General features: G+C 36.9%; 3 protein-coding genes, 1 long non-coding RNA gene and 1 other non-coding gene across 5 annotated transcripts; 3 read left to right on the forward strand and 2 right to left on the reverse strand.

Moving 5' to 3' along the window:
• The first annotated feature begins 7,036 nt into the window (after window positions 1–7,036).
• LOC137581331 (uncharacterized) lies at window positions 7,037–12,576 on the forward strand. The gene is made up of 2 exons (XM_068295558.1): window positions 7,037–8,116; window positions 8,178–12,576. Exons 1-2 carry the CDS (start codon window positions 7,145–7,147, stop codon window positions 12,486–12,488), a joined length of 5,283 nt encoding a protein of 1,760 aa, XP_068151659.1. The 5' UTR covers window positions 7,037–7,144; the 3' UTR covers window positions 12,489–12,576.
• A 13,905-nt stretch (window positions 12,577–26,481) lies between these two features.
• Muc26B (Mucin 26B) lies at window positions 26,482–32,979 on the forward strand. The gene is made up of 3 exons (XM_068294878.1): window positions 26,482–26,557; window positions 30,860–30,975; window positions 31,066–32,979. Exons 1-3 carry the CDS (start codon window positions 26,482–26,484, stop codon window positions 32,977–32,979), a joined length of 2,106 nt encoding a protein of 701 aa, XP_068150979.1.
• Window positions 32,980–35,089: 2,110 nt separating this feature from the next.
• On the reverse strand, window positions 35,090–36,451 carry LOC137581380 (uncharacterized). The gene is made up of 3 exons (XR_011033128.1): window positions 36,361–36,451; window positions 36,036–36,297; window positions 35,090–35,322 (listed from the first exon to the last, which is right to left on the reverse strand). It is a non-coding gene; the product is annotated as an uncharacterized lncRNA (long non-coding RNA).
• Window positions 36,452–45,569: 9,118 nt separating this feature from the next.
• Window positions 45,570–46,415, reverse strand: LOC137581345 (uncharacterized). The gene is made up of 2 exons (XM_068295571.1): window positions 45,833–46,415; window positions 45,570–45,781 (listed from the first exon to the last, which is right to left on the reverse strand). The coding sequence occupies exons 1-2, from the start codon at window positions 46,327–46,329 to the stop codon at window positions 45,730–45,732; spliced, it is 549 nt and encodes a 182-aa protein (XP_068151672.1). The 5' UTR covers window positions 46,330–46,415; the 3' UTR covers window positions 45,570–45,729.
• Window positions 46,416–50,681: 4,266 nt separating this feature from the next.
• TRNAL-CAG (transfer RNA leucine (anticodon CAG)) lies at window positions 50,682–50,764 on the forward strand. The gene has a single exon. It is a non-coding gene; the product is annotated as a tRNA-Leu (tRNA).
• The last annotated feature ends 10,184 nt before the right edge of the window (window positions 50,765–60,948 follow it).

The following is a 60,948-nucleotide window of genomic DNA, read 5'->3' on the forward strand; positions in this document are numbered from 1 at the left end:
AAATAGATTAAACTTGCAAGAAACTTACAAGTTTGTTATGATTAAATGCATTAAAGAAACTTTGCTCTCTTATGGACTAAATACGAGTAGATGAAGAATACATTAAAAGAAAGTCAAACATTAGAGTAAATTCCCAAGATAAAACTATTATCCTAAGACTAAACTTTAAAATTGTATCTAAAAATTAAACAAATAGTTATGAAATCAATAAGTCTTGATGGGGGAGAATTGGCTTAAAAACATTTTGTTTAATTGAAAACTCTTTTAATTTTGATATATTTACAAGGCATTCAATTGGTATTTTCTAATAACTAAAATAAATAAATAAAGCAGATATATAAAACATTGCTTTAAAGATCATACTAAACTTTGTGTTATTAATCGTCCCCACGTGACAATATTGTTAAAGTTTTCATTTTTGCAGTGTATTTAAAGTTAAATTTTCATTATGTATTTTAATTTTGTATCACATTTTATTAATTTTAATTTTGTATTTTATTTTTTTGATGTTTTTTTTCAACCAATTTTATTTTGCCCATATTTATGCTTATTCTGCGGCAGTAAAAAGCAACTGCAGTAGCAGTTATAATAATTTTGTGGTTTTGTTCTCTTTCAATGCAGCAGTTGAATCTTTTTCCCCCTTGTTTTCCGTTTTAATGGGAATGGATTATATGAAATTGAAATTGTCGGGCTTTAAGGAAAATGTCAGTGAGCAATCGAGGGGAAAATGTGTATCACTTAAATATGTTGATAACGATTAAAAATACAGTCATTTCAGAAATTTATGTCAGTATCAAATTTTAAACTTAACAATCAAAAGCATATAGGAAAAACATTTAATATAAAAATTGTAAGAAAATGTCTTATGCAAATATATGTATATATGTATGTACATACATCTTGTGAAAGATTCTGGAAGCATAGTTAAACTTATTAATACTAGACCAAAGATTTACTCCTTTTGTAAAAATATATTCCAAAATATACTATTAAACTATTACTAGGCAATGAATTAATCGACTTTCAGCTTTCACTGCTGATGCTAATTAATTTTTGTGGTTTTTGTTTGTTGTTTGCTTTTCTCTATATTTAATGTTGTTGTTCACTTTGGACACTTCTTTTTGGGTTTTTTGGTTTTGTTTGTTTGTAGTTGACAAAGTGCCCTAACCAACTAACAAACTCTGAACAGCCAAACAAGTGTACTAACCCCACACTATATATACACACATACGTACATACATACATATATGTATGTTTATATGTTTATATGTTTATATGTAGATGTATGTGTATTTAGTTATTGTACTACTTATTTGCTTATTTGACCAATTGCAAAAATGAAAATTAAACAACTCGAAAACTACTCCAAAATCAGACAATTGGAAAATGAAAGCAAAACAAATAAGTGAAATGTGAACAATTTTCAAATAGAGATCCAATGAGATGACAAGAGAGTGTAAAAATAAATATTTAATTGGCCTAATTGTCATTGCATTATTGCATAAATAAACATTTGATATGAAATAAAAATTTGTTTTTGTGCATTTCCAATGCATTTATTATCGTTTATTATATCCATTGTTGTTGTTCGTGTACCGGAAATTGTCGTTTTGTTGGTTTTGTTTAGTGTAGCAGAAGCTCACCTAAATGCAACAATAATGAAATATGTGGGCAATTCGATATCCCAGTTAAGATTTACATATGATCCGGTAAGTACCAATTACCATCATTACAGTTACTGTCGAAAATGGAAATGAGTTAAGATGATTTAGGCGGATCACAAAAACTGTTCTTAGGGGTTTATAATAATGGGCCTTGAATGATGCATGATGTTCTTTTGTTTTCTCGTTTTTACTATACTAATATGATTAATTTATTGAGTACATACAAAGGGTTTTGTTGACTGCTTTCCAAACAACTTGACAATGCAGCGGCAAAGACTTTTGATGACACATCGTCATCCATGATTGTTTACTCTGAGGTCGCTAGAGGATGATGATTGTACACGCACTATACATCCATTCATTGCCCCAGAGATGGTCAGTGGGTAAACTCTCGTATACTTTTTTGTTGCTGCTTGTCGTTTGCATTTAAATGTTTCAACATTTCCGTTTAATGTGGCCTGCACTTCCGTGAAAATTTAATTAAAAACTGACATTTTCTTCTTCTGTTTCTGTTGCTCCTGTTGCTCCTGTTGCTGCTGCTGCTTTTGCTGCTGTACAGTCAACTCATTCGAACAACACATAAAAATAATGAATAATTTTATATGAAAACAACAACAACAAGGAACAACATCCGGGCATGTTTGTGTGTGCGTAAGTGTGTGTTTGTGTGTGTGTGAGTATAAATGTACAAACAAAAATAATATTAAATGTATGGATAGAGGTTCCCGCAGCGAATGTAATATTTTTATTTAATTAACAATACAATATGGTTGAAATACTTTTGGTAGTCACAGACTGAAAAAGAATTCTATATGGCCAAGACAACAAAAAATTGCCAGACATATGAACCAATAATTTCGATCCCAGAAATATTAAAATACTTGAAGCAGAAAGTATTTGTTTTTTATTTTCTATATGCTATTTATTTTATAGGCAGAGCCTTACTATCAATTCAATCCTATTTCGGAAAATGACAAAATAATTAATCCAATATAATATGTAAATTATTTTTTATATTAATTGAATAATGTTTCCAAATAAAATAGTTAATTGTGGCTGGCTGAACCCCTAACTATTTTAAAGCAAGAAATTTGGTTCAATTTTTATACATAATAAGGAGTTTTTGAAATTGGAAGAACTGAAAACAAGTAAACTCCAAAATGTATTGTTTATCCATAACTTTCTTTGATAGTCATAAAAGAGTATTCAGATAGTCATTTAATGGCATTTAAATAATTTTATTTATCCCTTAACACAGCCTGGCAATTGGTTATTAAAAGTTGTTCGTTTTCCCAAAAACAGAGAAAAAAATAAATAAATAGCCATGAGAAATCCCAAAAAACTATTCGAAAAGTTGATGTTTCTGTGGGTTACAGCTTCCTATATATATTTCGATGTACATATATGTATATATATTGCTATTATTACACTACACTACACTGAGCAACGCCAGCGCTGTGAACGCATTTAATTAAATAAATGCCACAAAAAAAGAAAAGGAAAGCACAAAAACTCAACTTCAGAATCCTCCCGGAAAGTGCAACGACACGAGGCCTCGGCATAAATTCATCAGCAAAAAATGAAATAAATAAATGAAGAAAAACACAAAATTTTGGGTGTAAAAAAAAGACGAAAATTTAACTCATAAACGGGGAAAATTTCACAAAAAAAAAAAAAGAAGAAGGAAAAAATTGAATCGCACCAAGTACCTCGACTTAAACAACTTTCAGCACACAAAATTAAACAACGTCCGGTCGGAGTAAAATTTTTGCAAATTATAATTATTTCATACCTGGGCCAGAAGGCAAATTTGCGCTTCACTCTAGTGCTTCGACTTCGACCAGGTTTCTGTGGATAAAACGCTTTAGAGCGCTGTAAACTGGCTGGACCAAAGGCAGCAAAGTGTGTGCAATGAAGAGGCTGGCAAAAAGGCAGCCATATTACATGCCCCTTTCCAAAGAGAAGTCGGGGTGGTGCGGGGGTGGGTAGCCAGGAGGTGGATAGGTAGCTGGACGTGGCACTGGGCAAACTTCAATTACGGCTTAAAACTTTCAATTAAAAACTTTTGCATCGCGTGAAAAAAAGGAAGCGAGAAAAGTGAAGAGGAAAAGATGACGGTGTAAAAGTTCTATAAACCTACATACATACATACATATCTACCTACACATGTACATAGATATATGTAGAATACATATATTGATATGTAGTCAAAGTATTTAGGATACTTACTATTAGGGTTAAAAGTTTTGATTTCTTGACTAATTAGCAGATTTAATAGAAATAGCAATCAGGAGTAAATTGTAGTACCTTGTCCCTTAAAATATGCAACAGATAGTAAATATATAAAACTTTCTCAGGACTCCTATAATACCTAATTGCATTTGGATAATTCAAAATTAACAGAATTTCATGAATTTTTTGTATTTTAGTTTGTGACTAACTAAAACCAATATTACATTACTTATATTAATATTTTCAGTCCATTTCGATTTATTTCAGTCAGTTCGATTTAAATGAATATCTTGTTAGAACAATTTCTTTAAAATCCTTAACTGAACTTTCGTGGAAAATCTCATAATTGTTTCATCATCTCATTTGGCCACCTCTCTAAGCCAACGAAGATTTTGTTTAACTTTTGCATCTTAAAGAGCTGCTGCAATCTGCCCCCAAGTATGTGTGTGCAAGAGTCTGTGTGTGTGTGTGTGTGTGTGTGTGTGTGTGTGTTTTGCTCTGCCTTAAGAACTTCTTACCTACGGAAAAGAAAGAAAAATAACAACACAAAAAGATGAAGCAAAATATAAGGGAGAAAATACCTTGCAGACTTTCTGGCCATATGGCAAATTTGGCGTCGCCTTCGAAACTTTTTGCTTAAATTTAAGCAATTTCTTCTTGCTTCCTTTGCTTTCCTCTGCTTTGCTCTGGAGGCTGAGAATGCATTTTTAATGAATTCAAAAAAAAAAAGCAGAAAATAAAAGCAGTAGAAGGAGCATATAACATGCAACGAGGGAAAAGGTAGAAAATGCACCAAGCAAAAATGTTCCCAAAAAAAAAAAAGAAAAAATTGTGTAAAAAGTGCAAAAAAAAAAGCGCAACTTTGACTCGCCTTTCGCACAATCTTTTTCTTTCTCTACCCACAATAAACCCAGACCAAACTCTTAATTGAATTAAATTTTTTTTTTTTTTTATCTACTAAAGAAAAGAATGCAAGAAATTAAAATAATCTTACCAGAAGAGAGATTTAAAATATAAAATTGATTAAATTGATTTTTTATTTATTAAAAATTAAATCATTTTCGTGACTTATTTTATTTTTGTATTCTCCCCTTATCAATTGACTTGCCAATCTAATTTTGTTGTTATATTTTTCAATTCTGTGAATCCATAAATATTTTCTGTCCCGGTCGTTCATGGTTATTTTTTTTATTGCAATTCTTGGCAACATTTGTGCCACCCTCTCTCCACCTGCTCTCTAGATACTTTGCTCTTCAATAGATATATTTTTTGTGTTTTTATTCTACTTTTGTTTTCTAATACCGTGGCTGAAGTAGTGGGTATATTTGGTTTGCCGAGGGTGAAGAATTTCTGTAGGTTGAGTTGGTGAAACAAAAGATAATTTAAAAATTCACTTTTTATAGCTTTTCAAGGCAGATTTCCATTCATTTTAGAACTCCTACTTAAATAAACTCTTAGAACAATAGGGTAGAGCGAGTTCCTTACAAATTTTTCCACCTTTACAATACATACATATATATTTTTGTTTTTCCTACAACACAACCAACCGTAGGCCATAAAAATTGACTTGTTTTCCATTTTTAGCTTGTCGCAGTGCGCTACAAATTTTCCTCATTTCCACATTTTATAGCCGCACATATGTCAGTCAGTCAGCCTAATAAGTCACCCAAACTAAGCCCTGACATTGGTGCCAGTTTAATTGAAATTTACAACAAATTTTGAAAAGGGGTGCCGGGGATAATGTGGGTGTGTTTTTTAGATGGCTAAATGAATGGATGGGAGTTTACAAAAAGGTAAATTGTATTCCCAATGGCAACCGCTCAACTCTTTTGTGGCATATTAATTTCATATTTATGTATCGCCAAGCGGAAATGAAGTTAATTTTTGTTATACATTTTCTATTCGTGCGTCAATTTTAATGCGCAATGATTGTTGTTTTTGTTTCAGCATTTAGCTGACGCCCACGCCGTTTTCGTACATTTCCATTATGTTCTGTTGTTTCATTAAATAAACAAATAATTCATAATAATTTTCATAAAATGGCACTTTAAGTGCGGAAATTGCGCAAAATGAAGCCGCATTTCAGGGGGCAATTGTGTGAATTTTGAATTTCAATTAACTGTTGCCAGCTTTTAGGACTGCCTAAAAGAAAACCAGAGGGCCGGGGCTAACTTCGACCGCGTCAAAGTTTGTATACCCTTGCAACTTTTTGGTAACTCTATCCTTACCTATTAGCCATCAATGTGGAAGAACGTTTTATCTAAAAAGGCTTAAGCTTGAGAAAGAAAGGCCTACAATCATAGGAAATAACGAAGATATTGATCAAAGTCACTGTTTTCCACCGATCGTTCCTATGGGAGCTATATGATATAGTCACCCGATCTTTATCAAATTCGGCACAGTCATTAACATATATATTAAATTAAGAAATGTTTAATTTAAAAGCAATCGCGTTAAAAGTAACGAAGTTATTTACAAAAGTCACTGTTTTCGACCAATCGTTCCTATGGGAGCTATATGATATAGTCACCTGATCTTGATCAAATTTGGCATAGTCGCTTATAGGCGTAGTAAACTCTCTAATATTAAGTTTCACGACAATAGCATAGAAAATAACGAAGTTATTGAGAAAAGTCACTGTTCGTGACTTTGGGGTTTGTATGGGAGCTATATGATATATTGGTCCGATCCGGCTGAATCCGAGATATACAACGCCTGCAGTATATACAAGCCTACGTGCAAAATTTCAGCTCTGTAGCTCTTACGGTCTAGGAGGAGTTTGCGTTGATCCAGACGGACGGACGGACGGACATGGCTCGTCTCGTCGTGCTGATCAAGAATATATATACTTTGTATGGTCGGAGATGCTTCGTTCTATGCGTTGCACACTTCTGACCAAAATTAATATACCCTTTTTGCAAGGGTATAAAAAAAACAAGTTGAGGCAAGTTGAAGTTATAAACAGTTTGCGAGGACAAAAAGGTAAAATAGAAAAACAATTTCCAATGTTTTAGATTTTAAATAAATAATGGTATATCTGAAGGGCAAAAGGGTTAACATTCAGTTTTGGGAAATATTATGGTAACATGTTGATTAGCTATTGTTCAAATCTGAAATTTGGGTATTGTTAAATATGTCAAAATAAATTCAGAGCACTCAAACTTTATTTTATATGGCATATATTCAGTAGCAATCAAGAAGAATCAAAATAAATATCATTTCCCAATAGCCGTAAATTTATTTCCATCATGCAGGCCCGTTTCGCTGCCAAAAAAAAGGACGATGCATCACCGAATACGACTTCTCCTCTAAGCAGCCGTGAAGGTCTGACTAACAAGGCATCTGGTAAACCGCTTCGTAGCAATATGAAGGGTGAAAGGAAGGCTACACAGGATCCCGAAGAGCAGCGCGCACAGAGAACTAGTCAAGTCAAAAAAGCACTGAATGCCGACCAAAGGGGTAAACGTTTATGTCCTCCACGAAAACATCCGGAGAGAATCACTAAGAGGGAGAAAACTATACAAAAATTCAAGAATATCAATTTCTCACAACGCGATTCGGATCCTCAGTTGACCGTACAGAATCTTGAGTTTCCGGATGCGAATATTAAACGTACGGAACTCCACAAAAGAGATGAGTGCGGCAAAAGTGTGATTGCACGGCATACCGCAAGAGATCTCGATAGTTCCAGTAACTCACATTTTCGTGATGGCATTGAGACAGTGAAATTGCGTCAAGGTAGTTGCACTCCAACCAGTGACACCATATCGGCCGGTACGAGGCGAGCGACAATTGAACGTGAATCAAATCGTTTTCGTGGTATTGTTAATTCTTTAGAAATGCTCGACTCTAAGCATAAGCCATCGGAACAACCAGTTAAATTTAATGGGGCGCAGTGGAAAAAGGCTTGTTCGGCTAGTTATGTGGCTGGAGCCCCGCGTGCCCGTATTGGTCGTTGTCCAGAAAATTACGAACAATTGGCCAAGTTAACGGCGGCAAGGCAAAAATTCTTTCTGACACAGGATCCACGCAAGGCCAAGTGTCTAATCAATCCGGCTGCCCTGCGTCATAAGCCACTCTCAAAGAACCAAGAACACGATATGATTAGCAAAATGGTTAAACATGGCGACAATTTGTGTGCCAGCGCAGGATCAGAGACATCAGGAACATATATTTGTGAGGTGTTAGACGTCCAGAATCCTTTGGGTCTGGATTTTCAGGTACGAATTCTGCAAACTGAATGTCTCTTACTGCCTTAACATGCGATTATTTTCCAACCAGGGCATGGACTATAAAAACTGTTATGAAAAGGATGAAGTGGATTTGCAAAATCAATTGCATTACTGGCGTATCAAGCGGTACATTAAGAGACGTGAAACGCAGAAAACAACCAAGGATAAAGTGGAAGCCGAATTAGATAAAGAACGCACGGCGGTACCAGCAAGATTTGATACCAACATCAAGGATGATCCAATCGAGGAAAACAGTTTGCCTAGGTCTCCCCGTTTTAGTGTACTCTATCGAAGTACAGAAAAGCCGGATAATAAGAATAAGATCGAACGAGAAGAGCAACGCCGTGAGGAACGCTACAAAGAAATTTACTTGAAAAATAAACTGAGACGAGCAGAGCTTGAAGAAGAGAAAAGGAAGCAAGAGGCAGCCGCCAAGGAGATGCAAGCTCGTATAGTGGCTGAACAGGATTTGCAAAACGATGTGGCAGTTATCGATGATGCCATCGAGCGAAGCTTTCGCAAGCATGTCGACATTAAGCCGGTAATTAGAAAACGCAAAGTTTTTCCTAAAACATTAACGGAAACGGAACGCCTGAAATCTGTGATGCACAGAGAGAATTGCATAGCAAGGGATAAGGCAAGAATTGCCCAAAAATTCTACTTGGAGCGAACCGGTAAATTAAAGAAAATGCCAGATGTGGAGCAACAGATGCGTTGCGAGGAGAGTATTTTAGGTAGTCTGGGATCTTCGCCCAGTGAACAAAGTAGTGACGATGAAGACTACCTGAAAGTGGGAAAAATAGGTGAGAAATTTCAATTGCGAGGATTTCATTTCAAGCATGGTGATGGCTTGCGTGGCAAATTTCATCGACATCAGAAAATGGAGGGTAAGCGCACAGTGAAGGGCTGCCTGACCCGTGATGAATGGCTGAATCAGTTGGCACCCCGCAAAGAACCCATTAAACTTGATGTGGAGACTGGCATTACAAAGGTTCTCGATCCAGATGATCCGAATTTGAATCTTTTCCCTCCAGAACCATTGTTCATTCATCGACGAGAGCGTCGCAGTGCCGTTAAAGAGTTCATTGGCAAGCGACTGGGTCAGCATTATCATAGACATTTGCGCAAGAATCTTAAGATTGTGGCGCCCAAGCTTCAATACAAAGTTAAGAAATTCAATTTAATTCGTTACGTCTTTCCCGAGCAGCCAGTAGTGCCCGCTGATGATCGAAAATTATCCGAAAACTATGATCTGATGGTGGATGCGAAAAAAGTGAATACCACATTGGAGTACATTGAGCTCAAGAAAAAGATGGCAAAGGCAAATCACCAGAAGAAGAAACGTGAACGTATGCAGATACTTGGAATTCCATGTGTAGAGAGCAAACAGCTGAGAGCTGCAAATCCCTGTGAGGTGCAAGAGGAAGAGGTCGACTTGGATTGGGTGCCAGAGCCAGAGCCATTTTATAGTGAGTATAATTATCGGCTTGATTCTATGCCAACAACAACCCAACGGCTTTTGGATGATGAAAATGATCACCCTCGTCGTCAAACTGGAGGCGGAAATTCAGAGCCTCCCTATCGTTATCGTGGCAATATGCCAGCTCCGCCGTATCGCGAAAGAACTCTCATGATACATCCACGACGAAGGCGAGACTATGAGGGCGAACGTGTTAATTCTTCGGAATTTAATGAATGCTTGATTGACTCATTGCCCATGCTCGAGCAGCCGCCACCGGATCGGGTAAAGTTTGCCAATGTACGTACCAAAAAACGTCCGTACACCGAGTTGTTAGAGGCTCGACATCATCACGATCATTGGTCACCCACGCAAGTGAAAAACGTTCATGTACACTATCAAACCAAATGCGTTTATCCAGAGACTACCAAAGTGATACAAAAGGAAAAGGTGCCCATAGTAAAGTTTGAAAAGGCCAATCCACCGTGTGCCAAATATGTCGACAAGGATTTAACCATGCCTGACTATAATTTCGATAAAATAATCAAGGATCATTTGACGCAAACGCGACAAGATAAGAAAGAGGCAGCTAAAGAGGTGGTTCAGGACTTGTGCCATCAGCATGATTTTGTCTTCCATTCACGCGATCCTGAGGAACTGGCTCAAGTGGATTTTCCTGGACGGCGGCAGTACTTGGATTTTCTGCGTGAGACCCGGGAGGCTATTTACGAGACAAAGGATATAGAACCCGGTGAAGAACGTCTATTGGTGGATCGTAAGAAAATTATATCTGAACTCGAAGAAGATCTTAAGAGTATAGAAAACTGTTTGAGCTCTCTCAGTAGCTCAGATTGCACTGATTTGTCATCAGACAGTGGCAGTTTTTTGATTTTAGAAGGCAAGACCAAATTGCCCTTGGAGTATATAAGAAAACCTTTGGTGCCCTTTGAGGAAATGCGTCGCTCTCGCTTTCACGCAGAAATCATAGATGTCGATGCTGAAGAAGCGAATCCCTATCGACTATTACCGTTTTCGGGTCAGCATAAAGAGCAAGCTGCTCTATTGGGTCCAAAGGATAAGTTTTTCACCTTTAGCTCACGTCTACGCAATGGCTTACGATTGAGATTAGAAGTTCCCGTGCCAGATGTACGTAATACTCTTCTTGGACCCGGACCAAAAAAATACTATGGAGCAGTTATAACCGATTTGGATGAAAATTATATAGAAGAGCTAAGAAGTCGAGCCACAATTAAGTCATTTAATTTTAAATCTGGCATTGAACTGCTCAAAGTGGCCATGCGTCTTAAATACGAATCGCTACTCATTCAGGGACAAATGGTTCGTACAAAGATCTATGATCGCATGAACGAACGTCATTGGGTGAATATGAAGAATACAAAGATTCTTTATGAAGCACTCTTTGCCAAGTGGCAGAAAAAAGAATACAATTCAGCCATGACAATGGTTTATGAAGTAAAATCTTATTATGAGACAACTGATCGATTGAAACAGGAATATCGTGGACTGGAACGTGAACTAATGATGCTCAATATGGATATTGTTTTCATAGAGGGTCATTGGATACGTTGCATAATGCTGCAGAATTTCCATTATCTGATGGGTGATCAAGAGTGGCGCATGGAGAACGATTGGATACATTTGGTAAACAAGAAGAAGCGTCATAAGAACACTGACGCCACCGATGATGTAAACGAGGAGGAGGATTTAGAGTCAATGACTGAAGAGGACGATGAAGAGGAAAAATTGGAACTGGAATCGTATGACGAGTCCATTGCTAAGCGAGCCATAGTGAATATACGTGTGCGTGATAAAGATGATGCCTGGGCCATAAGAGCATTTTACTATGATGTTTACATGCGAAATTTGCATCCCATACTTCAAGTATTTCCCGATGCTGCAGCGTTTCTTCACGGCCTTGAGAATTTGAAAACTAAAACTTTTATGTTACTGCTCGAAATGCATTTCACTTTGTCCATTCACACTGAACTGCAGGGAAGACTCGAGACCTTTATCGATTGGTGTGCCATGGATCTGAAGGAGAAACAGGAGTATGTGGCCCGTAAATCGGCAAAGAAATATTTCATGGAAGATCGAGCCGTCGAAATGGAGAATCGTGTCCATCATTATCTGGATAAGCCCATAGCAAATTCATTTGCCGATGAGAGCTTCAATAAAAATCGTGCGATTCTTGCTGAAGTCTGGCGTCGTATTGTGCCCGCCAATGTGCGAGGCTCTGGCGATGCCATACCCAATTCATCCGACATGGTGGCCGCCATTAGTGATGTGCTAATTGAAATTCTTAGCAAGTTCGAGCAAATGGATATCAATCGTGTGCGCGAGGTAGAAATGAATTTACGCAAACGTCGTCGTTATCTGGAGAAACTCTCATCTCAGGCCTATCAAGTGGAGCGCCGCATTGATTTGGAAATGAAGAAAGTACGCCGAAATTTGGAACCACCGTACAAACCGCAACGTCGCGTGGGACGCCTGCCACGCCTCCATCCGAAGAAACGCATTGTCAAAGTGGAAAAATTACCGCCGGTTATATCCGAACATACCCGCAACTTTATGCGAGCCTTCAAGGAGGACGGTGCAATTGGCGAGACCATGACCCATGACTCTCTAATGGTTGTCGACAATATGCAAGAGCAAATTATTCCATTCTATTTTGATCATTTCCTTAAAATCAATGGCTATGTGCCCAATTATAATTTTAAAACCAATATTGAGCTACGCGATGGACCCGAAATCAATCGCTTTCAGGTGCGTGATGTAATACCCGATGTCCTGCAGAAAGTTGAGAATTGGGAACAATTGCATAAGAAAATAATGGAGGAAAGTATTCAACGTAATCCCAGAATGTATGAAAATGTGAATTAATTATGATCACTTGACAATTCTCTCCCTTTTTTTTACTCTTACCTAATTCTTGAGTTTGCATTAAATAAAAAAAATTTCAAGTACACAAAGAGAAGAGAGTTTTCTGTTCTTCTGTTGTGTCACCATAATTTCTCGACATCTATTACCAAAGCAGCTGTCACTAAGCAGCTTCCCTTCATTGTCCTGCAAGTTTGAGTTGTTGCAGCAGATGGAAGCAGCTGCAATGGCAATTCTCATTTTCTACCTGCTGTCCTACTTCATTGCCACTTGCAATGCCATTGGCTCTAGGCTTCATCATCCGTATCCCCTCGTCCCTTCAGCACTAGTTCCTGGTTTTTGCCATTCTTTTTGTATGTCGTAAAACTTGACTTGCTTTTGTGTTGTTATATTTGCACATAAATCACACAACTTTCTTTGAAATTATTTGCTGCTGCTTTTTAGTTGCATTCTCTGTTTTTTCCTTCTTTTTTTATAAAACATTTTCCTCTGCTCTGACAACAAAAAAATTTAAGGATCTTAACTAGGTGAAAATCTTCCTTATGATGTGGCAGCTTAAAATAAAAATAAAATAAAAAGCATTTCAACATGGAGATATCCAGTTTATATGAAAGCCAAAAAAACTGTGTTTTAGCCATATCATCTGGAAGCATAGCTGGCTTATTGGGATGACCTTAAAAGTGTTAGCTCACCGATACCCATAGAGATTGTATCTAAGTCATTCGTTAGTTTATCTTAGTTTTGTAAGCTATTTTCTAAAAGACAAATTTTATTTATATATGGAAGTCATCTGTGAACTTAAACAAAAAAGTTATTTCACTATCTACACAATTTATAATTAATGCTAGCGAACTTTTGTTAGTTTTCTCGAATAAATTTGAATACATTTCATGCTAGTCACTTTCTGCAAATCAGTAAACACTTTAACAACTACAGTACTCATTTTTCCCTCAAATATTTATACACTTCATTCATTTTTTTTATATCTACTACTGTCATTTTGACAAAGGGAAATCGCAGACACGCCTCCGATGCTCTTTTTATCCCTACCTTTAGCCCCTCTATCTTCATCCCGCGAGCCTTTTTAACGTCACACAATTTCCATTAGCAGCTAATGAAGCATTAAAAAGTGACAAAAAAAAAAAAAAAAAGAAAGGAAGAGACGAGAAGAAAAATACTTAACGCCATATTTCCAAGAAGCACCGAAAGAGCTTCTATCAAAAAGCACAAGGGCAAAACAAAAAAAAAAAAAATATACAGAAAAGTAAAAAAGAAAAATTGTAAAATGAAATAAAAGAAAAAGCGAAATATGCGTTTGGCTGGGCTTCAGCTACAGCTGGAAAGTAAAGTGAGCTCGTTGTCGTTGAAAATATAAAAGCATCACGAATTAAATACCTTTTAGCAATTAATCTGCTTAGCTAATGGACGATTTCAATGTAGACGACAACTGCAAAGGGACAAAAGAATGGTGGCGAAATGGAGAGATGAGTATGGAGTATGCTGGTGGGGGAGGGGAGGGGGATACATTAGGCTTAAAGCTGGCTAGCCAACTGAATGACTGGACTGGCCAAGTCCCAAAGCGCCTCAGTGTATGGACTACAACTAACTATTTGCCGACTAATTTCATTCAATAAACGTTTCGCGTATTGGGCCATTGATGCTTTCTGCCATTCTGGATAATGCCACAGCCACTGAAACTGGCTCTCATCCTGTTGTGCCTTCTGGCATTTGTATGTTTGCCTTTTGTTCAATTTGCCATTGGACTCCGCTGTCCGTTGGAATTTAATTTATTTAGTTGCCTCTTTTTGTTGCTAAACGCCAAGCTAAACTAATTGATAAGGCCAGTTGATTTTTAATATCACTTTAGATTTTTTATTCACATTGAATTTGATTTGATTTGATTTCAAAAGCCACTTCCCTTAATTAAGACATCGAAATCAAAAGTTTCAATTAGATTCCCTTCAATGGCAACCTAATTTGTATGCCTCGTCGATATAAAATAAATTTTCTTGTTCATTTCCATTTAAAATTAATCTCAAATGTGACCGGAAATGAGCAAAACTATGAAAGTAAATTGCTTCAACGTAATGAAAACTTGTTGAATCATTTGCAGATTAGTTTTTATGAATAAGTATGATTATTTGATATCTTTTTTTCTCTCTCTGTTTGCAAGGGTATAACAAACAAAAATCTTTGCTAATTTCAATTGAGAACATAGCATACTTTTTTGGTCCACATTTTACTTCACTCCGGATTAAAGTGTACAAAACTTTTTTACTTTATGAAATATAAATTGAAAAATAATTTAAATAATGTAAACAAACCATTAATTAAACAATTTTATAAATTTAATGCTTCAAGTAATAAGCAATATGCAAATTTTAGTGCGAATTAAATATCCTAAAAAGGAAATGGAGTCAACATTTTAATTAAATACATCCCACCCTTTCAAATGTATATGTGAATTTCAGTTTTTAGTTGAAATGATTAGTTTTTTTTGTAATTATTTAAATAACTTTTTGGACAACATTTCAAATTGATTTAAGCCCTCGTAAAAATAAGGTTAAAATAATCATCATTATTATCAACGTTGCCTCGATGTCAGTTATAAATGGCACGTTGAGTTTTCAAACCTTTCCCTTTTTTTTTCATATGTATGCAATATATTTAATCCATATTCCATATGTATATGAGCGTATTTTTACCTATCTTGGTCTTGTTGTTGTTGTTGTTGAACATAACATTATTTGCCTGACGTCTGTTCATTTGTAACATTTACAACATTTCGGTAGGTACATTCCTGCTGTTTTATTTATGTGGCATGCCCCATCATATTTTATGTTATTATATATTGAACATATACTTATGTTGCATAACATCCGGAGGTCGCATAATGATAAATCATGCCTGCCTTCAACCTTCTGCAATACTTGCTGTGCCTGTCATAAACAAAAATATTTGATTGAAATGTGTGTGAGTGTGCCTGCATGTGTGTGTGTGTCTGTGTGTGTGTGTTGTGTGGGCAGTAAAGGACATACAGAAGCCAGTTTTAGGACCAAAAAACCTGCTCTGACAGTTCACCTGACGCACGGCTCGTTTCATACTCATTTGTTTTTGTTCGTTAGGTTTTTGTTTTGCTTTTTTCCATCGTATTAAAGTTTCGCCCACTTGCGAATTAAATGAAGCAATTCACCTAAGTGAAATTAACTTTAACTCATTCCACATATTTTTGGCTTTTCCCTTTTTCTTTTGCTTTTTCTTTTTCTGTTGCTTTATTTCTTAGCCAGCCCAACTCAATTCATGGATTTATTGTTTCTGTCAGCCTGTCTAATTTTACATAACAAAAGAAAACTCAATTCTAACATATTGTAAATTCTATACTCTTATATTGATTGATTTCATCTTTATATATAATGTATTAAAAAGGCTTGGACATTTCTAATTAATCATTATTAATACTTATCTAATGTACAACAAATGTGTTAAGGGATATCCCTTGTTACGATCCTTAAATTATTTAAAACCTTATGCATTTTTATAACACCAAATTCATAGTTTACTTGAAATCCGAAATTTTTCTCTTATATAATTTCTTAGAAAACGTTTTTGCTCACAAGCATAAGACAAGAAAATACCGATTAATTTTCGTTTTAGGTTCTTGTTTTATTGTACATTTAGCTTTGGACTGCCCTTAACTAATAAACCCATTTCGTTGAGAGTATGAAAATTGTAATGTTTTGATAGTTGAGAAAATTCAGTGGTTGTTTTCCTTTCGTCATATGTAAAAGCAATTGGCACAGCAATGTCGGTTAACGGTTGATTGATATAAATAATAAACTAAATCTGGCGATTGGACAGGCTTTTGACCAAGTCGAGCAGAAGCAATTGACAAGCATTTTGATGGCTTTTTCTGGCTGGCCATATACATACATACAGACACATTTATTTTCTTACTTTGACTGACAATCGCAATCATTTGAGAAAAATGTATCCCCTATATTAGTACGCAACTTGGTTTGAAATAAATTTGTTCTTAGTGAGTTGGGAGATGAAAACAAAATAAAAAGATTTCATATTTTAAGTCTTGAACAATTCTTCACGACTTAAATAACTATTTGAAATGCTTTTCATCATTATGATATCAGTATGATATACGTATCAATAGGATTTCTAAATTTAATAATCACAATTATACCAAAAAACCATTTCCTTAGACAGAAATTTAAACAGCCAATTTAAAGCCAAGCAGTCTATTATAGATACTTTAAATCTATGAGTATAGGGTATAATCATGTCAATCATAAAACTATATTTTAGTTCATAGAAAAATTGAGAAAGTTTGTGTTGTGTAGGGGGGAACGGAAGGGGGCAGATACTGATAGTGAAAAGTTTTTGATGAATTTGCTTCAGTTGTATGCAAAATATTCACTGCTTTCTTTCTTTGACTTTATCATTTCATTTGTGTTTTCTTTTTTTGTTGTACGTATGTATGTATATGTATTTTTTTGACGTTGTCTTTTGCATACTTTTTCTTGTCTTTGTATTCTTTTATTCATCTATTTGATTTAAGTGAAAATGAAATGAAATAAAATATTTGGCTCTTGATTTATTCAGAAATCTCTACAGAGATTTTATGATGGGCACGAGATGAAGGAGACGAACGGACTCAGTTCAAGTGGGCTGAAGTGGGTAGTGGCTATTGTAACCAGCTCTCTGCGTTTGTTATTAAATAAATTGACTGACACATACACTCAACCAAACACATACACACACACACACACACACAGTCAAAATCAGTCAGTCAGTCACAGCTGAGAGACGAGTTGAGTCCTGGCTGCTGCTGTTGCTGTTGCTGGCCCTGGTTCTAGGTAGTTCATCATGTCATGAAAATTGTATGGAAATTTAATTGAAAACATAAGCCAAGGATAACAGGCCAAAAAGGACACACACAAACGCACAAAATGGCGGCCACACACATACACAAAAACACTGACACATCAACATATATGTATGTATATATATAAATGTATATATATCGAGAGCTTAACAAGGTCTGCCTCTGCTCATTGTTGCACAGGAAGTGTACGAAATGATATAAATAAATAAACAAACTACAAGATAAAGCTATTTGCAATTTGATTGTCAATTTTCATGAGCCATAGGAGGACAGAGGGGAATGAGCTGGCAGGATTGTCAGGACATATCCGGCACAGAACGAATCGAAATCATTTCTCTCGCTCTCCATATAGTTGTGTCTCTCTTACACTCTGTCGCTTGTATCTATCAGTGGTTGAAGTCATTTACTCATTGATGCAGTCAATCAAATTTCATGAGTGATTTTTGTTAGAAACTTTTTCTGGTTTTCCTTCAACTTAACTGTCAATTTTCATTTACATTTCTCGCTTGATTGCCTCAACTGGTAAAATGGCAAACTGCCATTTTCTTTTCATACAAGTTGAGTTGAGTTTCAGTTTGGCAGTATTATTTTTTTTTTTTTTTTTTCTACCTTCATTTCAATTTCAATTCATTTGACTAAAGTTTAATTGCATATTCGGGGCAAAAAAACCTCAAATGCTTACCCCAGCCCAAAGGAGTCCATTAATTTAGGCATGAACTATGCAATAAAAACACATAGTAAACAATGTAAATGTTTTAATATGTTAACGTTTATTGCTAAACTAAAGATTCCAGAGAAAAAGAAATGCATAAACATTTAAAGGCGACGATTAGTCATTTATTAAAGTGATTTACATTAAATGGCATAACATTTTTTTCCGTATTTTAAGACGATATCAAAACTGAAGAGTATTGAGTACTCGTTAGGACAAGGTTAAGAATTAGCCTAATGATAAGCAGTGTATTCTAATAAGTCCCTAAGTATATCAATCTATCTATCTGATCTATTGGCTATGAAATACTGTTGCAAGAGTATAAACACCTCGGCATAGCCTTACGACCAACTCGTTTAGTTCAAAATTTTCCACACAATTAAAAGCTGGCGCCACTTAATCCGCCAACCAACTGACCCAACCCCTAATGATCCACTTCAGCGAAAAAAAGTCATAATACAAAAATAAAAAAAAGGAGGGAAAATATAAAACCTAATTAAAAAGCGCTTAATGCTTGGCCTAAAAAAAAAAAAAAAACGAACTCACTGGGCGTGTGCTAATTTCATAATCCAAATAAAGTTTCAATTAATTTGGCCAACGAACAATTTATATACACATTTCTTCTTCTTCTATTTTTGTGCTTTTTTGAAGTAGCCAACAAAAATATTAAAAAAAAACCATCAAATTTTTTTTCAATGAAAATGAAAGAAAATTTGTTGTGTGGCAAGCTTTTGAAATTTGTTTTCGCCTTGACTGAGCGAGTAATTATGAGTTGGATTTTTGGGGTGCACCATAATTGTTGTTCTTGTTGGCTACAGTTTGCCACGGCAAGGAGGGGCAGTTGGACGGGGTGAGGGGCCCAAGTGTAAGTGTTTTGTACATTAGATGGAAATTCCTTATGGATATTCAGGGAAAGTTTACTTTTGATGTTGCAATGAAACGTAAGAAAAAACACAAAAAATAACAACGAAACCGAAAAAAACAGAGCAGGGAAAATCGATGTCAAGTGTTTCTTAGACCTTGGACCCCTCAAGCTTGATTTCAGTTTAAGTACTTTCATTTTTCTGTTTTCTTTAAGTGCAGTGAAAGTTATGCAAATAAGAAATAAAGAAATGTATATTTACCATACAGGACTTTACTCTGCCTTCAAGGCAGAAATTAAATGCATTTTTTATTGTTTCTTACTTTATATAGGTAATTGATATCAATCTTGGCTCAAATGCAATTAGTTTATTCTTATTTATTATTATAAGTAGACACCTACAATGTTATTACCTAATTAACAATGACTAAAGAGTCATTTAAAAGTCAAACGTTAATTGCAAATGGCATGTATCTCATCAACAAGCTTAACAAACAAATTTAAAAATTTAAGTTGTCTCTATTAATTTGTATAGTTTCAAATGTTGACAATATTAATGGAGTTAATCCAAAGCGTTGAAGAGTATTATGTCAATATATTAGGATTGTTTATTCAAATTTACTCAAATCCGTTTGAAATTTTAACCATTTAACAAGTTGTCTTTCATTGCAGAGTTTTGAGCTCTAGAAGAAACTTTACAAGGTAGCCAAGTCTTCCGATAGAATGCATATAAGTATTTAGATATGTAAGTACGTGTGTCGATTGGTATATAGTTTTGGGTACTGACCACTTTTTAATATCATTAAAAGCATTTTCCCATAACCCCAAAATGCCTGTCATCGTCCTCGTAGTTGTCGCCATTCTCGTCATGGTTATGAACTGTCTCGGGAATGAACTGAGTCTGGTCGGCTAAACGATAGCAATATTTGGTCGTCTGCCGTTTGCCATTTGCCCGTCTACTGAACTGAGCTCTGCAGAACCAGAGCAGACTGGACCGACTTAATAAATGGCTGACATTTAAAGCGCACTCGCCCGTCGTTCCCCATTGTATCCATTCGTTCAGCACCCTCCCTTCGAATTGCCGTTTGCTTGACGTTTTTCTGAGCTTTTGTTTCATAATATAACGTTACATTCTGCGGGTGATGCACTTGCTCCCACATACCGCACATTTTCCGCCTTCCCTTCACTTTTGCAGTCTGCAACCGTTTAAAAATAATTTCGTTGGCTTCCGTTCGCTTTCCCTTTCCCTCTGTCCCTGAATGTGGCTCTGAGTCTGTGACTGCGCTTTCTGACTGTCGGACAGGCAGCAGCCAAAAAGTATGCTCATATATTTTAAAAAGCATTTCTAGTCCCTTGTCGTCTGTTTAATAACCAAACTCACACACACACACAGAGTAGGAAAAAAACCGAAACCATTCGAAAAAAAATGTATTGCGGGGTTTCGGGATTACGATGGGCCCCGCATTTCTTTTATTTATAGGTTGACGCGACGCGGTCTCGCTTATATATCGCATACTACAAATATACACATATAAATATATGCATGTATGTATGTATATGTGTGCGTATATCCTTCGCTCATATCCGTTTTGTTTGGTCGCATTTCCGTTTCAACTTTTTCCCTTATTTCTTCCTCTCTTCTCTTTGTGTGTGTGTGTGTTTGGTTTTTTGGTTGGCTCATGAAAAATTGCAACCTTTGAATGCATGGAGGAGAGGGAGGAGGTGGCAATGCTAGCCAAGTGGGAGTGGCTGAGTGCTCCCTGGACTTGCAAAATATGCTCGAGTGGTTTATAATTTTTGCTGCCAAACATTTTATTTTATTTTATTTTTGCTCTATTTTGTTCAGTTTGGTACTGTTTTTGTGATGTCATGGGGTTAATGCCATGCCAGATGAGTTCAGGTCTGAGTTGAGCTGACAATTGGCGGGTTGAAAGGACCATCATTTGTTTGGGTGCTCCGCAAGGGGTTTCGCAATTTTTTCCTCGCTTTGATTGTATGTTAACGGAGTCCGTTTTTGGAGATGGGAGACGACATTTATGGACGTATTTAAATTTCCAAGTGGTTTTTAATGAAGCATAACGGGTTTGACAAATGGCTGAGAATAGTATTTTGTTGGTGTGAATATTCCAGACATCAAAGGACTTCAATGAAAGAAGTCTTATACATAAATTGGTTGAAGTTCTTTATTCAATGGGAACATTTTCGGGAACTTGGGAACTGTGAGAACTCAAAGATGTCGTGCGGAATTTTCGTAATGGGTAAACTATTCTTGGTTTGGTTCCTTTCATAATCTACGCTTTACTTTGGTATTTTATTTCCCCTCCATCATCTGCATTTATTTAATTTATTATTTTAGTCCAGCAACAAAATTGTACAACAAGCATTAAGTAACTGGCAATATATATTTATATACACATACACGTCATAAAGGGCAAACGTGTGGCTTGTCCCCTATATCAAATGCCACGCCTCCTACTCTTGTCCCGTTTTGCAACTCTAAAGCGAAACTCCGAGTCCACCAATTCCATCTACCTCCCTGTAACATGGAAAGGCAAAAATACAAACATTAAAAGTCCATTACCATAGCATACTTTGTAGCAGTAGCAGCAGCAACAGCAGCGAGACGTAGACATTTTTCCATTTCTGTTCAGTGCTTTTTTTTTCTTTTTTGTGGGAATTCATACATTTATTTGACAATTTCAGTTTATTTTTATGAGAGCCCACCACCCAAAAAACCCACCGAATCCCCCTCCTTCTTTCATTCGTGGCAACCTGATGCCCTCACGAATGAAATTTTGTTGAAATATTACGTATACGTTTTGCCCAATATGCATATGCGCAGAAATGTATGCAATGTTTTTTTTTTATTTCGCATAAAACTCGAATTGCTGCCTCGCAAAAATTGTGTTTTCAATTTTTTTGGTGTTTCTAAAAACTTTGCACTAACTCAATGAAAATGCTTCTGGTCGTGACTCTATTAGTTTGTAATATTTTTATTGGTTGGCCAATGGAAAAGCAACCTCTGAATGTTTTCTGGGTTCGCATAAAAGTTTGCAATCACACAATTTAAATGAAATAAGATACTTGCTTTAGTTATCAGCATTATTTTGATTTTAATTAATTACATTTATTAGAGCCAATCACATTTAAACCTATGATACAAATTTAATGCTAAATTGAATGGGAGAAGGGGGCGAAAACGATTCATAAGAATTTGGCATTAGGTACAAAAAGTTTTTCTTGTTGTCTTGAAAGATCTAAGGGAAAGTATTTTGTTTAAATCTGAGCTTACAAATGTTTGAAATATATTATCACAACATAACAAACATTTTCTCATTAATTTTAATTGGATAATAAAAGAGAGGCATAGAATATGGAAACAATATTTCGTAAATTTATTTTTGAGATAGAAAAAAGTTTTAGAGATTTGTCTTTGTAAATTGGTACTTACTCTTTGAACAACATTGAAAACAGCTTAAAATGTATTTTCTAAGAATTATTTGTTGTTTGTGAGATACTAGCTAAATTAATGGAACAATTTTCAATCACTGGCCCCTCAATGTTTATTTTCTGCATAACAAGAAGGTTTAATTTAGTTGAAAACTCTAAATTCCAAAACTATGTCAGTTGAAATCTCTTTTCTTGTGGCTGACTCTAATTAACCCTTTTCGCCAATTTGAATGCCACATTCTGTTCTGAAAAAAAAAATAAACAAAAGGCCAACATTTTGGGCAATTTGCCTGGTGCTGCTACCAAAGCGCTGATTATGCTGCTGCTAATGTTGCTGCTGGTGCTGGAGCTTGTGTTGCTGCTATGGCTGCTGCTGATGATGATGATGACGGCGACCTGGGCACATTAATGCTGATGAGATGTTGCCGCTAAGTAGCATTCCCAGAACCCATTTTGCATTCCCAGGTAAACAAATATGGGAGAGTTGAAAGCAAGAGCGAGAGAGAGAGCGAAATATTCTTAGCGGTTGCCAGGAGTCCGGGATTCCACTGCCACACTTGCTTCTCCATCTCATTCTCTCATTTCACTTACTCTCTTTCTCTGTCTAACTCACTCTTGACTTTGCAATTAAATATGCACATTCTCATTAAAAGTTTGCGCCATTAATAAACGCCAACAGGGATGTAATTTAATACGGTTAAAAAGTACGACACGTGGATAGAAGAGGGGCCAGGGTCTTCATCTACAGCGACTCACCCATTCACACACCCATCCACACAACCATTCACCCACTCACTCACACACACATATGCATTACATTAAACATTCAGCCAAGCGAGAGTTGCCTTAACACTCTCCAACTCTGCGCACAAAAACAACAACAACAAAGCTCATAAAATTTGCAAATGTAAATAATTTTCTTAACGAAATTTTCACATACCTTTGCTCGACCACATTAAAGCTAGCATCGAGGACCCGAACATGACTGCAAATTTGTCAACTGACAGGACACAAGAGAAGACAGCAGAAGGACACAGAACTGTGAATAGAATAAGACACCACAACACATATGGCCAGCGCACTGACTGCTTGGTGGCCCTACCATTCCCGTCCCATCTCATTCGACTTTTTGCTTGTGGAACTTCAACTCCAACCCAGCATTAATAATAAATAATTGAAAATGTCTCACGGGAATTTTACTTACTTTGGCTTCGTGTGAACTTTGCCAGCCCAAAACAACTTGGCCTTAATATTAGAGCAGGCCAAATGATGTGTCTTAGACTTTGTTCTTATACTCTATACTATATAGTTTTACATACATATGTATGCAAAGGTAAAAGTTGATATGGAATACATCATAAACAAATTCCAAATGTACAACATTTCTTTAGAGACGACACGAACGATGGGGACAAATGCAGATATTTCTTTATTGTTGGCACTCTATCATGTAAAAATTATTCTAATCCAATGATCACAATCCATGAGTCACATACCATTTGTTGGGCAACTATATAACCTCATTATATATCATTCACAAATACTATAACGAGAAAAACTAACAAATTCATATTTTATTAAATGACTGTTGATAATGACAAGAAAGTAGGTAAATCCCTTTTTAGAACCAAATATGCTCAAAATACTCGTACAATTTAGATACTTCTTTGCAGGATCTTTTTCTTTAATCCTAATTGATCTTTTTCTTAAGTATTAGTAAATTTAGATGCGCATAATATAGAGTATGCGGTTGTCGTCAATTAATTTATTGGCTCATATGTATAAGTCTGTAAGTAGTTTCCCCTCCTTACCTCTGACCACATTAATTGCATACATCTAGGCGCATTTGGTTGGCAAAATGTTGACAGCTTTCTCGCTTGTCTCTTTTGGATATGTCTTGGCTTAGTCTAACTGCCCATTTTCTTCAGCCCAATTCCGGCGGGAAATTAAAGTAAAAGTTTACGCTTTTTTAGCTTCAGACTTGTACACACGCAGACAAACACCCACACGCGCCCACACGAAGAAGCACACACACACACACAGACACATAGGCAGAACGAAATTGTTGCTCATTATGTATTTATGTCAATTTCTGGCACTGGATATAGTATAGGTACGAATGTATATGATTGTATATGAATGTGTGTGTGTGTGTGTGAGTGTTTTTTGTGTGTGTGTGTGTGTGTGTGTGTGTGTGGGCGGCCGCAATGACATGTAAAACCTTTTTAGGGTAGCCTACTTTTTCACTTCGCACCACCATCACCCACCTTACACAGAGCTCGTTCACCTGGCCAAAATACAAGCATTTAATGACTTTGGCTTGCTTCAGTCTCTTTTGGGACGCATTTAGCGTGTAAATTTCACTGTACTTGTTTCTTGTTGTTGTGTTTTTTTTCTCTTTCTGTTAGCCCTCTTACAGTTTTACTCCTTCAGCAATCGTAAAGGTGTGTGGGTATGTGTGTGCATATTTCAGTTATTTTTATTTCGGTGTTACTTTTTATGCACTCTTTTACCAAACCCCCGCTATGGCACAAACACACGCATATCTCTACATAGACCTGTATGGCCACGTTCAGTTGTTGCTTTTATATGTATGCGTGGCTTAAAGTACTTTACCTCGCCTCCCCTCTTCTATCCTTTCTGCTTTACGTTTGCTTCTTTTTCGGTTGGGTTCAGATATTGTAAAGGGATTTGCTTTGTATGCCCAGCGAGAATGCTGATGACTGGCAGCAAAGATGATAAAAATAAGTTTTTATATACCTGACATAAATCATAAATTTTGGCCATATGGAAGGCAAATCAAGCAGAAGGTATAGATCAAGGGGTAAGGGGTGGGCAACAGGGTCCTTAAGTTATACGATTATCGATTTATCATTTCATATGTGAAAGTTGCAACTATTTTCAAATGAAATCTCCTCTAGTCCTACAAATTTAAAAAAATATTTGGATCTGCAGAAGTAGAATTTAAGTTATATAATATAATATTTTAAATAATTATTTTTTATCTTTAAATCTCATTTTTTGTGTATTTCTAAAGATTTCTAATGTGATAGAAAAGACTTTTCTTTTCATTATACCTTAAGAAATAGAAATGTAGTTCACAGGAATACCATAGGGGAAAAATGTCGTCAGGGAAATATGGTAAATAATTTCTATAGTTAAACTCTCCAAGAAACTAAATATGTATATTAAGATTAAAGTTGCATCAAATTTAAAATTGCAACTAAGCTCAAAAGTAGAATAAGAAAGATATTGGTCGTTAAAGGGTTAAAGGAGTTTTAGCATTTAGACTTGGCCGTTGTTTTTATATGGACTTTGTCAGCTAATTTAAAGCTGACTCTGTACTCAGCACCCCCTAACAAATGCTGCGCCAAGTACTTGACTTAAAGACTACTTACATTTTATCTCTCCACATGTTGCGACATTGGTCGAACAACCCCCCGGTTGATTGCCCCCCTCCATCATCGTCTTCAACTCTTTTTGCCATATCTCAACGTTTAATTAATGTCACTGACATTTGTCAAGTTAAATTTCATAATTTGCGCTTCAAACTGTGGAAACCCAAGGCAGCCACAACCTAACCAAGCAACGTCAGCATGGCACCTGCACAACTCCCCCACCCATGCATCCGCATCCCTACCCGTTGTGGGTTGGTGACACTGGGCCCTCGACATTAGTTTCAATAATAAATTAACCTGTGTGACTTAACTCGTCTGCGCTCATCTTGAGGGCCCCCAAAGTCACTTACCGAGTTCCTGGCAGAATGTCTTTTGCACTCCACTGAATTGCTTACAACTTCCGGAGGCAACTGTACTTGCTCCTGTTTAGTGCATATATGCAATTGAAATATGTAAACTTTATGGTTGGCTTTTGTAAGTGCATTTCATTTATGAAAATCAATAGGCAGCTGCTACTGCCCCGGTATTGGTAATTCAATTCGCGTCTTTCTCCTCTTGCCCTCGCTGAACGGCTTTGATTGCAAACTATGACATGGCTGGTCCTTTGGCCCAAGACTACATGACTATCAGGCAATTCGATTGAACTTAATTTGCGGGCGAAATAGGGTCAGGCTGAGATGAACGACAACGACGATGACAACGTTGCTGATGTTAAAATGAAGGACAAACGAGATGACTTTCTCATACCCAGCGGTATGACAAAAATATATAAGGGAATATTGTAATTGAATGTGTTGGCTTTATGCCAACATAACATTTATTTTGTTTTTTAAAAACTTTCGAAACTTTGAAAAATTCTTAAAAAAAAAAAAAACTTTAAATGAAAATCTTTCTTTGGAAAATCTTTCAGTAAGGTCATGGCCAGGCTATGAGCCAGCATCCTTAACGGAAACCTTGCAGATAGATTTCTGTAAACTTTTTATTTTGAAACACACAAAATAAATACGAATGTAATAGTTGTGGATAAACGAATTTCTGAAATATTATTTACTGCCTCCTCAAAGTATGCTAAGATATAGAAAGACATACCAATAGTTGACTATGAGCCAAAAACAAAGTTTAAGTAAATTTAGCCTAACACAATTACCACTAACCTTTATTAAATTATTAAGTTAAAATATGTATTCTCGCAATAGGGATAAAAAGAGAACCACCAAGTCGAACCTATTTGTAGTGAAAACTTTACTTGTTGATTTTCCCAAGGAAATTGCAAAAGGTAAATCAATGTTGTTGAGTACGCCCATCCATCCAGCACTTAAATGTGACTTTAAAAGAAATGAAAAAAAAAAAAATAAAACAACCAACTCTTCAAGGCAAATATAAAATTGCAATTTAAAAGAGGGAAAAAATGCTTTAAATCTCAGCCTTGCGTCCATTCTTTTTTATTCTTTTCTTCTCACATTCCGTCAGTTTCCGCTTCCGGGCACCAAAAAAAAAGAAAAAAACGAAGCAAACATACAAGTTTTCTTCTTCTTTTTCACCCACTCACCCATTCGCCATTCCCTGTCTGTTTTTCACATTTTTCTCCTCTTTTTTTACCATTTGCTTTGTTTTTTGCCTGGCATAAAAATCATTAAACTGATTTATATTCCGTTTGATTCCTGGCTGAGTGTGTGCGTGTTGTGTGTGTGTTCTTTGCCTTTCCTTTGCTTTCGATTCTTTCGTTTTTTGTTTTTGACTTGAACTTGAGTTCAAGTTGGATAAAAGGGTCGCCTATACGAAATTCGATAATTCAAGTCAATTTCGCATGTGTCGGGGTCGCTCAAGGGTTAAGTGATTTCTTTAGCTTTTTCTTTTCCGCCAGTCGTTTTGCCACTTTCGTTTCGTTGTTTCGTTGCATTGCTTTGTCGTTGTTGTTGTTGTTGTTGTACTACTCCTTCTGCATTTAGTCGAGTGTAAAATAAAGTCGCATAAATAATCAGCAAAAAACAGCAAGAACACTAGCACATATAAAATATTTAAAGAATTCATTCATTTTGAGTTAAAAATTTAAATTTTCATACGTGTATTGATTTTTATTATTTAACCCTCATCTCGAATTTAGTCTAATGTGCTGCAGGGGCTTGAATATTACGTAAAAGTAAAATCAAAAAATTTGACCCAAAATGTTTGCACAAATGTGGTTGTCCCTTGCTTCATCCAACTTCGTCCCCACTCCGCCCAACCGCACTCTCTGGCCCTTGTTGTATGTATGGCACAGCCCTTTGCTACCTTGAAAGGGTTGTCGTTATCGAAAAAATATAAAAATTCAATTCAATTTCGTTGAAATGTTTTATTATATGGATTTTGTTGTTGCTGATGTGCCTGTGCCTGATTTTAATGTAATTGCCGGTAATAGCAAACACTTTTTATGGTTTAACAAGTTGCTCTGGCAGTTGTTGCTGTCGGTTGCTTTTGGTTGTTGTTTCTCCCTGCTCCCTGACCTCTCTTAATGTTCGTTTTGGTAATTTTGCGCATTGGCATTTTTAGTTTTGTCCCTAAATTGATTTCTAATTTGAAATTAATTTTCATTGGGGTTTCCCCTTTTTATGTTCCCATTATTGTGTGTCGAATGGATATATTTAGACAGGTCAGAATATGCAATCTATATAGATATGTACATATATAAAAAGTTTTTGACACCCACTTTGGCTTCAGTCATATATTATTTAAGTATTTTTATTTCTATTAAATCGAATAACTGTTCTTAGTCTCTGTTGTAGTCTCTGATAATTACTGATTAACTGATTTTTATGTCTAGGACTTTGTCGAAGGGTTTAACTAAACTTGTTTTTGCTTCTTTTACAATTCTCTGTGTTTATTTGATGCGATCTTCATTTACTTTTCAGTTCTGCTTAACAATTTATTTGAAGTCCTGTTAGAGTAAGAATAAGAAAAATATTAATTAAATTTCCAAGAATTTCATTTTGCCACGAAATGTTTTGGTAATTTCCAAGAAATTTAAAATACAGCTTTTAACTTCAAATTAATTTCAAATTATACCGCACGATATTATCAACATTTTTACATAATTTACATTCTATAAAGCAAAATTTGTTTCAGTTTTTTATACACTGAACACGAAATATTCAAAAAGGGTATATTAGTTTGATAAAAAGGATTTTATTGTTGAAAGTGTTTTAAGAAAATAATTAATTATATTTAGCATTATATAAAAATTAAATATGTTAAAAAAAAGTACCAAAATTTAAATTATTAAAATTGAAAACTTACCAAATAATTGGAGACTTTGAATTTCCTTTTCTTGACGGTCATCTTAACATTGGATTTGATTTCCCTCAAAAGGTAAATATTATAAATAATTAAAAAATGTATACTTAATTATTTCAGAATTAAAATTTAGGTGAACATAATAAACTTGAAATTGAATTTACCCTTTGAATAAGTCCTTGCCTTAATAGCCTAAAGAAATCTTTCTAGAAACCACTAGCAAAAAGCTCGTAGATTTCTTAGGCCATATAAAATTATAGAGTATCTCTATATGGGCATAAGTTGGTTGTTTCACGAATTGAAAAACACACGCAGAATGTGTTAGGTAAAAAAAAAAATCACACCATATACATGCTAGTTGTTCATAGGCCTCGTCGACTTTGGTAATTGGTTTTGATGTGACATGGAACATTGGCTGTGAAACAAAAACACGCACGCACGACCCGAAACAACCCGTTTTAACATCTGGGTTCATACACATATTTTTTATTTTCTTATCAATTTGATTGTAATTACCCATACACAGTATATACATACGACATACAATCGATTCTTATCTATCGTGCAGTTGGAATGCCCATCTAAGGGAGAAAACATGTGTTCACGAGACATTATCGATGTACGGAGTAGCACAATGATAGATTCTTTGATTAGTTAGAGTTAAATGGCAATCATTCAAAAGATTTCAAGTTCAATGAAATGAGCTTAAATGCCAATTGAATATAGAGTTAGGAATCTTTATTAATTGATTTGCAGTTGAATGATTGTCAACTAATCAGATGTATGGATGTAATTGAAGAGATTAAAAGTAGCATTCGAATGGAAAGTCCTTTTTAGTATTGCGAATTTTCCGTCAAAATTATTTGCTTTCTTCAATAAAAACTTGAATGGAAATGACATCATTGGACGATAAGAATTTACGCTTCCAATGAAAGCATCTCTCATCTGACAGGAAGTACCAAAGTTTTTGATAAAATTCATGGAATAAATTTGTCATTGTTATTAATAAATTTGAACGATGTATTGGCATCGTTTTACCTGAAAACATGGATCCAATATTGTTATCCTCGAAAATTCCATTCATATGCAGTTTAATAATTTGTATATGAAGCTTCGATGGCAAAATTCCATGGCTTGTGGGTAAACTAAATAGCATGTACTTTAACTATGCCTATGGAATCCATACCTACATATATTGAATCCGAATTGTTATCAGGGATAGCAAATAAGTGAAATTCAAATCATGACTACATATCTCGTTTGTTCACTGGCATGCTGGCTGGCCAGTCCCTCTACCTATGTATGTATGTATATACAGGCATACAAGCTTTGTGCCTATTGCAAGGTATGCATCTAATTAATTAAACAATTGTGAATTCCTTTGATAAATTAACGTCACCACATGCACAGACATACAAACGACACACACACATCCGCACTTGTAGAATGAGAGTGGAGTGAAAGAGGTTACTTTCAAGTATTGCTGTCCATATGGTCGGTGGTTATGGTGAAATTAATGCAAATACGACAACCATTCTGGAGACTCTTAATCAATGATAATTTGTCTGAGCAATAGAAAGGAAGGAAGAACTCAGTGTTGTCAAGTTCCGTTCCGCTGAGTACAAAACAATTAAAGAAATTAAAATGTGATAACGCACATCATCAAAGTAAGTAAGTAAGCAAGTAAGTTAGTAGTAGGCAGAGTCAGAGTCAGGCAACAGCATCCCCAAGTCAAAATCAAGGTTGTAATGCTTGCTATCTGTGTGACATCTATCTGTCGATAAGATAGATACACATCTCGTCATGGCGATGGTCGTGGCCATCGTATAAAAGAGCTCCAGGCTCTTGCAAAATTGTCATTTGAGTACAACGCTTTGTACAAAAGTTCAAGACAAGTTTCGGTAACCGCAAAAACTACATACACAAAGGAATAGCTGCCGCATCATGAAAACGCATTTCGGTATGAAAACAATTGGAGTACATGCCGTAAGGATCAAATACTAACCCACAAGTATTCTCTTTTAGCTCTTGCCTGTCTGGCCGTTTTGGTGGCCACCATCGGTGCTGCCAAAATTCAACCATCGGTTATACAAGTTAATAATCAACTTTATCAACGCTATGTCTGCGTTCATAAAGCCAACGGTTTCCGTGCCTTAGTCCCGGGAAGTTGTTCTCAGTACTATGAATGCCAATCTGGCGTTGCTTCGATCAATACCTGCTCACGTTTCTTTGATGCCAAGGTCCAGGGATGTGTTAACTACAACACTGGATGCATTGAGGTCAAGCAAACATCAGCGGTTAAGGTGAATGCTGCTGCATCTGCCACTGATTGTGCAACATCGACAACAACTTGCACCCCAAAAGAAACTACAACCCCTTGCACAACACCCACGACAACAACTTGCAACCCAGATGAAACATCTTCCACAACAACCACTTGCACAACACCCACGACAACAACTTGCACACCAAAAGAAACTGCACCCACAACAACCACTTGCACAACACCCACGACAACAACTTGCACACCAAAAGAAACTGCACCCACAACAACCACTTGCACAACACCCACGACAACAACATGCACCCCAGATGAAACATCTTCCACAACAACCACTTGCACAACACCCACGACAACATCTTGCACCCCAAATGAAACATCTTCCACAACAACCACTTGCACAACACCCACGACAACAACTTGCACACAAGAGGAAACATCTTCCACAACAACCACTTGCACAACACCCACGACAACAACTTGCACCCCAGATGAAACATCTTCCACAACAACCACTTGCACAACACCCACGACAACAACTTGCACCCCAGAAGAAACAGCACCCACCACAACCACTTGCACAACACCCACGACAACAACTTGCACCCCCGATGAAACAAGTTCCACAACAACCACTTGCACAACACCCACGACAACAACTTGCACCCCAGATGAAACATCTTCCACAACAACCACTTGCACAACACCCACGACAACAACATGCACAACACCCACGACAACAACTTGCACAACAACCACTTGCACAACACCCACGACAACAACTTGCACCCCCGATGAAACAAGTTCCACAACAACCACTTGCACAACACCCACGACAACAACTTGCACCCCAGATGAAACATCTTCCACAACAACCACTTGCACAACACCCACGACAACAACTTGCACAACACCCACGACAACAACTTGCACAACAACCACTTGCACAACACCCACGACAACAACTTGCACCCCCGATGAAACAAGTTCCACAACAACCACTTGCACAACACCCACGACAACAACTTGCACCCGAGATGAAACATCTTCCACAACAACCACTTGCACAACACCCACGACAACAACTTGCACAACAACCACTTGCACAACACCCACGACAACAACTTGCACACCAAAAGAAACTGCACCCACAACAACCACTTGCACAACACCCACGACAACAACTTGCACCCCAGAAGAAACAGCACCCACCACAACCACTTGCACAACACCCACGACAACTACAACAGCTTGCGCCGATGTGACCACAACAGTTTGCGCCGATGTGACCACAACAGTTTGCGCCGATAGTGCATCGCAGAAGGTGAAGCCTCTGTCCGTTAAGGTCACGCCCGCTCGTCCTTCGTTGAAACGTCCTATCGCTGAGGCCGCTGCTGTTGTAGCTCCCCAAGCAGCAACCAACAGCATGTCCGCCTACACGAACTATGTGTGCCGTGACAAGCCCGATGGCTTTATGTTGGCTTCCCTGAAGAGTTGCAACGACTATTACATCTGTCGCTATGGCAAGCCTCTGCAGGTCAGCTGCGGTGATAAGTACTTCAACGCTTTGAAGGGTATGTGCGATCTGCCCAAAAACACGCGTTGCGTGCAACCACATGCCTAGATATTGCAATATATCGAGATGGCAGCAGCATCCTTGCAGCAGCATTTAAAACATTTGCATCAGACCCCCACCATGATTTACAAGCCTAATTGATTTTATTGAATATTATTCCTAATAAATGCAACAGCTAACACAAGCTATAGAAATGTATGTATGATTTGTCTTTACAATTGAATGAACTTGCAGGATGCATAGTGCGCTGAATTCGTTTAACTATAGTAACAAGAATTTTATTTTACCGATTTATAAAATCATGTGGTTTATAGCAAAAATTTTAATTTAATTCTATTTAAAGTCAATTATTTTTAAAAATCCATTACTTATGTCAAATTCTGAGTAATTTTCCTATCTCACACGCAGCAGTACGAAAATATTAAAAAAAAAAAACGCTCGGTAAATAAAAATTTTTCATTTACTCAAAAAATTTCTGAGATAGCCCACTAAATAGGGCCACTAATTTGTGTTTACTCTAAATCTTAATCATACTAAATTTTGTAAGAGGACTAAAAGTGACCACTACGCCACATGATTACCACACAACCAAAACTGTGGCTAGCCCAAAAACGAATTACGACGCACTTATGTGGGGTTGGTGCGGTATATTTCCGCCCCCCCAAAGTCACATGTGAAAATGTCAAAAAGTATTTAAGGTATTTGTTATAGAAATGCGTGACCCTCTCGCATGCGTCTGTTACACCATTTGGGGAGGCTTTCGTTAAAAAGAAGAATTGAAGGAAAAAAAAATCTAAAAAGCTTTGACCACCCCGAAGAACTGACCACAATGCGCTTTAAGGCTTATCAAGGGGGTTAGTTTTGGGTCCTCTCAACGTATTAATGGGCTTAGTCAACTTGTTTGTTGTCTCGTCCATAAAATAACGTTGCTGGTCTCAAAAAGGGAGGCACTGCTGACTAGCTAAGTCAAAGTTACATTTTGCCGTAACTTTTCCAAGTTTGTTTAACAAAATAATTAAACAAAAAAAAAAAAAAAAAATGAATAAAAAAAACCAAAAGACACATATGCCACGCCTAACGTTTCTTTTATGTTAATTTTCCGAAAAGACGTAAACTGTGAAAAGGGTTTCGCAGTTCAAAAATTACTCGAAAATAAATAACGTGACACAGCATGACATTGCTTCTTCTTCATCGTCTTTGGCGCGGTGTGCCTTGAGGGACAGTAGCGGGGAGGAAATGAAAAGGGATCTTAACGAAGCAACAGGAACAGAGAAAGCCTAAAAAAGGAAAGCGCAAAAAACACATGACTTTGCGTTCCCTTTTTTGTTTTTTGTTAGAAGAAGACGCACAAAGTAAACGTAGACTTTTTAGCCGCCAGCCATTTGCCGCGACATGTTTGGTGAATCGTCGGGGAGGAGCAATGAGAGTATTTTGTGGGCTGTGAAAACAAGGCAAGGTGTGTGTGTGTGTGTATGTGCGCCCTCCAAAGAGTTTTTGTCTTTTTGGTGGCTTAGATGAACACCCACGTTAAGACTTGAATGCGAAAACGAGGCGCAAAGGCTTAAGTGACAAATTTTGTAGGTACGTGTAAAAGGGTTTTACACACAGTGAGGACTCCTAAATAAACGTTAACGAAACAAAGCCATAAAGACGTGTAGCTTTAAATACACATGTACATAAACCAAATGTCTTAACATTAAAGAAATTGATTTCTTATACCATATACTTAAATGAAGACAAATGATTTTTGCATCAACTATACAAATTGATTTGGTTAGATTATGACCCTTTTGAAATGCAAGTCAAATCTGCATTGTGACCGGCACAAGGTCAATCTTCCAAAAGAAGATTATTTTTAAACGAAAAGATAACCTGCTCATCTGTCTGTATAGAACCACGAAGTTCTTGGCTACTTATCCAAATTCATATCCATATCCAAATTACATTTACCTACATATTCTTTGAGTTTACCAAAAAAAAGAACAAAAGTGAAGCCAAAAAATAAGCAAACAATTTGAATTCCCATTCGGAGATATGAGAGCAAACTTCGTTTGCAGTGTCATTTCTTTGTTTGCTTGTATAAAACTACTGAAATAGAAGCTTATAATATATCAATCTTGATAGTTTTGTTGATCTTTCCCCATTAAAACTACATCAATTTTAACCAGTTACTTGCAGCACATTTTTAATGGTATTTATTTTTCGTTTTAGGTAGCAATACTTCAATTATATGCAATTGAAATGCGCCAAAACTTTTCACCCGCCAATTAAAATATTAAAATCCTAATGGGTTTATGTTTGAAGCAGCGTTATCGTAACTAATGAAAAAATTTAGAATGTGTTCTCTCTGTTTTATCCTAGAAAATGCTTCAATTTAATCAAAGGGCACACCTGCAAGGAGAAAAATTGATTTATAAATTTTCATATTCATCTGCAGTGAAAAAATTCGGTAACGTAAACAAACTCATTTCAAGCTGTGCATATGGTAAATTTTTTTTATGAAGCACTCAGAGGGGAGTCCTAACAAATTGGGGCCAAAGCAAACTCTCCTGTGTCAGCCACCAACTCCACGACCGCTCCTTGTTCTCTCATTTCTCTCTCATCTCTTGCAGTCAAATAAACAATGAACACAAAGAACGAAGAATTTCGTAATAAAAATCACACATATAGACACAGTGGGGAGCATGTATCACCTTCTTCGCTTCCCTTCCTCCCTCACTTTGTCCTAGCATTCTATTACACCTGCGTTTTCTTTTGGCGCTTTTCAGCGAATCGGCCATGGAAACCGATAGCAGACGGAAAGGCCTCTGCAAAATGAAATCCTCTTTACCCCTAAAAGCTCTCTCTCACCTATAGACACCCATACACACACACACACACACACACATACACCAGCAAAAGGCGCACATTCGTCTGAAGAATTCAAATTAGAGTTTTGTTTACAATCGTCAAGTGCTACTCCCCCGTGCAAAACCCTTTATTGAATTGTGCATATGTGTGTGCGGCGCTGCTCTTTCACCTTTGAAATTTTTATTGCCAACGTGCGGTGCTTTGTTTCGCCTGCCAGAAAAATTTCAATTTAGCTAGGACAAAAGGATACTTACCGAAGGTGCTTTACGTTCATTATCCATCAACGGTTTGCTTATTGATTCCCGAAATCTTTCTGAAGTTTAGCAAGTGTACAGGCCATATGGCCAGCATGCTGGACCACATGGCCCACAGCCCCGTGGTCCATAGCAGCCGGAGTAGCCGCAGTAGGATGAGCGACTGCATCCATAATATGCCCCACCGAACCAGGGCCCGCAGGGTCCAGAGGGTCCATAGCCATAGCTGCCGCAACCAAAACCGCCGCACATAGTTATAAATCTGAATTCATTAATGCAATTGAGAAGCGAAATCGTAAATGTTTTCATATGGATTTTTACTAACCTAAACTTCACAGATATGGGAACAGGATAGTGAACTTTAATTTTGAAACTTCTAGCTAAAAAATACAACTGAAATGTTTTTAGTTTCCAAAATTTGTATTGTAAAATTAAAGTCAAGGCACACTTTCTAATGTTAAAGCAAATTTCAGTAACGTTTTAAGAACCCTTGCGGGTATGCAACTAAAATTTTAAGTCGTGTCTAAAAGTAGGAAACTAAACACCTGGGCGAGATGGGAGGTAAAGAGATTGAAGCAACTACTCGTAATTATTATGTCTTCCCCTCAACACAACTGCGACTCCCTTGGAGGCCTCCGACAAACGGTGTCAGTTCTCACAGCACAACAGCAGCAGCAGCAACAGTGCAGCATCTGCAGTTGCAGCCATTTTTACGACGTCATTAACCCAACAAGTAGCTTCCGTTTCCACACACACACATACAGCATCACCCAGAGACATAAAGGGAGAGCGAATTGCATATTCCGGGATCAACGGCTGCAAAAACTGACTGTAGCAGACAGTTATGCGCCTTGCAAATATGCAAAAAGGCAAAAGAGCTGTCGGCCAAATTGTTTCTCCTTTTGGATAAAAGAAGACATGAGATGGAGTGAAAAGGAAAGAATGACTCTGTTTCGGCCCAAAAAGTCATAATGCACTGCAGCGAATTGAAATGGAACTGGCTGAAAAAGGGTTGGGTTCATTTTGAACCAAAGTTTTGTTACCTTGTTATGCTGCAAAAGGATTTACTCGATTTTTCTTGTCACATTTTAGCTTTCGTTTGGGGAACTATCTGTGAATATCTCTTACGGCAAACATATTTCTTGACTACTTTATTTTAATGCATATGTATAGGGGATACATGTAGTTGAAAAGAAACTAAACTAGAAATTGAGTAAAAGAAGATGCTGAAAGTAATTTATTTGCATGACTAGAGACTTAATTAATTTCCCATAGTATTTAATTTTCCACTAACAAAACCTATGTGAATCTAAACATACGATCGAGTTACTTGAAACTTGATGATAGAATTTTAATAAATTTCCTAACTGAGCGAAATCAATTGTAAAACCAGTTTCAAAAAGGCTTTCTTAGGAAGAGAAAGCAGCTTTGCCGGGCTATTAAAATAAAAGCAAGTCTTTGGTTATGGTTGGTTACCGAAATTATGATAATAAATACTCTTATGAAGTTCTGTTTTCTTTCACAGATAACTTCAACCTGTTTGTTTTGTTGGTAGATTGAATCTTGGTCCTTAAACTTGTAAGTAATAAAATTTCATATAACAAACAAAATGAGATAAAATAACATCTTTAAAATTCGCCATGTTGGTAATTGGTTTTTCTTGGTTCTTTACCTTGCCTCTAATTTTAACACCGGCAACAGCAGCAGTGGCGGCGGCAACAATTTTTTATGGCCTGCTTCTAGGCGCAGTTTGGAAATCATCTTTGCGGCATTGCCACTTTCTTTGGTGCTGCTGCGTTTATAGCCGAGAAAAGTTTTACAACAGCATTGGCATTGCCATCTACAAATTATGGTCTAAGACATAAAATTCAGCTAATGAGCCGCTAAGCAGGCCAATAAGATGCCAAGGGGTTAAGGGCTGTCGAGCAAGAATTGTTGCTGCCGCTTAGCCATAACAATTATAAAACAAAATGCCACAGAGACCATAAAAATCAACGACTCAAATGCTAAAATTTAATAAGACTTTGTTCAGCCAACAAATTGGCTTAGCATCTGAAATTTATGAAATTTAAATTAAGGCAACAAAAATAAAGGAAAAACGAATATTAAAGGGAACCAAAGAGAGAGTGAGAGAGAACAAGAGAAATCTGAGAAAAGCTCAAATCAAAGCCCACCACCCGCCGAGACCAAGCTTGTTGAGGGGGTGGAAAGTAGCAGCCCTTCTTCAATCCTCAAGTCTCTGGGGATAAATTAGTGGTTTTCGCTGCTCTAATAAAGTCGTCCGCTTTTTGTCTGCAACTGAGGAGGGAATTTGGGGCGGGTTCCACATTGACATTTGTCACCCTCAACTCCAATGCACACTGATTTAATATTTATTTTATTAATAGAAAATTAACATAAAAAAAATTGCCGAAATATTTTGACACTTGGCATTCTTTGCCTCTCCAAACGAGAGACCCGGGGCGGGGTGGGGTAAAGATTTTGTTGCCGGCTTGTTATTATTTTGACACTTGCCACACAATTGGCATGCGAAATGGAAGGCCCAGCTGCCTTAAAGCTACACCACATCGCACCACCCTACCACCAGCACCCACCCAAGCAACAACATCACCAGATTGCGACGCCACCCCCACCTCCCATATTGTTCTTCTTTAGCAACACCAACACAAACAGAACAGAAAAGAAAGGGCAAATTTTATTATGGAATTTCGTAAATTAAATATTTACACGACAGCTGTGCGAAGGTCTTAAGTTTTGGTCCTTCCTTGTTGATTCCTTACTGATTCAATATTGCGCTCAGGCAATAATTGAATTTAATAGCTCGCTGGGCAAACTGCTTTAAAGTTACGCTTTTGCATTTGCAAGACGCTTAAATGAATCGCAGAAACAGAGCACAAGTTTATATGAAGAGTTAAGCCCCCGAGTTCACCATACAAAAGATGTGGCAGGAAATGATTGAGGTATAATGATATTGCTCATTAATATATGCTTTGTTATATGTATTTGCATATTCGACATCCTATGCCCAAAAACACTGTTATCCTTACTTAAACATTGGCTTTAATGAAACATTTATATTACTCGAAATAAAGCACACATTGAATTGAATTGATGTACTTTGTGGTATCAAGACATAGAGAAAAAGATTCCTCTATTTTGAAATCAAATTAGTTTCAGCAGTCTGTGTCTTAGAAAAAGCAAAGTTCGATGGCTACTATTTATATATCCTTAATTTTCCAAACTCTACAATAAAATTAGTTATCGAGTCTACTACAAAATGTCTGATTGGGCAATAATTTAAGATTGTTACTTTAGCGGGAAAACCTTAAATGCAAGAAAAGAACAAATCGTATCTCTTGATTCACTTAATAATAGAGTAGCTTATAAATATAATAAGGCTTATTCAAATTAACAATTAAAATAAATGGATATGCATTTTCCAAGTCATTTAAGAACACCAAGAAAACCACTTTCTAAATATCTTCCTCTCACATTCATCTAATTTATCCCAAAAAGAAACTCAACCGTTTTCAATTGCCCTCTTTAAACTGAATGAAATTAGCTTGGCCTAAACAAAATAAACAGTATTAGGCATTAGCAGAAAACAAAGGCAACAACATTGGTCATTTTCAGCATAAAAACAAAAGCAAATAGCGCTGAAAACAAAAAAAAACGAAGAAGTGAACCCAATGATGGCCGAAATGAGGAGGCAAAGCGAGAACGCGTTGAACGTTGTGTCACTAATTCAGGTAATTTGTCACTTTATTTACATTTTAAATGAATGTTGTTGTTGCCGTTGCTGTTACCGTTACTGTTGTTGCTGCTGCACAAGTAACCAGAATGAGAAAACCAATTTCCATTTTCATTTTGCGGCCAAACGCAGAGCGCATAAAGGAAGACAAAAACAAATGAGCGAGTGACGTGCGGGCTGGCAGGATTGTTGGCGGGAAGAAAGAAGAAACAAACTGAACTGGCTGATGGAACCCTTTTCACTCACTCTTTTCCCTTTTTGGAGCTGTCGAAGCCGAAGGACAAGCAGTTGAAAGGCAAAAGGACAACGACAACGACCAAAAGAAATGCGATTAAAATTTGAACAGTGAGCAAAAAGGCGAAAGACGTTTTTGTGGTAGACATCACGTAGGCAGGAAGGGACAACAGATACGGCGCAATGAATGGATGAGAGTGGTAAGAGTGTTGAAGCACTGAACTGTAGGTAAGGGAGGACACCACATGCCGTATACTTAATTTGAATGAAGTGGCCACGTTGTTAATAGCCCGCATCCTGCTATAAGAAAGAAAACCCCCTTTAGTATCACAGGTGCTTGGGGTTTACTCTCTATTTTCCTTTGCTTTCCTTTTTTTTTTTTTTAAATGATGCTGTTTACTTTAGGCAAAGCGTAAAGAATTGGTGTAGATGTGTAATGGGCGCGATGGGTAGTAAGCAAACCTGGCCAAGAGCAAACGTTTGCTTTAAACAAACATTGTTAAAATAAAGAAAGAAATGGGCAGAAAGAAATGTTGCTTGCATAAGTAATTGCATATAAGGCACAACGAAGTGAATATCTTAAGGCGTTAACCAAGCAAAATGTCGGTATTAAAAATTTAGTTAAATTACACTGCACAACACAATTTAACCCACCAGAGTGGTAATAATGCTAAATTAAAGTAAATATTTATAGTATTTAGGTTAGTTAATGTCATCACAAGTGAACAAAATTCTTCACATTATCCTAAATCTTGTCTTATTGCATGGTAGGACATGGTCCAATAATGGTATCTTAATGTCGAATGATTTTGAGTAACTTTCAAAATGTACAATATTATGTTATCTTTGAGATATGATTTAAATATATTTGTTAGATTATATTTGACAGTAAAGTAAGTATCACCAGAACTACTTTTATTATCTTTGCCGATCAAACGTGCACACTAATCTAGCTATAGTTCAAGCCAAAGGACATTACATTATCAATCAGCACTAATGCATGATTTGATGAAATAAACAACTACATCATATTCAGAATTAGGTCAAGTGTCACTCGATTGCATTTAATGCTCATTTAATTTATCATCAAATCAAATAACTTGCAAGTTGTTCTCTAGTGTTTCAACTAGGCATCTCCATAAGTTTTTCTTTGCTGACAAAATTGAATAAATATTTAATTTTAATTAATATACAATTGTTAGACATACATATGTATGTACATATGTATTGCAAAGATTGCTTTGCAGCTCCTTCTCGATATATTCCTTTTGGAAAATTTTCAATTAGTTTTCTCAGTTACTATTGACAACAGTCTTCCCAACCCACCAAAAAAAAAAAAAAAAAAAAAAATATATAAAGCAGGCAATGTAAAAATTCAATCAGCCCAAGCCGTGCTGCCTGTGACGTTTATGAGCTGCTCGTAACATAAATTTTTCGCCATGGAGTTCGGAGAGATCTCTCTCACTCTTTCTTCATATCCTCCTACGTCTTACCATCGCCATTTGCTTTTCATTTTTCGTCTTTGTTTCGTCTTTTCACATTCACCTTTTGTGGGCCACACAAATAAAAATAAACACACGTGCGGCTTGGTCGTGTTCATTGCCAAAACGTGTCTTGGTTGCCACGCCCACAATGCCACACTCCCACATGGCTACCGCAAAATAATATATACACATGTACACAACGTATGGGGGAGTCGCGGTTTTTGTCAAGCAAAAAGACAAAGTGCTGCCACAATAATAGTTGAGAGCAGGAACGTATAAATATTTTAAACATGTTTGCCCTGCCATATTTTTTGGTTCTGTATTTTGCTCCTTTTTCCAGTGTTTCAATCCTCCCTTTGCCAAGGCCAACGCTCTTCGGTTCTGGGCTTCTTTCATATGCCTGACCACGTACGCTATCAATGTCCAATCTTCTCCAGCTCCTCTTCCAGCTCCTCAAGCTGTTGTTTGCTCACTCTCTCTCTCTCTATCAACAAATTTCAGTGAGATGCCAGCTGAATTTATTTTTTCCATCTTCTATTTTTTTTTTTAGCTGGTTTTTCTCATGCCATGCTCATAATTTGCTTATTTTATTTACTTTGATTTACTTGGCTCGTGTTTTCTTTGCCCAATGGATGACAGAGCCTGGGATTCCTCATCTCCTGCCAGTTGTTTGTGTAAACAATGAGCTTAAATTGTGTAGCCGGTTGCTTTGTATATGAATGGGTTATGTCAATCGTAAAACTACAAAAGGTCTTCAGACTTAGCAGTCACTGTGTTGTGTTTCTTTTGCCCAAACGAAGGCACATGGTAAACCAGTACAGCAATGACTTGAAGGAAACATCTGCCAAACACACAATAGATTCGAAAATGCTAAAAATTCATACATTTAACTTAACTGTATTCTGAATTTGGAAATCTTTTTTTGTGCGTAAAAATAATAATATCATGCTTGTGATTCCTAATATGAGCAAACTCACAGAGATACTGAAAGAAACTATGTTTCAATAGGCAGATTGCTTATTTTGCTTAGTTGTAAATGTTATTTTGGGAAAGACAAAAGTCATAGATAACCTTTATGGATAACAAAACATTGGCAAATTAAATTTAACTTGAAAATATCCATTTCTTTCGTAGGTTATGTGTTAATCTTCACCTAAATCTGCAGTTTTCCTTGTAATCGCTGAAAATTTTCCACCATTAACCCGAAATTTTGTTAACCCAATTCAATACCCTCCGATTCTAAAAAAATCCCATTATTTTTGTGTACTTTTTGTTTCCTCTCTAGAACATCAGAGCCAGTTAATACTGTGTGTGTTTGGCTTGTGAAAGTTTATTCTATGTCAAGTTTTCTTTCACCTAGCCTCACGCATGTCTTTCGTTTATTGTTTAGATTGTTTTAATTAATTTCATTTTGAGTCGTTGGCTTGCCACAGACTCAAGCACCAGCTCTGTTACCAGTTTGAACTCGTGTTGAGAGATGCCCTCTTCCCTCCAGCTGTCCCATTGGCATATATTTTATGCTCACGTATGCAGAAATGATATGACGCAAAACCGTGTCGAGACCCTCTTTGAGCCGGAGCATATATTTTTGAGTGTTGCCTTCATCGTCATCGTCATCGTCACCGTCGTAGACCGCAAGCCAAGTTGTGTGCTCTGTTAAGTGGTGAACGGTTCCTGATACTGTTCCCAGTCCCCAGTCCCAGATCCAAGAAACTCATCCAGGCCTTTAGAATTGACGACATCCTCTCACTATGTTTGTGCAATGAAGCGTTGGGCTTTTATAACGCCAACAGTCAGTTAAGGAGACTGAATGATGAGTAGGTGGGGCTGGCTGGCTGGCTGGCGGCCTGTAAAAAGCTGTAGGGAAATTCTTAATTTACGTTAAAAAGAAAAAATGATACAGAAGACAACGGCAGCAAGAGTGAGAGAGAAACGAAGACGGAAAACCTCTGCGTAATAAATGAAACGTAAAGGCAAAAAACGAAACTTAACAACTCGATGGAGAGAAGCTAAAGTAAAAGAAGGCCAAAAAGAGAAAGACAGGGACTGGACAATCGCTGCTTTGGACAGACTTTTTATTCACTCTGTTCTACGACTACCATCCCCCCCAGCCCTCTTCACCCACTTATACCTTGTACGCACTGAAAGCTTTACGCTCCACTTGGCTGCTGCTTTGATTCTCACGGTTTTCATTTGAATGCTTTCGTCCCTTCCCCATCACCGCCATCGCCATTGAATCTGCTTCATCTGGCTGAAGGACACCGGCAAAGGCAACGGCAGCTCCAGCTACAGCTCCGCTCCTCACCTGTACTATCTTTTGAGATACTTAGATACGTATATATTTTAATGTGCGCTTTATCAACAGCTTTAGATAGTCCTGACTATAGCGAGTGGAGTCGAGTGAAGCTCTCGCAGCCATTTGTTAGACTTGACTGCATCAGAGGATGCTTGCCAGTTTTGGGTGTACGTATGTATGTATGTATATCCCTTTCCCGCATCTCTTTTTTTTTGTGGATACTTCAAGATGATGGGCATCTGGTACTGTGCCTTTTGTTACCCCTTGGGGGCGTATGATTTTCTCTGACTTTACTGCTGCTGAAGTCAAATTTATTTTGATTGCGTTTTGACTGCAGTTGGCAGCACTGTTTGTCAATTTGACTTGAATGACAGGTCAGGGCAACCTATATTTTATTGCTGTTCCTTAAAAAAGAGAATTCCTTTGACTGAAAAGGTTATGGTTAATATTGGAAAATTTGTACACTTCATCTACAGTTTCCCTTTCAATCAATCTACAGCTTTTGTTGGGCTTGGTTTAGCTAATCCTTTGACTTTGTCATATGCGCACCTAATTAAAAATTTTCGAAGGCGTTAAAGCCAAACAAAACGTGTGAGAAGCGTAAGTGGCAGTAAACTCGTGGCGCCACAGCAGAGACCGAGAAACGTAGACGCCTCTTCCAATGGAACCTGTCAAAACTGTCACAGAAATGACATTTTGCTGGCTAATTACAAATTCAAATTAAATCACAAGTAATTAGGCAGAGGAAAGTCAAAGGCAAAAGTTATGCGAAAGTATTCTACATACAGAGAAAAGGAGAAAGAGGGAGAGAAAATAGAGAAATTTGACAGCATTGTATGATTTACAAACGCAATGAAATTGTTGTTCTAATGGTTTGTTTGTTTCTTTGTGGTATGGCGTTTGGGGGTGTGGCTTACGCCCACCATCAAGCTCAAATGAAAGACATTAAAAAATGACAACAACAGCTTTGGTAAATTTCTGAGCAAAGGTTGGAGGGTTGTGAGAAAGAGAGGCCGATTGGGGGGGGCGAAAGGTAAGCAAAATGGGCAAAAACCGGCGACACATTAAAATACATTTTTAATGTTGATGTGTGTGTGTGTGTGTGTGGGCCTGAAGTTGGGGGACACGCCCTCTCTTCTGCTTCATTCTCTATCATTTATGCATGTGTCTGTCGTTTTCCTCATTTGCTTCTTCTACCCAACCAAACAGCCAACCATCCATCCATCCATCCGTCCGTCCATTCGTTAGAAATGTAATCAAAATAATTACTTTCATTATGATTTTCGCCGTATGCTAATCAACAAAATCGCAAATGGCCTGTCAAGTTGAGCATTTTGTTTTTCTGTTTCCTTCTTTTTCACATTTTTCTTGTCTGGTTTTTTATTTGAATTATTATTATGGCTTTCATTTTAATGGCTTTTAATTTCCTAGTTGAGTTAAAGGAAAAAATATCTTCAATTAATTTCAAATTACCACAAAAGTTCTTTCAAAAATGTTCTTCCTCATTCCATACATTTCATAAATTCAGACCACAGTGGCATAGTAAAACATACAATTTTTTAGGAGATCTAATTTAAGCATTATCAAACCGAGGAAGGATACCGAATTTATAATTTCTTATAAACAGAAAAATGATTACAGATAATTTCCATACCAATCGACAAATTTTTGTATAACACAATATATTTATACTCTTAATATTATCTTACAAGAGACTTGTAACCCCTTAAGAACCTTTTAATTCGGTACTTTGCTTTTTAATCTTTACAGTTTTAACTGTTGTTGACATGTGTTTAAGTGCTCCGAGTGTATTTTACAATATTCAAAACTGATACGAGAAAAATTGGAAATGAATGTCGGCATTGATTTATGGGGCTGGGAATATGTTGAATAATTAAAAGCAGATGTTGAATTATTTCATTCGTTGACTTAGCCATCATTGAGTTGAATTTGTGCAATGTGATGCAACAAATGAGCATTGCTGAAAATAAGAAATTGAAGTGTCATTTAAGAAGACTGGACTTGAACTTACAATAGATTGGAATTGAATAGTATTTGACGGGCCATTTCGCGGGCGCTCCTATCACTATCCCCACCGCTGCTGCCGGTGGTTTTGCAGTGATAGCAATTTCCTGTATAGGGGGCTTCACCCTCTTGCCTGGGTGCTAAAGCTGGATTCGCCAGCCGACGATACACGGATGATTGTGGCGGTTGAGAATAGTCAAATGGTTCGAAACGCGGCAAATAAGGATCCACGGCACGGCGGACAACCAAGGGGTAAGCATGGGCGTAAATTGCAGCCGGCTCTGCCTTGGCCTGGATGGCAGTTATAGCAGCATCTCTCTCAGCTTGACTTTTGGGTTTTCTTCCACGCTTCAGGCGTGCACCCATTTCCTGAAAATCGGGTATGCCAAAGCGATTGACCAACGGATCGGCCAGCGGACCAACTTCATCGATTAGGCTGGGAAAGCGGTCACGCTGACATGGCCGCTGAAAATAAGGTCCATTTGGTCCAAATGGGTGATTCATCTTAGCCAAATGTGAGAATTGAATTACAAAGTTTATCTTTACACAATTTCAATGCCAATTTATATTATCTGATGTAGAAAATGATTTGCAAAACAGATTTTCCAAAGGTTACTTTTCAATATTGTCGAAACAAGGGAATGATGCGATAACTTGTTTTTATCGATAGCTACCACTATTATTGCCCAGTATTTTTCACATACAAGATTGACTTTGGGCACACTTTGATAAATCTAAAAAAAGTGTCACCACATTGCATGTTGTCTATTGAAAATTGAAACAATTACTCTTGGTTTCTAGCATATAACTTCAAAAAGCTTAGATAATAATTCCCTTGATTAAGGGTTTTAATCATAGTCAAATTAACATGTAAAATCAAAGTTAAAAAATTTCTGGGGTCATTGAGATATGCGTATCTAAAATCTCTCATTGATGTGATCCTATGTTAATCAACTTCTGTTTGGCTCACATTTTGAGGGATTCACTTTACCAGCAATTTCATTTAGTAGCCCGTACACTTTATCTATTCTTATCATTTTGCTCATTTCCATGCTTAGACCACTTACTCTATGCCCGCTCTTGTTCTCATTTACAAAATCCTGCCAAAACCCCACCATCTCTTGTCCTTCTATTCATTCACTTGCTCTCAATTCGCTTGTTCACTTTGCCATACGCTTTGCATAACTTAAGGCGCAACAGGAAATAAATGAACACGCCCCAACGACTGAACAAACGAAACGAAAGCGCACAAAAAACAACAAACAAAAAAAAAGGGAAGAAACAACAGAAAGACCAAAAAAACAAAAGTTTCCATGGCACAGTTTTTCCATGTATGTACTTTGCACGCATCCCAACATAACCCCAAGCCCCCATGCTTATCCCCCCTTCCCCTACACATCCTTAGTCCCTATATAAACACAAATTGTTCTTGTAATATCAATTTAAAGCAACGCGCCAAAAAAAATGAACAACAGTCATGAGTTGAGGGGACGACAACGAAGCAAAGCGACAACCAAAATTACGCCTTAAATTATGCAAATGTTTGGCAAACAAAAAAAAAAAAAAAATTTACTACATTTTCAGTTTGATTTTTATTTACTTTTAAAGAAGAAAATATTAAAATGAGGACAAGATTTAGGGAGATGCAAATGAAAAACGGTTGCTCATATTTTACAAAATAAAAATTAAAGTAAGCAAAAAATTATGTTAATGAAATTGAAATTACAAAATTTTCATTACCCATACAAAATGGAATTAAATGAAAATTCTGTATGTGATATTTGTTGTAGAGGTATCTTGAGATGCTCTTGAGATACTTTCATTTAAAAATAACTCAGACTATTAACCATTTATTTAAGTTTTCTTCAGTAATAATATTCAAACTATAAAAGTAAATTCAATTTGCTGCAAGATGTATATAAGAAATGGCAAATAAAGCTCTTCGGCCCTTATGCAATGGATGAATGTATTTGTTTATTGAAATTCAAGTTGGTAAATGAAAACTTTGATTGCATATTAAATAAATTTCTTAATAATCTGTTTATGAAATGCAATACATAAAAGGGAGAATGGAAATACCTGACCAAGTCGAAAGTCAAACTTATGGCGTATGCGGCACCATTTGCTATCCTTGCGACAACTAAGGGGAGGGAGAGAGAGAGAGAGACAGAGACAGAAAGAGCAGGATATCATATGAGTATGTGCATGTGTGTGTGAGTGAGTTTTTATCAAACATAAAGAAAGAAAGGAAACACAGAGCCAACTTTCATTTTGTTGAAATAACTTTCTTAATATTTTGTTTTACTTTTCATCTTTTATGCCACCTACCCGAATCCGCATATCCCACATTTGTCCGCCCCTCCTCACCATTCCTCGTTTGCTTTCCACAAACGATATCTCTTTAGCTTTTTTCCTGTGCCACATTTCCTTTTGAAGTTTGCTGCTTTTCTTGTTATTGTTGTTGCTATTTTCAAAAATATTTTCAACTTTTGCCGCTCAAGTTTATGCAAAGCATTTGCCAACTGCTCTCATGCCCCGCTTCCGCCCCCAACCATTCATCACTTCTCCCGGCGTCCTCTCTCTCTCTCTCTCTGTCCCTCTTGAAGAAAAAAACTTTTTGTTACCTTTAAACAAATTGTCCCTTTTTTGTTGAAACTTATGTATGTACATATGTGGGTGTGTGTAACGTGTGTGTGTTTGTGTGCCGACAACAACAAGGACACATTACAAGAAACCCGGCTAAGCAGGATGTGCACACTTTGAGCCTTCTATTTTAGTGTGTATGTGGGTGAGGATTCAGTTTGCCATATTTCCGTTGATATTTCTACTCAGAAAGAAAAAAAAACACATAAACCAAAACTTGGCCGAGTTTTTCTTCTTTATTTTATTTATTTTGTTAAAGGATTTTCAAGTCTTTCCGTTACTTTCAACTCTTTGGCAAAATGTATAATCATTATGCACTGAATTTGTCACCTATTGTTCAAATTGTTTTGAACAGCAAGAGCTTGGAATCTTTTCCGAATGACTATATGTATTTTATGTTCATTTTAATTAATCTGCTATTAATTTTTAACAATTTTAACTTTTCAACTTTATCTATAAGAGGAAATTTTCGGCATTTAAATAAAAATTTCTAATTCTAACACCATGGCAACTCAAATCCTATTCAAAAACGCAGTTTACAAAGTTACTAAGTACCACAATTATTTGCAATGATAGCCGGGGTCCTGAGGGGCGGCCTTATCTAAAAGTAGACGGCTAAAAACTGGTAATGGCAGGATGAGATTTTCACATAATTATGCTTTGATCCTGGTTGTTTATTGATGGAATAGATTTCAAGTGTTTCATATTTTTCCACTTGACCGATATTATCGAGTTGCACATCAAAATGCATTGCTCTTAATGTATATAGAAATCAGGCAGGGGAGTTGCCATGGCTACGTATCCTCATCCTTTTGGTTGTTTTATTTCGTTTTTTTTTTTTTTTTTTTTTGCTTTCTGGATTAAAACTACAATTAAATTCACATAAAACAAAATATCCTGCGGTGCTTTTTATGTGTACGCTTGTAATATAAATCCTTTTGGCTAATGGGGCAATACTCACACATACATACACACACATATCCTTCACATCCTTTTGGCATTGGCGAAAGCTCCAAGTGTTCACAGCAGGCGGTCCGTACCAAAAACAAGAAAAGAGAGACGGAGAGCAAAAAAAACAAATAGGGTAAAGCAGAATACGGGGCAAGCAAAATGAACTGAAAACGCTGCAAGGAATACGAACGGCGAAAAGGAGAGCTGGTGATGGGGAAAAGGGTCAGAGGTTAAGCAGCGCGCTCGTGTGGAGCTCCTAATGAACAAAATGCTCTCTGACTGCGTTTGTGCATGCGAATGAGTAACCAGCCAGCCAGCCAGCCCGGATTTTGACGATGAACCTGGTCTGTATATAAGTATGTAGAGGTACCTACCTTCATCCAGGTAAAATATGCATCCTTCGTGTGTGATTAAGCGTAAATCCGCTTTTATGTCCTTGGCATTACGTAGCATCAACTAACCCACACACAAAGACCCAAAGACTCAGAGGCGTAGCTTGGGGTTATCACAAATTTTCAACCTTCCAATAACTTGACAAAATTGTTAGTCCTTTCAATTTTTAACCTTCCATCAATACAAACTCGTTCCATAGACACGAAACTTTGAGCCCCATTAAAGGCTACACTCCTGAAAAATAAGAGAACAAAATAAATGCTATGGCATGAATTTTTATAAAAATTAAGTGAAATTTTCTCAAGGTAACTTAATGGTTTAGCATTTTTTCATGTGTTTTTTTTTTTTTTTTTTTGGAAAAGCATATAAAGGTGGCGGAGGATTTGGGGAAGGAGGAGGGATTTATGTGTACGGCTTTTGGGATATATTGTATGTTCTCTGCATTAAAAAGATAAACTGTATACATTAAGTTGTGAAAAAAAAAAATGCTGAACATTTTACAAACTAGTTGAAACTTTAATTAACACTTATTTATGAGCAACTATCATGAAGAAGTAAAAATTGCTAAGCTTCCATCTCTTTTTATTTCGGTGGTTTAAATATCAGCAAATAAATGTTGATTATTAATTTTTGGAGATAAATATGGAGATATAGGCTTATACATGTTATGTTATGACCTTTGTTGAATTTGTTCAAGTGTCTACACTTTCTATTGAAACTATTTATTAATATTCTGTGTATCTATTTTATGCCGATGACCAAGCATTTGTTTATAAGTATAAATTTAGATTGATGTAGGTATATTTAATTGGTGTCCAACATTTGTAGTCCCTTGCTATATGATGAACACTTTGTTCGTGGCAAAACATGTCAGGATGGCCGAGTGGTCTAAGGCGCTGCGTTCAGGTCGCAGTCTACTCTGTAGGCGTGGGTTCGAATCCCACTTCTGACAAGTTTTTTTTTTTTTGGTTTTCTTTTTATTTACATTAGTTTTCTATTTTTAAGTGTCTGTTAAACGTTAAATATTATACTACGAACTATGAATCTTTTTGGAAAATCAGTTTTGTGTAAAACCAAGTTAATTTTTTTAACCTTTCCAAAATTTGTTCAGACGTGCCGGATTGACTTGAAATTTTCACTAAATTTCTTTGGTAAATAGATGTAAATCCTTATTAATTCGTACATTGTTCCGCCACAGAAGGAATTTTTTTTTTCGGTTCAATATGATTTTTTTATACTAAAAATATAATGTTTAAATTGTATTATAAAATATTTTAAATTATGTTTCATTTGCCATCAAATCTTTTGTTAACAGAGCGAGTTAATAACTTTGGTCTTTAACAACTCAAAAAACTAATATCATCCTTGGATTTCATGAATGCTTATGTTTACATTCTTGATATACATACTCTATATAGTTTATGCACATTATTATTAAGGTTAAGAGATTATTTAAGAAAAAAAAACATTAAATACTAACAATATTGAAGATTGTTAGATAATACTCATAGCATGCTTTCAAATAGGATACAAATTTTATGATCAATCCCTTTAAATTTATATCTTAAAATTCTATAGATACACAAATACTTTTTAGATCTTAAAAATTCACAATTTAATTGGCGCAACATACCACTGTATCAATCTATGTATATTCCACTGTATCAATCTTGTGGTCGGCTAGAGTTGCTTGTCCAATTTGTAGCCTTATTACCTATGGCAATAGCAGTGGTATTTTAACCCCATCACGGCCTGGCTGATTATATAAAGCTGTTTTTAATAATAATAACTTTTTCGCAGTCTCTGGGACTATGACAATTTTCATTATCAGTAGCAGCACTTCCAGCCAGACAACCAATTCATGTTAATGTGCATTTAAGTAAATAATTGAAATTTATTGCCTTTTTGTGCGGCCGGGAAGACTTCTGCCGCTTTGTGCCCTCGCTCGCTGTATTACAATGCAGTTGAATTAAATGATTAAATGATGACAGGAGAAGGCGAGTGATTTAAAGCAAATAACCAAATACAAAAACCAAGTGTAATTGAAGGGCTTACAATAGTCGAGTACCCAAAAAAAAACAAAAATCTTTCTTAGGTTTAAAGTTAGGCAAGTTCAAACGAACCAAACACCACAGACTCTTTGCATTGACATGCTTACGCACAATTACCAGTGCAAAAAGGTTTTTCAAGTCAGTCAACTTGACGACTTTTCCTCTTGGCTTTCATTTTTCTCTCTCTCTCTCGAGTTTTTTTTCTTTTTTTTTTTGAGGGGGCAGAGCTAATTAAGGTCACGTGACCCGAGTACCAAGTAAATTTGGCGTCCTTCTACCGCTGTGCAGCGATGTATGCTCTGGGAAAATCAACTCGCATCAAATGCAGCTTCAGTTTTCCAGCTTTTTTTCGGTTTCGGCCTTCGGTCCACTAAAAAGAAAACGCAACGCATGTTTCACGCACATTTGCACACAGACGACTGTTGTTGCCCCTCCCCCAACCGCGCTCAATCCGGGCAATTATCATGCGCCTAAATCAGCAGTGAACAGACCCATTGTCCTCCCGTCTCCTCTCCTGCCCCACTTAGTCCCTGTTCCATCATCTCCCTTCTTCTGTCATGTTCAAAGCAAAGTTTTCCCTGGGAAAAAACACAGTAGAGAGAAAAAACTAAACAGAAGGAAATTACGCACACGAATTACGCTGGACAATAAAAAGAAGAAAAATACAAAAAAAAAAACTAAATAAACGAATGGAGAATAAATTATGAACAAAAAAGGGAGAGTGAATAGCCAAGGAGAGAGAGCAGAAGTGAGCGGGAAGCAAACTCTACTTGCGCGTCTAATTTGTTGGAAAATTAGTTTGTGTGTTTTGTGCGTGTAATTTTCAAGCAAAGAGTCCTGACAAGAGTTCAGCAGACGAGAGATCTGCATTTGATTTTGATTGAAATACACAAAAAAAAAAAGCAACCAACCACAAGGGGCGGAACTTTTTGGGTGAGAAACAAAGGAAAGACTTCTGTTTCATGGCAATACCTGACCAAAAGCTTATCTAACTTTATGATATCCTCCCCTATATGGGGGGAAGGTACTTCAAATTTATTAAATTACTTAAGCACAATTTACAGGTAATACAGTTACTCTAATTTACCTTCTTCTTGTATGTATGTAACAGTTAAGATTTAAGTGTTATCCTTGAATGTCAAAGACTTCATTTATAGATATCATGTAATTTAGGCTCACTCTCATTAGTTATAGTCTAACATAGCCAATCATATCGACTTCTTTTCTGTAAGAATTTTTAAAATATTTAATGGACTATCATTAAGATAATTATTTAGATAAAAATCAAAGTTCAGAAACCTTTGATGGCTGCGCAATGCAAGTAGAAAAATTCCATTATGCTGATTTCGATAAGAAAGCATTAAAATTACTCATGACTAACTAGAACTGGTATTTATTTTTCTTTTATCAAGAGTATGATCAGCTTATAGCATTTTCCGAGATGAGTGAAAATCCACCTGCACATAGTTTTTCTCGCTTAATTTTGATGAGCTAGAGCTCAAAGCTCTTGCGACACGCCCATATACTGAAACCGTGAAAAATAAGGAAAATAAAAACGACAAGAAATCTGAGAGCGAATGCAATTAATTAACTGCAAACTTAACTAAGCCCCCCCAATTGTCCCCTATCCCGTCACACTTGCCCTCGATCTCGTCGCAATCAAACGCATCATCAACAAGTTGAGACCGAATGTCTTGCAGTTTGTAATCATGATGATGATCTCTCCGTCTCTCTGCTGTGGTTGGACTTGTGGACATGTGGACTGGGGCTGGAACTGGGACTGGTGCAGTAAATTGCATGCACGCCTTTTTAACCCAAATATGAAGAAAACTATACTACTCCCTCCCGAATCTCAAATAGTAAGTCTTGCATTCCACTCCCCTTACTCTCCTTACTCGATTCGTCCAACTTTTCACGTTCCGCTGATTGTCGGTGGTTGATAAGCGAAGCCGCGTGCTTTTATTATTATTATTATTACGAGGCAAACAACTGTTGACGATGTGAGCTACCATTTGAGATGGCATCGTGAGGTGATCATGGATAAGGAAGACAAAGGAAAATTTCATATTTTCCAACGACAACAATTAAATGCAATAGTTAAAACTTTAAAAGAACACTACTTCTTCAGACAATCTCATTTTCCGCCATTGCCGATAGGGATAGTATTTGGATTTGAACCCAGGTACGACAGTAGACTATGAAGTAAATGGTTGATGTTAGCAGGGGAAACTCCTAGAAATAAAAAGCAATGTAGAAAAGAGACATTTACCTATTGGTCTGTAATAAGCATTCTAAAGATCTAAGTAAGAACTGAAGACTTTAATAAGATAAGATAAACTAAACCAATGAAGAGCATCTTTTTATGAAACCGTCTTAACTTCTTTTTACTACATGCAGTATAAAGTTTTCCAATGAATGAGTTTTCCAGCAATGAGTTTACATCCTAAACTTGAATCATGAAGTTGCAATCAGTTACCAATTAACTATTAACGAATTGACCTTATTTTAAAGAGTGAAAATAAAATAATATTGAATGAGTATTGATCTTATTTTGTCATCACTAATTGAGCAGTTTTAAATTGGTCGCTTTGGATTAATGAGTCGCGATCTGAGCGATCTGAAATGGCGAACGGCGGCTGGAAAACGTTTACGTGACTGAATTTTCAATTATTTTTTTATTGCACTAGACCCGACTGGATGGTCCTCGGCTTGTGACGACCCGTGACGTCCCGTTGTCGGGGCCTTTAATTGCAGGAAGTTGCAAAGAGTTTTGAATGTGCAATTTATTAAGAAATTATTTATTGTTGAATGAAATTGATTTTGAAAGTCGTGTGACTACCTTCAAAGTGAGGTAGATACATACAATTGAGCCGATTACGCCAGGTGTGTGGTCTATAATTAGGGCCAAGATGAGAAGAAACTGAACTGAACTGAACCGATCGAAAAGATGGAACGAAGATCGTGCCAGGGCAATGAATTCTAACACCTTCCCATAAGAGATTTTGCACTTTAATTTCCTGCCCCACCCACTTGAATTCGAGTGGGTCCATGGCGTTTTTTTGCCTGCCTTCTGATTTTTGCAATTAATTTGATGAGGAAGCGAACTGGAAGAAGTCTTTTTTTCCCTAGCTCCGGCACTTCAGCTGATGCGGTTCTCTAGCTCATTGCCAACTTTCAAATGTGCATGGCACTCTAGCTGGCGTTGAGTAATTGGACTTGTCTTTTTGATCTTCTATAAATAGTCAGTAGTCGAGTAGTGAATGAAGAAGGAGGCACTTCAAAGTGCCATCGAGGGCTGTTTAATTAAAAAATGCGGCTATGAAAATAAACAGACGGTCGTCGAAATAAACAGAGTGACAGATATTATGGTCTTTACTCATTCAACGAATTTTTCATAGAAACCAAGAAAAGACAAAACTGAGAAGAAAAATACTTTTACTCTTATACAACTTTCATTTCCTTCGTGGAAATTGGGTCATCATCTGCAGTAAATTAAGGATTGAGAATCCCTTCAATGCGTGGCCCACCCAGGCGTTGATTTTGCTCTATCTTGGCTTTATGCGCCTCATTAATCAAATTAAATTGCATGAGAATATTCCATTCGTGTATCGGTCAGTGCGCCCGCAAGTAGGCAACGTTGCGTGCCGATGCCCAAACTCGATAAATGCGATGCGCATGACGATGACCAAGGTGAAGAAAGTGGTGGGCAGGAATAGCCCGGACAGTTGAGTTAAGGATGTTGGGCCGTGCAGTGAGGCGCAAAGATTTCGCGACAAGCAACTAGCTGAGCTACTTAGGATGCTGGTATCTTGTTCTCGTTCCCCTCTACCTCTGGCTACTGCCTCCCCACTAATATGCTGATCTCCCTTATATCATCTATAATATATTAGGCTTACAATTTTAAAAGACAGCTTAAACTATACAGAACTTTTATCTATTACTTGCAGGTCTTAAAAAATTAATTACAATCTATGTATATCTATGGAAATCTATGAATGAAACATAACATATCCAATAAATGCCATTGATCATGCCTCTACAATTGTTTGAAGTACAATAATGTATTTCATAAATTTATTGAATTCTATTTGATATGTTTGACCTAAGTAGTATGAGATTATAGTTTATCCATGGCAGATAGAGTAGAGTGAAATGATTGCACTTTAAACTTTTCATTTAGCACTCTGGCCTACTTGCCATTTATACTCCTTTGGCGTTTTATCCGTATTTCTCATTAACAATGATGTTTTTGTTTGCCCCATTTCTCTAAGCCGGTTGCCACCCAAGTGTCAATTGCTAATTGCTTTTGCGTTTCCATCTTGGCACTCGGCACTTGAGACTTTTAATCAACTTGTATGCGAGTCGCCATCGATGAAAACTTGGCAATCATTGAGAAGCTTTCACTGCAAGCAACTGCATGGAGTGCTGTCAATGCAGCAGCAGCAACAACAGCCTTATATCATTAATGCAATCAATTTAAGAGAGACCGACCGACAGGTGGCGCTAGCATCTCCTCTTCGCATGGCTTCTTATGCTCAATTACGCGTGCTGCTGTCTCACCTTCTTCAACTGACAATTCCCCCCCCCAATTCGAATCTTTTCATCCCCAATCCACCGTCGAGCAACTTCATCTTGCGCTCCTCGCTGCCGTTGATTGTCGTTCGACAACGTGTGGTTTTCCTTTTCTGTCTTTTGTTTTCTGCTTGCCAGGCACGCGCTTGGCTCATCGATTACGTTGGCTGCCATCTCAGGCATCTTGTTGTGTTTTGCATGTAAATACTTGTAATTTGTCATTTAACGCAATTTCAGTCGCGCTTCCATACCCTCGCCTTCTTCCTACTCCACCCCCTGCCCGACGATGTTACTGCTGTTGCAGACTCTCTGACAACTTTCCATCAAATATCTTGGCAGACAGCTTTTCAATGGGTCATTGAGTTGTAGCACCAAGGAATTGGAGATGCAAAAGATGCCATAGAATAAATTGTGGGAAGTAAGAGTTTCATAAGTGAATTCAGTCACCGCTAAAATAACTTAATACTTGTTCAGATGTGGACCATTAGTTAAAAACTTAAATAAGAAATAATATCTTTTACCTAAAGTGAACAAAATTTAAAGGACCTAAAAATCTATAGAGTTCCCATTCTGGGGGAACTAATATAACTGACTTAAAGTATTCCTAAGTGTTTTTAAAATCTTACTAAGGCTCATCTTCTTAATTCAACGATCGAAATGTAATATTTTACATTCAAATTCAAGCAAACAATCCTTTTCAATATTGTAAACAAAGACTTTATTCGCTTAACAAGGTTTTCTGCACTCTCAATTAGACTTTATATACGTCAGATAGATTTTTTGGAAACTGCTCAAAACGAAGCTTAATGGACCTCCACGCTATCTGTCTGTCTTGCTTTTGCTTTCTGTGTACATTGTATTTCACGCCAAGTTTTAAATCATTTCGACGCCACGCAACGCACGCCACATGCGGCCTGGCCCCTTTTGCAGGTCCCTCCTCTGGCAATCAGTTTATTGTGCCCCATACCCAATCATTGCATAGGCATCTCAAGATCGCATGCCATTTGAGTGTGAACAGCGGGTGCTCCGTCTTCGTCTCCATCTTCTCCTTTGGCAGCATTGTCTTTTCTTTTCTTTTTGTTTTTTTCTTCTTTGGTATGTCAAAACATGCCAAAAGCGGGTGGGGAATCGAACCGAACCACATGCTGACAGTGCTCTGGGCCTCATAAATTGCCGCTATCTTTGCTATTGCATCTGTATCTATACATATACATAAATATGTATCTGTACATACATACATACATATCTCTATGCTTGCTAATTGAATTGAATTGAACTTTTTGCCTCACAGTTCGATGAGTGTGTGATTTATGCCATTGACAGAGTCGGAGTTGAAGTTGAAATTAAAAGAGTGGCCAAGAGGAGGGAGGAGTACGAGGTGACACCTCCATTGGCGGGGCAAGTGCACAGTTTCACAGTTCCACGCCTCGTTCTCAACCAATTAAACCAGTTTCCTGTTTCGCTTCACAAGAATCGCAGTTTATTTATTTTTACGTTTTTTTTTTTTTTTTTGTGTTAACTTTTTATTTTTGCCTCTCATTTGATTGCAGCCTGATGAAATAACAAGACTTTGGGGGAACCAGCTGCGCGCACATCAGTGACGCCCTCATAATCAAAGAGCAGACAGAGTCGACAAATTCCCTCCGGTTCCCAGTCAAACAGGCGTCTGCGCAGACGCAGCCCATCATCAGCGAAGAAGAACACAGAAAAACAACAAAAGGACCAGCACTTAAACAGAACTGCAAAGCAAAAATAATTTAACGTGCGAATGTTTACTCCAAAGACAAGCCGAGAAATAATCCCAAAACCAATGTGAATCAGAGTTTCAAGTGGATACTCGTTGAAGAGTGAGATTCCACTCTCAATATAATTGGCAAGACAACTAAAAAGAAAAAGCTGCTGGTCTTAGATATGCCATCCTACACGAAGGGAATATACATAATTTCACTTCGAATAAAGATGAACATTGATCAACTTCAAATATGAAACTCGTTTTCTCAAAAAATGTAAACAAAGCGCTCATTGGGTTAACCTAAATGTGCCAACCCTGAGATGCCCTCTAATGGAGCTTAGAAAAATAAAACATGAAATTAAATCGGAGGGAAACAAATCTCTACGGGAAGTCCCTTTAAAAAAAAGTCAGAATTTTAATTAAAAACTTATGTGGGTATAAATAAACCAAAGACAAGGTTAGGTAATAGGTAATTAGTAAAAGTAAAAGACCTTTGATTTTCCCTTTCAACCAAATTCATTTCCATGGCTTTAAATTCAGAGATTTAAAATAAATATTAGAATAATTAGAATAATCCATTTGGAAAGTATAAAAAAAGCAAAATATCTGGTAGTTGTCACTTTTATTTTCATACAGGGTACCAACAATTGCCTTACGATTTAATTGACACGCCATGGAGATATCATTATATTTATGCCCTCAGTTTAGTTATCATACACTTACAGAAGGACACACCAACATGATAATGATTAATTATTCTATTCAGATAGCTAAGGACACAGTTATGCCTTATTCATGACCTTATGGCCAAATTATGTAATGCAGATACGTGTACACAATAACTTGGAGCCTTTTATGAGTTACAAGAGTATTGAAACTTCGCCATAACAAAATCCATTGCTGATCTCTGGATTCAACATCTTTTTACCAGATTCGTGACTCTTGGGACGATCTTCATTGTCTTTTGTCTCTGGTTTAAGTGCTCCCCTTTAGGTCTTGCCATAAATTGCAGAAAACCTTTTATTTTTTGTTGTTTTTTTTTTTTTGAAAATATTTTATTGAAATCGAAAGACAGTTTGCTTGGTTCGCGTGTGAAATGATGATAATGATCACGATGATGATAATGATGATGCTGGAGAGATGAGTCAGTTTAACGAGGTGGCCATACTTTGACTTCTTGTGGGTCATTCACCTCCCCCCAAATGCATTCCCCCACCCGCGTCACATTCCTTCTTCGATTGATGTCCTCCTGTGATATAAATTTTCCCAAGCAGTCTGAGCAACAAATCATTAAAAATGCATTTTCAATTTCGTCGCAAGTACCAACATGGGGAATTTGAGCCGAAAAAAAAACTGCAGCAACTACATACATACATATAGACAACAAAGAAAGAAAGGAAAGAAGAAAAACAAAGAAAGAACATCGTGGCAAAACGAGACTCGTTTCAGATGTAATTTTCGTTTGTCGTCGTCATCGCTGTCGCTTGACATTTTCTCTTTTGTTGCAGAAATAAAAAGTCGCAACCACTTTTGCGCCATTTTGAAAAAACTACAAACTGTCAACCCGCTGACTCTGAAACTGCAGAGAGACCATGACTCTCCACTGTCAACTGTCAAACGGGCTGGCAAAGTACGAGCAAATGCTGGCCAGTTGCTTCAGGTGGGAGTAGCAGCAGTCCCAGTTAGGATTACGAACTTACGACTCAGTCATGATATATCTAGCTTTTTGTGGCAAATCTCCAAAAAATACACATGACCTAAGGACTTGAATGTATCCTAAGTCAAGTAGTTGGATTAGATACTCTATAGTAAACCCGCTTGTATCTGATGAAAAGGTTTAAAGGATTCAAACATACATTTGGCGTATATTTTATGACAAGTTTCATGAACTTTCTCTTAAAGAACTTGAATTATAGAAAGTATTTGTTAATAAACTTAAGTAGGCTTGAGTTAACAACTAAAATATGTAGAATAAAATAGAAATTTGTATTCCAATATGTAATTAATCAATATATAACTAAGTCAAAACTTAAGTCCATCTTCTCTACTCTTTGGCTTCTTTTAAATAGACAATTTATCTTCTTTATGTTTTTTGAAATAATAACAATCGATTTTGAAATTAAATTAGAGACAAAAGACTTAAGTCAAGTTCATTGACTTGTGAGTGAGGAGAGTTAACCAAACACAGGCAATGACATTTTAGAATACTTGATTAATTGTTGCAAACATATCCCATGGATACTTGACTTTTATGTGTGTAGAATGAAATTGAATATGCCAAAATATTGTCAAGACACTCAAGATTGTCACACACATACGCACACTAGAAATGGTTGTAGAAAATGTTATATAAAACTGAAGCTCTCGCTCATTTCCTTGTCCATTTCTATCCATGTATCTGTAACTGCCTCTTTTTGAGAATAATGAAGTGTTGCTGGTGATGCAGCTGCAGCAGAAGATACAGATACATTTGACAGGAATGAAAACTTCAAAACAAATAAGCAAAATGCCAAAGACACAGGACACACTAGAATATCTAATGGCTCCCAGTGTGTGCTTGAGTAAATTCTCTAGAATATTTAAATGTGACAACATGTCGTTTGTTGTCCATTGAAACACAAAAGTATCTACAGCTGTCATATCAAGTGGCCACTGCCCAAAAACCCCCAGTCTCCTACCTCTCCCAAGCACTCTCCACTCGATATATGTATCTCTTTCTCTTGTGGCTTTGTGTATTTTACTGCGGTCAATGCGAGTCATCCTTAAGAGGATTTCAAAATT

The sequence above is a fragment of the Drosophila tropicalis genome, unplaced genomic scaffold (assembly GCF_018151085.1).
Source record: "Drosophila tropicalis isolate 14030-0801.00 unplaced genomic scaffold, ASM1815108v1 contig_845, whole genome shotgun sequence".
Taxonomy (NCBI): domain Eukaryota; kingdom Metazoa; phylum Arthropoda; class Insecta; order Diptera; family Drosophilidae; genus Drosophila; species Drosophila tropicalis.

What these genes read in the sequence shown, in the direction of transcription:
- LOC137581331 (XM_068295558.1), top strand. Translation starts at nt 7,145, where the DNA reads ATGCAGGCCCGTTTCGCTGCCAAAAAAAAGGACGATGCATCACCGAAT. An exon ending in CTTTGGGTCTGGATTTTCAG is followed by an intron (nt 8,117 to 8,177) that starts GTACGAATTCTG and finishes TTTTCCAACCAG; the next exon opens with GGCATGGACTATAAAAACTG.
- LOC137581345 (XM_068295571.1), bottom strand. Translation starts at nt 46,329, where the DNA reads ATGAATCACCCATTTGGACCAAATGGACCTTATTTTCAGCGGCCATGT. An exon ending in CTATTCAATTCCAATCTATT is followed by an intron (nt 45,782 to 45,832) that starts GTAAGTTCAAGT and finishes TCTTATTTTCAG; the next exon opens with CAATGCTCATTTGTTGCATC.
- Muc26B (XM_068294878.1), top strand. Translation starts at nt 26,482, where the DNA reads ATGAACGACAACGACGATGACAACGTTGCTGATGTTAAAATGAAGGAC. An exon ending in TGACTTTCTCATACCCAGCG is followed by an intron (nt 26,558 to 30,859) that starts GTATGACAAAAA and finishes TCTGTCGATAAG; the next exon opens with ATAGATACACATCTCGTCAT. An exon ending in AAAGTTCAAGACAAGTTTCG is followed by an intron (nt 30,976 to 31,065) that starts GTAACCGCAAAA and finishes ACATGCCGTAAG; the next exon opens with GATCAAATACTAACCCACAA.